The sequence below is a fragment of the Capra hircus genome, chromosome 7 (assembly GCF_001704415.2).
Source record: "Capra hircus breed San Clemente chromosome 7, ASM170441v1, whole genome shotgun sequence".
NCBI lineage: Eukaryota > Metazoa > Chordata > Mammalia > Artiodactyla > Bovidae > Capra > Capra hircus.
The window spans coordinates 105,620,602-105,691,498 of NC_030814.1; the positions used below are offsets into that span (position 1 = coordinate 105,620,602).

Below are 70,897 nucleotides of genomic sequence, written 5' to 3' on the forward strand. Positions count from 1 at the left end.
CATATACACCCAGGAGAACACACCCCCCCAGGAGAACACACCCACTCACATATACACCCAGGAGAACACACGCCCCCAGGAGAACACACCCACTCACATATACACCCAGGAGAACACACGCCCCCAGGAGAACACACCCACTCACGTATACACCCAGGACAACACACGCCCCCAGGAGAACACACCCACTCACGTATACACCCAGGACAACACACGCCCCCCTCCAGGAGAACACACACACTCACATATACACCCAGGAGAACACACGCCCCCAGGAGAACACACCCACTCACATATACACCCAGGAGAACACACGCCCCCCTCCAGGAGAACACACCCACTCACATATACACCCAGGAGAACACACTCCCCCCTCCAGGAGAACACACACACTCACATATACACCCAGGAGAACACACGCCCCCCTCCAGGAGAACACACACACTCACATATACACCCAGGAGAACACACTCCCCCCTCCAGGAGAACACACCCACTCACATATACACCCAGGAGCATACACTCCCCCCTCCAGGAGAACACACACACTCACATATACACCCAGGAGAATACACTCCCCCCTCCAGGAGAACACACACACTCACATATACACCCAGGAGAATACACTCCCCCCTCCAGGAGAACACACACACTCACATATACACCCAGGAGAATACACTCCCCCCTCCAGGAGAACACACACACTCACATATACACCCAGGAGAATACACTCCCCCCTCCAGGAGAACACACACACTCACATATACACCCAGGAGAATACACTCCCCCCTCTAGGAGAACACACACACTCACATATACACCCAGGAGAATGCACACCAGCACCCACGTGCGTACATGGCTGCCAAGCGCAGCATGGGCGTTCCCTCAGTTTCTGGCCTGGAGCTGGTGGAGTCTGTCACCAGCTGAGCCCCCCTCCCTGCTCCTGAACTCAGGGAAGCTTTATTAGAGACAAGGTGGAGGCAGCCGGCAGATGGACCCCAGACTGGCCCAAGGACCTCAAGTGTCAGTTCCAAGACTCAGGGGCAGCCGCCAGGTCAGAGCATGCATGAGAGGTGCAGATGGCCCTGCGTGTGCTCACAGTGGGCCCAGGGGCCTGATTTACAACAGGGCTCCTGCACACGTGTCAAAGTCACCATGTTAAGCACCAGCATAAAAGTAATATATAGGTTACCGCAACGTTTTTATGACCTTTCCCGGCCCTGCGCTGGAATGCTGGGATCCAGCAGGTGAAATAACACACATGTCAGCGGCTATGCTGTGCTGAGTGCACGGGGAGTCTGGGCAGCCAGGATGCTGAGCCGTCCCGGGGAGGCAGAACCAGCGTGGTGTAAGGTTGAACTCCAGAGAATCTGCAGCTTGGACCAGGGTGGTGCCAGGGTATGCTGCAGGTGGGGCTGCCCTGTGGGCGGGCAGCAGAGGAAGGCTCTGTGAGAACCAGAGGAGGCCGAACCAATGCATGCAGCCTTGTCACAGGGAGACAGGGCCCTTGAACTCATGACCACCGCTGGCTGCAGCAGGGAGACAGGGTAACATGGGTGCTGGGGAAGCTGCAGACATCCTCCCCATGGCATCCCCCTGGGACAGCTCCCTTGTCTGTGAGGAAGGAAGCTGCAGAGTTTGTGCACAAAGCCCTGTGAAACACCTGGTCCTGCACAAATCTCACAGCATCATCTGTCTTGGCACGCAGGCCAGCCAGGTCCTGGAGTCAACAGGGATTGCCCTTTCCCTCTAGGGCTGGGAGAGTATGAAGACCCAAACCACCAGTTCACAGGGCAGCCACCCCCTGTGCCCACAGCACGTGCTCCTGAGTCCACTCACCCACATGCACGCTGTGCCTCTCCAGGCCGGGCACCCCCCTCTGAAGCCTTCCTGAACAGGCCCCATGTGTACCAGGCTCCAGCTTCTAGAGCCTCAAGCACAGTCTGGTCAGTTTCAGCCGGTTGTCCTGAGTTCCCAATAGCCAGCAGAACCTGAATTTGGGGTGCTACCCACACTGGGGTCTCATATACTTTGAGGGTCCCAACAGGGTTAGGGAGTTGGCCTGAATCACACAGGCCAGGCTGGCAGGAGAATGTGGCCATCAGGGGCAGGTGGGACTCAAGAGGCTGCCCCCTAGAGCCCCAGGCCTCCCCACTGGGGCTGACTGTAGATGGGCAGAGTCCAGGCTCAGGCCCCGAGCTGAGAAGGCCCTAGCTTGGTGTGGCCCTGGGGCTTAGAGGCTAATAGAGTCCTCCATGAGATGTCCCTGACACAAGTCCAGTCCCTGGGGCCGTGGCAGCCTGCTGTCTTCCAACCCTGGTGTCCTCCAACTTTGCCTGTTAGGGCCTCAGGGTGGGGGACCCTCTCTGAGTGTGAGGCATCATCAAGGAGGCTGGGGTGGGAGGTGGGGTCAGCCTGCACCAGGCCACTTTGGACTTTGGGCAGGGGTGCTCTGTGAGGTTCCCGAGCACCCCAGGGCTCAGGAGGCCATGAGCGGGGGAGTCTGTGAGCAGGCAGCTATAATCCAGAAGCCTGCACACCAGGGCAGGAAAAAGTGCTATGGGAGGGCATTGGAGGGAGTCCAGAGAAACATACATGGCCCTGCAGGAGGCAGTCAATGCCACCCCCTGGGAGGGCCCTTCACTTTGGCAACTTGGGCTGCTGTGGGCCCCACAGATGCTCACCAGCCCTTCACACGTGCCAGACCTGTTGGGGTGCCAGGATGGCAGAGGTGACAAAGCCAACTGGAACTTCAGCCAAGGCAGGGTGGGCCTGGGCTAGGCGGAGAGTCAGAGAGCAGACCCAGGGTGGAATTTTCATAGGACATCTAACAACTGCCAAGAAGAAAAAACCAGGACTTCAAAGAAGGTACTGGGACAGGACCCTCCAAGGACAAGAAAACAGAACTGCCTGCAAGGTCCCTGCTACAGAATGGGGCAGAGAAGACAAACACGGGGTGCACAAAGGCCACAGAAGCTGGCAGGGCTCACCCTGGGGGCGGGGTCTCTACTGCCAGGGCAGCTGCAGGCAGCAGGCTTTTGTGGTGTGGACACTAAGAGGCCGGTGCAGTGCGCCTTTGTACATCCGGGGCCCACTGAGTTTTCCACAATGCCACCTTGATATTTTAAGCTCTGCATACTGTACTGGGCCCTTGCACTTCCCTGCCAGGAAATGGGGGCTCTCCTGTGACAGTGAGGACTGTGTGAGTGCTGTCAGACATGGAAGGGCATTCAGGGTGACCTCCAAGGAGGGGACGCAGCCTTCGCCTCGAATCTGTGCTCTCTCACCCTCCCTTTGCCGGGACCCCACCCCACCCCGCCATGCTGTGAGGAAGCTCAGGAGTGGTTGCACCCCACAGGGTCCAGTCCCTGTGGCCGCATGGTGCAGGGATTAGCTGTCCACCAGTTCCAGCCCAGTTGAGAACCCAGAGCAGGACAAGCGCTGCTGCTGGGAACAGCTGCATCTCCGGGGTGGGGGTCACACAGCCCCCGTCCTGAACCAGATGGCCGACAACAGGTGCTGGCTCTGAGAAGACTGTGGGCACCACTTAGAGAGCTGGCCTGGACCCGAGCGTGCAGGCCACAGGGCAAGGACTGGGAGGGAAACGCTGTGGTTCTGGATCACACCCAGCCAAAACGGAGATTGGGAGGGGATTCTGGGAATTCACGGGGGGAGGGAGTGCAACTGAAATCAGGGGAGCAAGGAGGCAGAGGGCGCCCCAGGACCCTTGCGTGGCTTTTCCAGGCACTCCAGGTTCTCCACGGGAGCTGTGCAGGGCTTGCCTGTTTTTCTGCTTTTCTGAAGTCCACAAGAGCTTGCATCACATTTATGAATGGGAAAAAAAAATTTTTTTTAACCTCTAAATGACTCCCTGCCCTCAGGATAAGGCCAGACTCTGAGTCTGGCTTCCAGAGTACTGTGTCTGCTGCTGCTCCAGGCTTCCTCCCCGTCCTTACTCAGGTCTTCTCCCTCCTCCCCAAGGCCTCCCCACACTGGCCTTCAGGCAGTGCCCCCGCCCAGGCTCACAGAGAGGGAGAAGGGTGGCTTAGGGCCCTCACAGTGGCCTAGGGAGGGAAGAGGCTTACCCCAGAAGAGGTGAGGCTCACACATCAGGCGTACAGCCAGCATCCTGGTGCAAAGGTGAGACAGATACACCACTCAAGGCCACATCTCAGAGTCCCAGGGCAAGTCTATGGAGCCAGGACCCACAGCCAGGGCCGGGGATGCTCTCAATGACTAGCTCAACAAGCTACACCAAGGCTCTGGAAAGGGCAGTGGGGCCAAGGGCCATCAGAAGTCTCAGGGCTATGTCTCATTAAAAAAAATGAAATACCATCATTTGCAGCAACATGGATAAACCTAGAGATTGTCATACTGAGTGAAATAAGTCAGAGAGAAGGAGAAAGGTCCTATGACATCCCTTCTATGTGGAATCTGAAAAGAAATGATACAAATGAGCTTACTTACAAAACAGAAAGAGACTCACAGACTTAAGAGAATGAACTTATGGTTGCCAGGGAAAACTCTAGGGGAAGAGATAACTCCCTCCTTTAGTTAGGGAGTTTGGGACGGACATATTTAAAGCGGGTGACCGTCAAGTGGTTAGCCCAGAAAGCTGGGAGAAGGGAGGAAGCCTTGCTTCCAGATAAGCCTCCCTGAGCACATGCAGGTTCAGTGTGAGAGCCTGAGCAGAGGCGACCTTGGCCAGAGCAAGCACTGCAGCCTCAGCCACAGAAAGCCCCAGGAGGAGCAGGAGCTGCCGCAGGCAGGTGAGCCCTGAGGAAGGTGTGTAAAGAGCCTGTGGGGAGTAACACGGGGGCAGCGGGGTTTGAGCCTTGAGTACTCCAGCCTGCCACTTAGGGCTTTCCAAGGGTCCCTCCCCCTGGCAATGCTAACCTCTGCAAACCCAGAGGGCACCGAGCCGGCCCAGCCAGCACCTCCTCCTGCAGGAACTTCCCTGACCACTTCCTCCTTGGAGCAGCCCCCCAGAGGTGGGGAGAGACCACTGGGGGTGCAGGAAGAGTCCACAGTATTGAGTCCTAGGGGCAGGGGGAGGCCAGTCTAGGAACTAGACCATGTTGAGGCATGTAGGGGGTCCCCAAATGCCCACCCTTCCAGACCCAGTCCAGGGGTCCTCTAGCATGGGGATTGCAGTGCTGGTCCCTGCCCCCGGCCTCTCTGCCCACCCATCCCCAGTTCTCAAACATTCACAATCTGGAAACAGCAAGACAAAACACAGAAACAGAGCGAAGGAAACCACTTATCCCCTGGATCATCTTGGACATGTTTCTCTTGGACATTGAAAAAATAAACCTATGCGTTGGAAACATGGCTTGAAGAGTGGCAGTTTTCTCTGGTGAAGGTTGGGAGGGGTGGCTGCAGCCTGCAGGCTCAGAACAGAACATGAATCGGACAGCCTGGCAGCACAGACGTGGCCTGCACCCGGGGCACATCCAGGGTGCACGGTGCCCATGGTCCATTCAGGACACATCGCACCCACGTGCCATCTGCTCCCGTGGGTCGTAGAGCCTGCAGCTGCATGCACTCCTGTGGGGCCCTTCTCTCTGCTAGTCGGGAAGGGAGCACACTCTCACGCTCATGACGTGTGGGCACACGGAGGTCTGAATGCACAGGCACGCCCGTTCAGGAGCCTATGCCAGCCACCAGTGACATGGGGGCCCCTGGGAGCCTAGAGGGCAGGAGAACCTTGGGGACCCAAGGAAGGAAGAGGCCTGATGGGAGGAGGAGGAGGAGATACAGGGGCAGGGCCCCTGGCCAGGCTTCTCATGAATTATGTGCCCACTCACCCTGGAGCCCACATGGCCCAGAGGCCCAGAGTCCAGTGGGTGACCAGTGTTCAGACGTTCACACCTCTCCTCCCCCTGTGGTACTGTGCAACCACGAGGGGCACATTCCGTTTGGATGGACCACCACACAGGGACACAGGCAGTTCCCTGGACCTGCCTCCCCTCTCCCGAATCCAGGTGGACCTGGTCATCCGCACTGAGACCACTCTCAGTTCCAAGGGCAGCAGACCAGGACCCTAAGCACCCCAGGCAGGGCCTGACGCTCACCCCCATAGCCCCCTGGATTCCTGGATCTCAACTAACTCCAATCTCAGCTTCCTTTCCCAGGAGGAACTCCACGGGCAGTGACAGGCATGTGGAGCCTGTAAGGAGAACAAGTCCGGGACTCCAAGCCTCTGTTTCCTCCAAGTCTCAGCTGTCGAATGAGGCTAGCCTGGAGGGCAAAGTCCATCTGGGTCCCCAAGGCTTCATTTCATGTGTTCTATGCAAGGGCTAGATCTAACAGGCAGGATTCTTCTCATCGAGTGCCTCTGGGCTGGCCCCCCAGTCCTCACTGGGAGACTCACTGGGCAAAGGAAATCGGTGTCTGGTGTCTAGTTGCCCCTCTAAGCCAAGTACCCCAAGAGCAGTGTCTGAGCTGCCAGCCAGCACAAAGGAGAGGACAAAGTACGTTTGTCTGTGGGCTAAGGGGAGAGGAAGGGCATGGGAGGGTTCTGTGGAGCCTTAGCCTTCTCCCTCCCCTCTCCAAGCCTCAGTTTCCCTACCTGGGTGTCCTGACATCCATCAGCTCAGTCATTCATTCATTCACTAAATGGTTCATTTACTCTGTCCCTGCCAAGCCCCTGGGGCACACCAGCAGGAAGCAGAGGGGGCAGACCAGGATGGAACATCATCTGGGGGCCTAGACGCTCATCTAGGGGTGAGAGTCTGTCCTCCCTCCAGAGAGTATAGTCAGGGAAGGAAGCCAGGCCAAAGGTGTTTGAGATGGGCATTGCAGTGAAAATAGGAGTTCACAAAGCTGGAAGGATCCTCTGGGTAGTGGGGGGCTTGAAGGAGGGTGGTTCTTCGAGGTCGGGGGCCTTAGTCTGAACCTGGGAGAAATGAACAGGGCAGAATGAGGGTCAGAAGGGTCCGGGCAGCTTCTGAGGGTGGTAGGAAGGGTAGAGCCTATAAGACTCCATTAGCAATAATCCCTCCCCCTTCTCCAGAGCCGTGGCCCCTGGCCCACCCACCCACACCTCCCACACGTGCAGGCCTCACCAAAGCCCGTGGAGGACACAAAGACACCACCCAGTGTCTTGGCTCTGCCCCACGCAGCCTGTCCCAAGGGCTCCCACCTCATCACCCTTTCAAGAGGAAGAGGTCTTCTGCTCAGGGACAGGTCTGGGACCACTGGAGTCCAGATGGCCTCCAGTCCTTCTTGGCCTTTGGGGCAGCTGCAGGGATCCCAGTTGTCCATAGAGCCCCTTACTGCGCTCGAGGAGGCCAAGTAGAGTCCTGAGTCCCTCCTGCAGGGCCTGTTCCCTGGAGCCTCTCTCACTCTGAAAGTGTCAATGTCTCCACCCAGGAAATATGCCCCAGGTGGCACTAGTGGTATAGAACCCACCTGCCAATGCAGGAGACATGAGAGGCATGGGTCGGGAGATCCCTGGGAAGGGCATGGAAACCCGCTCCAGTGTTCTTGCCTGGAGAACCTCATGGACAGAGGAGCCTGGCAGGCTACAAAGTCCATAGGGTCACAGAGTTGGGCATGACCAAGGAATGCACCCAGGAAATGGGCAAATGAAGGCCACCACACAGGACTCCGGCAAGGGCCACCCAAGGCACTAGGTGTGATATCCCTGCCCCTCCATGTCCACCCTCTGTCCAGGGGCCCAAGCCCTCCTAGGAGAGTGGATGCACAAGTGGGGGCCCTAAACTGCCCAAAGTTAAGAGGAAGCAGAGCCGGCCCTGAGCTCACACTCCTTTTTTATTTATTCCCTTTGAAGACATTTTACTACTCAGAACACCTCCAACTTTCAAGTATTAATGAACTACATTTTTTTTTCTTTAAAAACATTGAAATTTGATTCTTAAAATCTCCGTTGCATGGGCCAAGAAGGAGGCAGAAAGTCCTGATTCACAGAGGTAGGCCATCCCCCATGGAAAACCAATAGAGCACCCCTCCTCTGCCGGCTAGGAATGACGTAGAAGACAGACACAGAACTCTCTGCCACCCCACCCTGGGCCTGTGTCGAAAGGCAGATTCTGACTGCCAGGTGCGGGGGCGCTGAGAGCCTGGTGAGGCCAGTGCGCAGCCCACACTCTGAACAGCAGGGGCCGCAGCAACGCGCACCCAGTCTTGCTAGAGGGGCCAGAGGCGGCTAAGCCAGGCCAGGCAAGGCCCAGGCAGGTGCAGTGGCTGAGCCCTCCCCTTGTGGTCCAGAGACGGCTGCTGCACGCTGAGTCTCATGTCTCTATCCCAGGTCAGAAGAAGGGAATGCAGACAAGGGACAGAATGGGCCACAGAGAGAGCCTTTCTTCTCCCATAGAAGTTTCACCCAGGCAAGGGGACAGGCCTCCTCCCAGCCTCTGCCTTCATCTCTGGCCACAGGGACTCCACCAGGAGCCTCAACCCAAGGTAGGATGGCTGGGGCGCCGCCACTCCTCACTGAGGCCCAGGGCAGGCAGGCCAGGGCTCAGACTGGCACTGGGGTTCGGGAAAATGTCCCTGAGAAGATGACACTTGACAGAAGGATCCCAGGGGTGCTGAGGGAGAATCAAACCAGGCCCCGTCTAGGCCCTGAGGTACCTGTTGAGTTCCAAGTGGCTGGAACCAGGACCTCGGAGGAGCGAGGGAAGCAAGCCGGGGTCTGACCATGCAGGGCCAACGCCAGTGCAGACGCCCTTCTGCAGGCTCAGAGGCCCAAGGCTGGAGCAGGCGAGCTGCTGGGGCTGCTGCAAGGGTCAGGGCAGTAGATGCCCACAGAGCCCTCAGCCCAGTGTGCAAGGGAGAGACGGGCACAGTGCAGGACCTGTGGTTTACAGGGGAGCCCTGGCCACATATCCCCTCCACAGGTTTCCCCAGCCAGGCCTGGAGGTCAGAGATGATGCACGGCCCCATGCTGCCCCTCAGGCTCGTTGAGTGCTGGGGGTGAGGGCCTGCCAGCCACTGACAGATTCCAAACCATCTGCCATGTGGTGGGAAACATTTTACTTCCTGAGCTAAGGAGTGAGGGGCTGAGAGCAAGGAGAGGAAGTGGGGGCCCTTGAGTGGGGACACACAGATGACTGGGGTGTGGGCTCAGCCTAGGACTCTGTGTCCAGCTGACCCTACCCAGAGATCCCTGCAAGGTCCCCCACTGTGGGGAGCTCCCTACCTCCCAGAGCAGCCCACAGTTCTGGGGGGACCGTCTCCCACTTCGGTTCTGCCAGGACTAGACCCACATTGTGAGCCTCAGGTGGAAATCACGTCCTTTCTGCAGGCTGAGTGACCCCCAGCCCGGCTGTTCCCACAGGCTCAATGTCAGCCTCATAGCAATCTAGACAATGAACAAATGATTGGATGAATAAATGAATGGGTGGACAAATGAATGAGTGGATGGATGGATCCACGGATGGATGGACACATGGAAAAATGAGTGGATGATGGATGGATGGATGGGTGACTGGATGGATGAAGGAAGGAAAGAAACATCTGTTCCTTAGCAAATACTTCCTGGCACAAGGAGTCAGGGTGGCTGACAGGTGGGAGCCAGTAGAAAGCCCAGCTTCCTGCCTGAGGAGCAGCCCAGTACATGTCCTGAAGGAGATCCAAGACTCCATCTGCAGGCCAGCCCACCCTCCTGCCAGCCCTGGGCACGCATGCCTGCCCATGGGTCTCCTTCCTCACCTGTTAACCCTGAAGTGGGGCGGCAGGAGGTAGCAGAGCCGACCATCAAAACCCCTGGGATTTCATGCGTCATAAACCTCCTGGTGCCTTAGTTTCCCCACCTGTAAAGTGGGTCCAAGTAATTGTCCTCCACTAGGGTTGCCTAAAGGGGATGGTAGATACACACACAGTCATGTGGCCATACATAGAATCATGAAGCTATACACAAAGCTACAAAGCCACGCATGGAACCACAAGCCACGTGCAGAAACCTCACACGGCGCCAGGAGTCTGTGGATAAAACCACAACACTGCACATGGCCACACCTGTGGTCAGTCACAAGCAGCTTGCGCAAACACTACACACTCACATACGCACACATCAGGGAACTCAGGGTTTCTTCTGCAGCCCCCAGGGCAGGGACTCAACAGGCCCCAGAGGGAGTGCTCCGGCCTCCCGTGCTGTCCTCGAATCTAGCCCGACCCAGCCCGTTCCCTCTGTCCCACCTTTTTAGGGTCCACCCCTCTGTGAGGCAGTTCAGTTCTCTGTGATCCCTCCTCCAGGAAGCACTCTCTGATGGCTCAAGAGAAAATGAGATCTGGGCCCCCCGATGTAGATGGTGGCAGTAAGTGGTAAGGGGACTGGGGCAGTGAACACGGCCCTCTGAGCTTGCTTGTCCTGGGTGCACACCGGGCTGTGAAAACACTCACCTAAGTTCCCTGCCACCTACAGCTCATGGCTCTGCCCCAGATGTGCAGAACTGCCTGGTGCCCCAGGGGCCGGGACGCTGGACCAGGCAGCATGTGGCCACTTGCTCTCTGCAGCAAACCAAGAGCTCAGACTTCATGGCCTGCTCCCCTAGAATCTGGAGATTTGAGGTCCCCTCAAAGGGCCCTCCGCAACTTCTGGGCCCACATCCTGGGAGACAGGGCATGCCGAGATCTTAGCCTCTCCCAGGACCCCTCCCACCTCTAGTACTCTCTGCCAGGAGCATTATAGAAGGCCACCAGGCTAAGGTGGATACCGAGTGAGCAGAGGCCCAGCTTGTCTGGGGAACCTATCATCCGGGGAGGGAGAGCCCTGAGGTGACAGCAGAGATACTGAGGCTGCCACATTGTGGAGAAAGGAAGAGGTGGGCCTCATGAAAACATTAGGAGCAAGACCCTTCTGGACTTCGCTGGTGGATACGAATCTGCCTGCCAAGGCAGGAGACACAGGTTCAATCCCGGGTTCAGGAGGGTCCCACCTGCCGTGGAATGGCCAAGCCCGTGCACCGCAGCTACTGAAGTCCATGCAGCCAGCGTCCACGCTCAGCAGCAGGAGAAGCCCACCCACCCCACTAGATAGGAAGCCTGCTCTCTGCAGCTAGAGAGACCACATGCAGCCACGAAGACCCAACGAAACCGAAAAAGATCCTTCCAGCACGAAGCTCAGGGCCAGCATCGAGCGCCAGCCTGCCCGGAGACAGACACCTGTGACGGAAGCCAGGGTCTACAGTCGGCCCGAACCCACTGACCACATCCTGGGGCCCACAGCAAGCCAGACCTGGGAGCTGAGCAGACGATAGGTGGGCTGTCAGAAGGACTAGTGGGTGGTGAAGGCTTAGTTTCTGTATGGCCAAGTGGAGATGAGTAAGGTGGGTGGGGACGGGCAGGGGGTGAGAGACAAGTGAGTGGGGTGGAGTGTGAGGTGAAATGGCTGGGGGTGGGAGCTGGGTAGGGAGTGCAAGTAGGGATGGGGAGGGACGGTGCGCTAGGAAATGCACAGATATGGACTACTGGAGGTCCCCACTCTCTGGGAAACCAGAGCATCAGAGCCTCCACGGGGGGCTGGTGGGCCTGGGCGCAGAGGCCCATTCTTGTCTTCCCCAAGGGACACGACGTGCTTGCCATGTCCCACTTTGTTTGCCTCCAGTTCCCCCATGAGCATCTGACTCACAGTGTAGTGCTCCTGCACACGGACATGCACACACACTGTCGTGTGCACGAGGCTCCTGTAGCATGCACACACGCTCACACACACATGCACCCAGTCCGTCTCAGCTCAGCACACTGCTCCCAGGCCCAGCCTCTTCGCCTCCCACCCCTGCTGCTTGCCTTGGACCACCCTTCACCCACCAAGCAAACTCTACGAGCATCTATTATGCTCACTTCTGTGCGAGTCCTCACATCACTGACTCTACTAGAGAGGGGCTGGGGGAGGAGGGAGGGAGACACAGACACCCACAGGGGTTGGGCCCGGGCAGGAGAAGCTGCGGGTCTTCAGCTCCCACATGCTGCGTGAACATCTGGGTCCCAGGCCAATAAACACCCTCACCTGAGCTGCTGATGCAGGGAGGTAGGTTGGGGAATATGAGGACCCAGGCCTGGGTGGGAGGCCAGAGCACAGAGCCCCAGGTTTCCCAGACACCCCTCTACACACAGAAGCTCCCACTAGGCCCATGAGTGATGGACAGACCCTCACCCAACTCAACTCTCTCCAACCCACCTGCCAGCATCATGATGAGGACCAGACCTTTGCCACCACCCTGCCACCTCGGCTTCTCCTGGTTATGCTTCCTGGGTCAGCAACACCTGACACGTTGCTTGCTTGCTTGCTGTGACTGTCTGACTCTGTCTGTCTGTCTCTTCCTCTCTCTCTGCTGAGGGACTATGGGGAGGGGTGCAGTGTGGGGGCTAGCAGATCCCGCATGATGCTCCATTCTTGTTGCAAACGTCCCCGCATGCAAGGTCCAAACCCCAGGCATTTAGTCTAGGGGGAGGACACTGTCTGCTCCCCAGCAAGCCCTGGATGTGAGAGACCCGAATCCCACCCTGAGCAGGAGGGGCTGTAATCCGCCCACAGCTGTGGAGAGGGGAGCCCCTCTGGGTTCCATGCCACCAGAGAGCACGAACCTATAGCCGTGTCCATGGAGCACACCTAGGCCGCCACACATCCCTGTGTCCAAGTGCACACGAGGCGGCCAGCCTTCTCCCTTCCTGACCTATTCCTTGAATTACTTATTCCTTTGCTCCTGAGTCCCAGTCACTGTCTAGAGCTTTCTCCCCCGAGATTGGTTGGCACCCATGACTGGGTCTGGCATGAGGATAGCTGTCTGTTCTTGTCTCCTCTGAGCTGCCTGCCGACGATCACCGTGGTCTTTGTCCAGTGGCACGCAGATCGTGGCCTTAGGCCTCAGTTTTCACATCTACAGAATGCAGCTTTGAAAAGGCCAGTCAGCAGCCAGGCAGTAAGAAATGTGTGCCCTGCAGGGTGTGGCCAAGATGGGGGTGCCCTCAGGCCCCGGGCCCCTCTTGACCCCTCCCGCGCACCACAGCCTTGTCACTCGCATCCCCAGTCTTCCCACTGCATCAGCTCTTCACCAGCTGACTCTGGGCATTAGGTCGGCGGTTCACTCATTCATCCTCGTGCAGTTATGGAGCGCCAACAACATACGGGTCCCTACTTCCGGGTTCATAGTATCCTAGAAAAGAACCAAGTTACGCAGGCGTCTGACTGGGCACAGGGCGGGCAGCTGGGCCCCGTCACCCTGGTGAGCAGGCCTGCAGGCTATGGGAGAAGGTCTGGGGCCCAGCCTCCAAGTTCCTCTCTGTCCTGACACACTCAGTGCAGCCTGCCTCTCTGTTTCCTTCTCCAGGGTCTGCCTCTGGCACTCCAGGTGCACCAAGGCCTCCCTTGCTGGACCCCACTCAGGGTGGGTCTGGCCCAATCCCGGCCCCTCTCAGCCCGCCTGGCCAGCTCCGCTCCCCCCGGCTAGAGAAGCACTTGACCCTGCCAGAATCCAGCAGCATGCAGTATTTACATGAATATTCCCCCACCCCTGGAACTGGAGCGCAGAACAGCAGGCAGGCAATCTGTGGGGCTGTTCAACCCCCGACCCACCCACTCTGAGCTCCAGACAGCCAGCCCAAACCTCTGTCCCTATCTGAAGCTGCTTCTCAGGCTGCAAATGGGGCCAACAGGCTTCACCCCGTGCACAAGCCCAATCAAGAGGCCCTGCTTCTGATGGGCGGAATGCCGGGGTTTCTGTTGTCCCACTACCGTTCTCTTTTAAGGTCAACTCACCCCGATCCCAGAAAGTCCCCTTCTCCCTGTGGGCTTGAAGAATGGGCCCATCCCACTAAGAAGAGAAACATTCTTGCCCGGGGAGGCACCTTGGCCTGAGGCAGGCAGTCAAGAAGAGCCTGGAGGAGGTAGCAGCTGCCTTCAGTCTTGTGTGATGAGAGGCTGAGGGAGGTCCAGGCAGAATTCAGAGGCCTTAAAAGGGAGCGGGCCACAGGAAAGGAGGGGACACTGGCCGCTAGGACTGCAGTATCAGGGCAAGCCTCAGGCTCCAGCTGGGTGTGGCCCTGGGCTGGCCCACAAGGGAAGTGCCAGCCTCTTGCTTTCTGCACCTGGGGCCTGGAGGAGAAGACGTGGTGGGGAGAGATGGAGGGAACTTGGCTTCCCTGGTGGTTCAGTGGTAAAGAATCCGCCTGTCAATGCAGGAGACACGAGTTCAATCCCTGATCCAGGAAGATCCCATGGAGAAGGAAATGACAACCCACTCCAGTATTCTTGCCATGGACAGAGGAACCTGGTGGGCTAGAGTCCATGGGGTCTCAAAGAGTCGGACCCGACTTAGCGACCGAATGACCCCAGCAACCACCTCACAGCTGCAGACGACCAGGGAGGTGAGGCGTGGAAGGGGTTGTCCGGAAGAGAAGCCCAGTGTGGGCTGAAGATGAGGGCACCCTGCTGCCTCCGGGCCCAGCTGACTAACCCCTCTCTCCAGCATCCGCAAGGAAAGGAAGAAGAGAGTCATGGTGGGAGGAACTCCCTGTCCTGTGGTTGCTTCCCTCTGCTGACATTTCCCAACCATCAGCCAGACCAGGATCCCCCTTGGCTCTCAGAGCTTGTTTCCCATCAGTTCCAAGTTGGTTCCTCTTCTCCCGGCCACGACATTTGCTGTGGATGCTAGAGGGGTCAGCTCTGAGTGCTCTTTGCTGACACCATTCACCCAGAGTTCAAGGACATGAGGGCCTGTCTGGGCCTGGGGCTCAAATGCTGAGGCATCCCTGGTCTTAAGCCTGGGAGGGCTGCAGTCCTCTGGGCCTGAGTTTCTCCCCTATGCAAGATTTGGAAGGACCCTCTGGCAGGTCCCAAAGCCAGATAGGTAGACAGGGCTCTGTTTGTCCTGGAACCATCAGAACTGCTTCAAGACAAGAGTCTTGGGCCAACACAGAAGAGAGCCCATTATTACAGCCACTGCAGGGGGCAAGAGTCCCCCCAGGGCTCTCAGAGACCAGGGCAGCTATGATCCCTGGATGGAGATATGGTGGGAGAAAGAGCACAGGGGGGCAGGGGGGCTCAGGTGGCCTCAAGTGCTCACTGCCCGATACTCTCAGGGCGCAGAGGCCCCCAGCAGGAGGGTCCCCCCTGGGCCATACCCAGAACTCCTTGCTGCAGCTAGGGCCAAGACAGGAATGCCATCTCAGGAGTGTGTGAGCCCCCAGAAGGGGCTGGGGCTGCCCTAAGTGAGCAAGAAAAGCCTCTCGACAGCTACAGCTGTACCAGGCTGAGGGGCTAGGAGACTCAAGGCATTGTGGAGTGTCCACCAACACCACCCACCCTTCACCTCTCCAAGACTGCTGGGGTCCCAGATACCACCTGGGAGAGCTGCAAATTCAGGAAAAGCTAGCCTCAAAGAATATAGCACCTGAGGATGGGGATGTGCGGGATGGAGCTCTGCCTTCGGGACTGATTTAGGGGACACAGCCCTGCCCTGGGTCTGGGGACACACCCTCCCTGCATTGGAATCGGCCTGTGGCCCGGGCAATGATCCTAACGGCAGACTGGTCCAGAGAGCCAGCTGAGCCAGAAGCCAAGCCCTTTCCTGGCCATGACCTGGGTGGCTCCCAGCCTCAGGGCCCAGGGAGGGGCTGGATTCAGCCAGTGCACTGTGGGCTGGTCTGCAGGCCCTGCATTCCCAGCACGCACTGGAGCATGTCCCCGCTGCCGTCCAAGCCTCAGCTACTCCAGAACTTCCCGCAGAAGGCTAGGACCCACCCTCCCCACGCTCTGGGCCCCAGAGTCTCCAAGGCTGGGCCCTCGCCTGAGCTGCTGCTCTGGAGGGCCCTGCCACCTGGGCCATAGCACAGAGCGGGGAGGAACTGTGGGGCGCTGTAGGGGACAGTCCCTGCCAGCAACCCCCGTACACATACACAGAGACCCAGCCTGGAGAGGCGTGTCACTGCCAGCAGAGGCGGTGCCAGGACTCCCCCATCTGTGTGACAGGGCAGGCCAGGCTTCTTGGGGGCTCCCAAAAGGTGCCCCCAAAAGTGTCCCTCCTGGCACACTCCCAGCCACCTTCAGCTCTCCCTTCAGGTGCATGCAGAGGGTGGGGGGCTGGGGGACCCTCACAGCTGCCTCCTGAAAGGAGAACCAGCTTCCATGGGGCCTGCCTGGCCTCTGAGTTTACTCTCTTCGGGGTTTGAGCTTGCGTGCTCCACCGCTGGTACGACTCTATCAGCCCCTCTCAGCAGTCTCAGGGGAACAGAGGCAAGGCCCCAGCTCCCTCCCAGCCCTGAGGGGATACAGGAATCAGCCCAGCCTCAGCCACTGAGACATTCCCCAGCATGACAAATCACAGACTTTTCAGAAGTCAGACCCAGGCCGCAGAAGGAGAGCACACGGGCCTAGGTGCCCGGTAATAAAGCCTTTACAGCCTCCGTGTCATCCTCAGTCACGTGTTCATCCGGTGAGACCATGGTAGGCTATTTGGCGTGAAAATCGCCCTTCCCCTTAGGGCCACAGAAATGTCACTGGCTGTGGCCACCACCACTGTCCCTGCTGGCCAGAGCAGGGGCTTATCCATTCCCCTCATTTGCTGTGTGAACTTTGGGGAGCATAAGAGACGCAAGAGATGTGGGTTCAGTCCCTGGGTCGGGGAGATCCCCTGGAGGAGGGCATGGCAACCCTTTCCAATATTCTTGCCTGGAGAATCCCCATGGACAGAGGAGCCTGGCAGGCTACAGTCAGTGGGGTCGCAAAGAGCCGGACACGACTGAGCGACTTAGCACACACACACACATCTGCTCGCACCCCAGGAGCAAGCTCTGAAACACACACGGGGCAGGAAGCAGCACCAGGATTGCGGATATGATGGTAAATCACAGCCACAAAGAAAAACTGGTCCAGGTGATACTCAAGGTCACACCCCTCCAGGACCAGCGCCCTTCCCTGGGCAAGGACTCTTCAGAGGCTTTGTGGGTTGAGGGCCCGGGCTCTGAGGTGGCAAGGCTGGGTCTTCATTGCTCTCCCACGCTGGTCCACACCATCCAGCCCCTGGGTAACCCTGAGTGTATGGCCCACAGGAGGGCGGCTACCCAACTCCACGTATCAGAAGCTTCCAGGCCCAAACCCTGGTGCTCTGCTAAGAAACAGCAGCCCTAGACCCACATGCCGTGTCCCTCTCAGCCCCACGGCCCTGTGTCCCTGTGTCTTGGGTCCCTCTGAGCAGTTGCCACTCACTCACACTCACATGTGCACAGTCGCACACACTCTTACACACACTCACACGCATTCACAAGTTCACGCAGCGGGCCCTCTTCACCTCCCCTCCTCTTCAGCTTCCCTCCCTACTCCCCACTGCCCTCCCCACAGCTGAGTCTATGAGAGTGGCTTCTCTCCTGCAGGATCAGCTGCTCTCTCTTGCGTTCTTCTTCCTTCTCATCCAGAACGCGGTGCGGTCGTGGGGCACTCTCACCCTGTGCTCTTGTCTCGAGGCTGCTGTTGCGCAGAGCGTGCCCCGCACGTGGTCCTGGATATGGTGTCCTGTACCCACTTGTGTATGGCAGTTCGGATCTTGCTCTACACCTGACCTTTTCCTCCAGTCTAGGCTACTGGGCTCCATGGGGCGGGCTCCCTGAGGACCTGCTTGGCAGAGTGCAGACCAGAGAGGCAACAGCACCATTCACTCTCTGCCCCCGCAACTCCCCACTCACCTGAGTTGCGACCAGCACTCGGGTGTGAGTCCTTCCCTACGGTGAGCAGTGCTGGGGAGCTCACTCTGCCGGGCCCTCCGAACATCTCCACACCTCGCACTGCAAGCCTGTTTCCCACTGGGTGGTGTGTTCCTCAGGCACTGGCCGGGGCTCCTCTGTGGGCAGAAGCTGGAGACGTCTTTTCCCGTTCCTCTCTTCCCAGTGGCCAGCAGAAGCCCTTCTCCGAATGCAATCAGCCGTCTGTTTTCTTCCTTACGGTCTGTGCTCCTGTGGCGTGTCCATGAAGCTCTCACACACACATTTTCCTCCTTTAAGCTGAGAGCTGCGGTTCTAACGTCTGCATCCTTAATGTCAGCATCTGCGCATACCAGGCGCTCGACAGGCATTTGTGCAGTGAGTGCGTGAGTGAGTGAAGATTCTTTAGAGGAAAGTCTTCTGGACTCCATGACCCTCTTCCCTCTGTCTCTTCCCAGCCTGGCTCCATGAGGGGACTGCATTCCTGCCCCGCTGGCCCTCAGCCTTTCCCAGGAAGCCCTCTGTGGCCTGGCCACTTCCCTGCTGGGGCCACATCCCCCAACTGCCCTTCCTTTCGTCTCTTGTCAGATCGGTGAGATTGTCCACACCTCCTTCACTTTCACCGTGTCTTTTTAAAGAGACAAGCTTGGTTAAAGCAATGGATCTTCTTTAAACAAGCAAAACTAAAGTGAGCTGTGAAAGAAAACCATGGCCCCAGACTCCTTCATTCATAAGTAAGCCTTGTTAACAGGAAATAGATTTCCAGGCATCACACATGGTCCAGGTATCAACACAGAGGCAGAGCAATCTATAGTCTACTTGAATTAATAGTGTTAACTGTGAAAATTATTTTCCGTGTAAATGAAGAAAAGAGGAAGAAAGAAAAAGGAGGGAGAGGGTAGGAGGAGGGAGAGAGGAGGAAGGGGGAGCCAAGTGAGGCTGCTGCTGAGTCGCTTCAGTCATGTCCGGCTCTGTGCGACCCCATAGACGGCAGCCCACCAGGCTCCCCCGCCCCTGGGCTTCTCCAGGCAAGAACACTGCAGTGGGTTGCCATTTCCTTCTCCAGTGCATGAAAGTGAAAAGTGAAAGTGAAGTCGCTCAGTTGTGTCCGACTCTTGGCAACCCGATGGACTGCAGCCCACCAGGCTCCTCCGTCCATGGGATTTTCCAGGCAAGAGTACTGGAGTGGGGTGCCATTGCTTTCTCCGAAAGTGAGGCAATGAGATGCAAAGATTTACTTGCTGAACTTGGGATAAAAGTCTCTTCAACACCTGGGATACGTGCATGTTTCCAAATAATCCCTCTAGGATTAAGAGAGAGAGTATGCGAAATGAGGGCACTGGGCTGGTTTCTGTTTCGCCAGCTCTGGTATCTGAGCAGGGTCTGTCCCTGCACCTGGCCCACTCCTTGTGTGCCTGCCATCGTCTCCTGACTCTGCCCGCCTGACCCACTCCACGCATACCCACCATCATCTCTGCCAGCCTGGCCCACTCCTCGCGCGCCCGCCATCGTCTCCTGACTCTGCCCGCCTGACCCACTCCACGCATACCCACCATCATCTCTGCCAGCCTGGCCCACTCCTTGTGCGCCCGCCATCGTCTCCTGACTCTGCCGGCCTGGCCCACTCCTCGCGTGCCCGCCATCGTCTCCTGACTCCGCCCGCCTGGCCCACTCCTCGCGTGCCTGCCATCGTCTCCTGACTCTGCCGGCCTGGCCCACTCCTCGCGTGCCTGCCATCGTCTCCTGACTCCGCCCGCCTGGCCCACTCCTCGCGTGCCCGCCATCGTCTCCTGACTCTGCCGGCCTGGCCCACTCCTCGCGTGCCTGCCATCGTCTCCTGACTCTGCCCGCCTGGCCCACTCCACGCGTGCCCACCATCGTCTCCTGACTGCCAGCTTTCTACAGTTTGCCGCACCTCCTTGTTTACATTTCAATGGGCTCAAAACTCGCACCTTCCCCTCAACCCATGCTTCTGGCCGAAAATCCCCCCACTCTAAGCTCTGTGCTTGGTTGCCTTTCCAGTGTGTGTGTTCCGTTGCCAGTCGTGTCCAGCTCTTCGTGACCCCCAGGGAACGTAGCTCACCAGGCTCCTCTGTCCATGGGACAAGAATACTGGAGGGCATTGTCATTTCCTCCACCAGGGGATCTTCCCGACCCAGGGATCGAGCCTGCATCTCCTGTGTCTCCTGCAATGCAGGCAGGTTCTTTACTGCTAAGCCACCAGGGAAGCTGTTGTTCCAGTGCCTGGACCTAACCACAAGGAGTGGACCTGTTTTGTATCGTTTCTCATGAGGACCCACACATCCTGAATTTCATCAGTCCTGGGACACCTGCCATCTTCTTTGCACCCCACCCTGCTCACGCCTCTTGGGTCCCCGCCCCAGCCCCAGCCATCCCGAGGTTTCCTCCCCCTCTTTGGGTGGAGCCTTGTTCTCTCCATCCGTTTAGTTGCTCTGCGCGGCACATCAAATAGCTTACTAGAAAGGGTGTGTAACAGAAGTGAACTTCCTAAGAACCGGCCTGCCCAAGATGCCTCTGGTCTGCTTTTTATACAAGCTTGGGACTTCTAGGTTGGAGATGACTGTCCCTCAGAGCTTGGAAGCCACGGCTCCATTTTAACCTAGCACCCTCCATTGCTGCTGACATCCAGGATCTGTTTAATCCTCGGGGCTTTATGCGAGCATGAGTTGGGAATGACCTGGGTAGCAGATAGGAAAACCGAATCGGCTTTTATTTTATTTTACTTATTTATCTGTTTATTTTTACTCACTTTCTCTTTCGGCTGCACCGCATGGCCTGTAGAAGCTCAGTTCCCTGACCAGGGATTGGACCCATGCCCGCTACAGTAAACACACAGGGTCCAACCCTCCCAAGTTCATTTGTTTTAAATCCTGTACGTGCAACAGAAGTAGGAGAGGCAGAGCAGGTTTAGAGTGAGATTTGCAGGGTCGCCGGGGCCCTAAGCCTTTTCTATTTTTGTCCCATCACCTGTATGTCTTTCCATCCTTTTCCTTGCTCAAACACAGGCTGTGATGGCAGACTTGCAGCGGTCACACTGGGATCATGAATGAAAAGATCATGCGAGGCTTTTTCATTCATGATCCCAGTGTGACCGCTGCAAGTCTGCCATCACAGCCTGTGTTTGAGCAAGGAAAAGGATGGAAAGACATACAGGTGATGAGAAAAATGGGCATTCTCTTAAGCAAGCTTTTCCCTTTTTTTAGAGAAAGAACCCTCTCCACAGGAACTCGTCACCACATCTCCTTGGCCAAAACAGCTGGCCTCCCTGGCTGAAAGATAGTCAACAAGAAGCTGACCTGCCCTCGCTAGATTGCTTGAGCTTTATCTTTCATTTTTTATTTTAAAAGATTTTTTACTCCACTAACCCTGTTTCCATTTCCAGTAGTTCGGTGTCATTTTCAGTGTTCCGTTTCCGATAGATTCTGTTCTTGTTTTATGTAATTCCTTCACAAGTCTTTCTAATGCTACTGATGAGTTAATTTAAAACTCCTTTCCGTGCCCAATTCTTTCTGTTTTTTCGGATGACATTTTTTTAGGACTATGTCTCTAGAGTCCCCAAAGTGACTCTCTGAACACTTTCACTTCTGGTTAAAAGTTCTGGAGTCCAGAAAGCAAGGAAGTCTGCAGAGATGGATAGGACAGAAGACAGTGTGATGAGGGGGAGGGGGGCGGGAGGCCAAATCTGGAAAAGTGTGAATACTAGAAGAGGAGCAATGTCACTGCACTGTGATGTTTGGGGTTAAAAAAAAAAAAAAATCTGTATGTTCTTGACAATGGGAAGGCAAACAAAAGTTGGGGAGAGAAATTTTCTTCACAGAACAGTGACATGTAATAAATGTAGCAGGAGTAATAGAATTTGTAAATTGCCTTTGCACAGGCACTAGAACAATCACTACCCAGAGCAGAGTACCCACGCGTCCCAGGACCACTGATGGACTGGATCGCTTACCAGTCACAGGGAGACCGCATGCCTACACAGGCGGAGAAAGAGCAGTTACTGCTTCATGCAGGGACACCCTCAGTGTCCCCATAGGGGCGAACAGCTACATCCTTGACTGGCCCTGGCTTCCCCGGTGACTCAAAGGATCTGCCTGCTAGTGCGGGAGACGGGTTCAATCCCTGATCCGAGAGGATCCCACATGCCTCGGAGCAACTCAGCTCATGTGCCACAACTGTTGGGCCTGTGCTCCAGAGTCCAGAGACAGAACTACTGAGCCCACATGCCTGGAGCCCTTGCCCCACAACAAGAGAAGCCCCTGCAATGAGAAGCCGGCACGCTGCAAAGAGAGAGTAGCCCGTGCTCGATGCAACTGGAAAAACGCCCGAGCAGCAGCCAGGACCCAGCACCGCCCAAATAAACAAACCAAACACAGCCACGCAACGATGTTGTCCCACTGATGTTGAACGGTCAGTGTGAAGACAGGAGGGAGACACACGGGTAAGTGTCCGTGTTGCAGGTAGATACACCGGAGAATTACAGGGGACAACTGTCGGGATGTCACCAACATATTCTCAAAAGGTAAAAACAGATGCGCCATGTTTCTCGAGAGTATGCAAAGAAAAACGTGACTGAATTAACAGTTGCTGAACCAGTGCAGGACACGTGGGAGTATGGCTGCAGGCACACGCCCAGACATTCCCGTGACCCCTGGCCCTGGCTTTAAACCGCAGCTCCTGATGACTTACTCTGTAACGGTAGATGACGGCTGCACTTTGTAGGAGGGTCGCAAATTCTCTCTCCAAGCTGGGGAGAATCCACGCTGAGACCTTGCCGGTTGGCCCCAGCCCGCCCTGCCCTCAGGCCCTGGGCGCACTCCAGGCCTTGGCCCCAGGCAGGCTGTGAGGCTGCCCCACCTGCCCCGTGTGCCGCTCCTGTTCTCACCCCCCACGGCAGCAGGGCCTGCTGCTGCCCACTCCAGAATCATCAACCCCAGCTGCCCTCGTGTTCTCCCTCCTCTGCCCCCGACCCTCTCCTCCCCTCCTCTGCCCCCCACCCTCTCCTCCCCTACCCTTTCCCCAACCCCCTCCTCCTCTGCCTTCTTCCCTCTCCTCCCTCCCCCTGCTTCCCACCCATCTCCTCTCCCTTCTCCCCTCCCCTCCCTCCCCCTCTGTCCCCTCCCCTTCTCTCCCTGCTCTGGGAGGTGGGCCTCTGGCTGCCCAGCTAATAACCACAGCAGGAGCCTCCCGGCTCTGCTCCCCAGCTCCAGCCGTTTCCATGGACGAGGGCCCACACAAACACAGGATACTGCAGCTCCCCCACTGCCAGCCCAGGACCCCCCACAGCACAGGGTTGGTGGCAGATGAGGTCATTGCCACAGGGGCCCTGCAGGCTTGTTGGGGGGACTATTTGTTTGGCCTTGTTTCTGTGGCAACCTGCTAGACCTCCTTCGCTCCATCCACCGAGGTGTTTGCTGGTGTAAGGGATGAAGCCGCCCCTGAGCCCCCAGCTCCACCTCCAAGGGAAACAGGCTCAAGAACCAGGCAGAGGCAAGACCACGCAGCATCAGGACACTTGTCCCCAGACCGAGGTCCCCCTTTGCCTGGGAACTCAGGTGAACACAGGCCAAATGGGCCCCAGGCGTGCAGCCCACTGCCCAGAGCAGGGGCTCTGGCTCTGTCCAGCATCTGTCCTGCCTGGGGATCAGGCCCCTGACCTCAGTGCTGACAGGGGGCTGAGAGGGTCCTGTCCCAAAAGAAGAGGCCTTGGGCAGTGATCAAGGAGGGGCTCAGAGGGCAAGGTTGCTTCTAGAAAAGACACAGTGGCCTGGCACTGGGGAGGAAACCACGGGGAGCCCAGGTGGGGAGGGAGGAGGCGAGGAGGCCAGTCACCGGTTAAGGTGGCTCTAAGAGGAGGGGCGTGGAGACAGGAGGTGGGGGAGGCGCTGAGAAGCAGGAGTCAAAGCCAGGCCGTGTGTCCAGGGCACCAGCGCCCTGATCCCCCATCCATCCGTCCAGTGGTCTCTGCAGCAGCCACAAGCCTCCACAGCTGGGGGCAGGCCCAGGAGGGGCAGGGTAGGCTCAGGCCAGGCAGGAAGGGGGACTACGTGATTACTGGGCTGGGGTCCAGCCCCACCCACCCTCACCCACCCACAGGCTCCCACCCTGCAGTACCTCAGTGCTCTGGGCCTTCAGCCCTCCTGGGGGCCTCCTTCTCACTGCTCGCTGAGCACCTGCTCTGTGTGGCCCAGCCCGACCCTGACAGGCCAGTGAGCATGATTTCCTGCAGTCCCTGTGGTCCTGGGGCCTCCAGGGTCTCACAGCAACATGGAACAGGGCCCCACCATTGCCTGTCTGGGCTCTCTGGCCACGGTAAACTGGCCTCACTTTCTCCACCCTTTCCCTCCCACTCTTCTTCCTCTCCCTCCTCCCCTTTCTTCCTCCCCCTTCCTCCTCCTTTCTCCCCTCCTCCCCCTGCCCCTTCCAGCTCCTTCCTCCTCCCCTCCCCCTTCATCTGCCTCTCCCCCTCAAGCTGTCTCTGAAGTCATCCTGGAAGGCAGGTGGGACCCAGCTGAATACCTTCCCAATGTGCAGGCCCGTCTGAGACGTTACCTAACCGCACCTTCTTACCTAATCCCCCAGCCATCTCCTGCCTCCTGCACTTGCCCCAAACCCAGCAGGCCAACCTGGGCTCGAGCCCAGACTTGCCTCTGGCCACCTGTGGTCCTGGGCTGCCTCCCCAGGATGTGGTCTGACAGGACAGGCCTTCCCCTGCCTCCGCTGAAAGAGGCCAGAGACGGGGCGGGAGAGACTGCGGTCACCAGGCAGAGCAGGTGGCAGGAGAGGAGGGATAACTCTGTCCTCACAGTGTGCCCAGGCATGCATGTGCGTGCAGCAGCATGCACACTTTCGCATGGGCACGCACACACGTGCAGGCACGTGTACAGACCCGTGGACCCAGCGCCCCCACGTGCCACGTTTGCATACATGCACACACACACACATGCAAGATTAGCCACAGAGCTTATCCACAGCACATGGAACCTAGGATTGAGGGGAGACCTGGGTGTCCAGACAAGGACGCTCTGCAGGGACCTGTGTGAGGCAGGAGGAGACTGCTGCGGCAGGAGGCTGTGCGTAGGGACAGCCTATCCTACCCTGACTGGCCCTTCTCCCCTCTGGAGCCCTTCCTCGCTTGCAGCCCGCAGTATGTACCTGGGTTGGTTTCGGCTACAGTTTCAGCCACCCTTCACCATGGAAGAATGGCCCCATTCAGGCTGCCTGCTCTCTAACCCAGGCAGCTTGCACCCCTCTCCCACCCAGGGCACAGGGGCCTGAGTCCCTGGCCTGCCACTTCATTGCAGTGCCAGGGGAGGAGGTCTCAGTTTTCACCATGTGCAAAGAGGACATGGGCCCCATGTCCCATGGGCCCCCTGCCCCCGTGGGTCCCACACATGGCGAGGTGTCCTTGAGCCCCCCTCTGCCCTGCTGCCACCCACTCCCGTCTCTCACCTGTGGATCCCGGTGCCTGGCCGGGGGGCCTCTTGGAGCTGCCAGGTCACCTGCAGCCTGGCACAGGGTTTGGCACCAGGAGGAACCATTCAGTCTCTAGGGCCGTGCTCAGGAGGCCAGAGAGTGGGTGCTGTAGCCCTGCTTCCTGAGCACGGTGTTAGGCGGAAGATTCCACATTCCTCAGGTGGCAGCTCCTCTCCTGGGTGTCCAGACAGACTTGGACAAGACCCAGGATGGCAGGAAGGTGACCTCCCAGGAGAGGGGCCACCAGGGGCCCGGCAGGCACATCTCAGGGCTGGGAAGACAGAGGCCAGGGGGAGGGTAGAAGGGCTAGGGGCTGGAGACAAACGCAGTGGGCGGGGGTTGTGTTGGACCCAGCGGACCCCAGACTCAGAGCAGGTGGACAGACAGATGGACAGATTATTTCAGTGCCGTTACTCAGTGCTCGGCTGAAGCACAAGGAAACTGCTTCTGGAAGAGGTTGCAGGCTTCGGCGGTGGGGGCGGAGGGAAACCTGGGTGTTCAGCAGGTTCCCTGAGAGGAAGCAGAGGCGCCTTCCAGCTGGCCAAGGGCCCCACACATTGGAGGGGGTCACACCTGGGGTAGAGAGACGGCAGCCAAGGCGGGAGCCGAATGCAGGCACGGCAAGATGCGCCGCCGGCAGCCTCGGGGCCTTGGCTCACTGCCCCCTGGAGGGCACAAGCCTTGAGGTGATGAGGGAAGAACTACCCAAGAAAGAGAACGCCTTTCCTAACGAGGCAAGAGGAGGAGGTGTGCTCTGCCCTGCCTGCCACAGCGCCTGGCCCCACCCTTGCTCCATTCCAACACCCTCCTTTCCCTCCTAGGAAATTCAGGATATGGTTTTGTTTGGGAAAGGGTCTTTGCAGATATACTTAGTTACCCATGTGTGTGTGTGCTAAGTTGCTTCAGTCATAACCAACTCTTTGCAATCCCATGGATTGTAGCCCACCAGGCCCCTCTGTCCATGGGGATTCTCCAGGCAAGAATACTGGAGTGGGCTGCCATGCCCTCCTCCAGGGCATCTTCCAGACCCAGGGATCAAACCTGCGTCTCCCTCCTGCACTGGCAGGCAAGTTCCTCCCCATGAGCACCAGCTGGGAAGCCCCTTTGATTTCAAGATCAGAGCATCCTGGACTGCCTAGACATGCCCTATGTCCCATGACAGGTGTCCTCATATGAGACAAAGACATGAAGATGGCCACAGGAAGATGGAAGCAGACAGGAACGATGTAGCCACAAGTCCAGGAATGCCGGGAGCATCAGCAGCTGGAAGAGGCAGGAAGGATCACACATCTCGATCTCAGACTTCTGGCCTCCAGAGCTGGGAGAGAACAGATCCCTACTGCTGTAAGCCCTCACCTTGCCTGTGGCCATTTGTCATGACGGCCCCTTGACTAATACAGGGAGCAAAGCACCCCAGCTGTCCCCACACTCCTTCTCCAGGGCAAAGAGTGGGAGAGCCCCTCTCTGTGTGGCACTTTGTTAGTGAGAGCGCTGTTTGCGGGAGTGCAGGGACAGAGGCTGAGCCAGACGGGGCTGGGCACCCGGTCCTCCAGGACCAGCCTAGGAGGGGATCCATGGGGCTGCTCAGTGACCAGGGACCTGGGATACGCTCTCTGCACATGAGGGCGCCTGCCTTTCTGGATGCGAACCGGGAGCTGCCACCCCCTCCCACCTTTGGGCAGGGCTGGGCTGGACTTGGTCTGTGAGAGACCCCTCTACTCCATAAACCCTCTCACCGCCCTGGGCCCTGCTCCTCCTCCAGGCCCGCCTCCCCAGAACCCCTGCAACCCCTCTGAGGGCAGCCACGGAGATGAGGTTATAATTTAAAAATACATTTATTTAGTGTTTCCATTTGTTTCTGTTCTGTTACACAAGGCCATTAAATAAATACATTCTCCAAGTCACTCGAGTACACACCTACTCACTATACAGATGAGGTAGAGAAATCGATAGGCCCACACAAGACTTCTCTCGTGTGTGAATGCCCCTCTCCTCCCGCCCGCCTCCACCTGGCCTGGTCAAGCTCAGAGCTGCGTCTGTGCACGCTGAGCAGAGAGCAGGTGGCCGGGACCTGCCTGGCCCCTCAGCATGGCTCTGCCCCTGCGGCCCTGGGGCTGGGGGGTCTGGACCCCGCCACAGACATGTTTTCTTTGAGAGATTCTCTGCTGTACAGACAAAAAGCATGTTAATAAGAGGCTCCATCTGCAGGAGTGCTTCCTCGCTTAGCAAGACATTCTGATATATATTTATGTATAAACAAACCAGCCAGCAGACGTTTTCAATCTGCTTTGTTTAAAAAAATACTTTTCTTAATATTTATGACATAGAGCTAAATGTGGTATTTGACTTAAAAAAAAAATCCTTCCTCTGACTTGCTGCCCTTCCAACCCAGTAGTGACCGAGCTACAGTCTTGTCATAGAAACATGGCCAGCTCTGCCTGCTCCAGGCCCCAGCAGGTGGGGATGCTTGGGGACAACCGGGGCACGCCCCCGCCTCTCCCCGCCCTCCAGCCAAGTGTGGAGGAGACCAAGCGGCAGCCCCACGCCACCCACTGCCACAGAGCCCACCCTGGCTCCCTCCCAGGGAGCATGCCTTGGCTGGGCCACTCTGAGCGTGCAGTTCTTCACGGGGGTGTCCTCTGAACCACAGGAGAATAAACTCTACTATTTACACTATGGAACAGGGACAAAGAGACCCACATCCGCATAAATAGGTTTTCTTTTACAAACACAGTCTCCAGGGTTCCTGAAGCCCCCTGGACTCCGAGGAATCCCTTCACTCAGTAGTTCCCGCGTCCACACTGCCCGCCCCAGCTCTGCACCTGCCCAAACCCCAGTGCACACCCTCCGAGCACAGTCACAGAGCTGAGCAGGACGGGCCCAGGGCTGGAGGCCCTACCACCACGGGCAGGAGAGCTCCACACCTAGGGAACGGCACCCGAGCCAACCACTGACCACACCAACAGTGTGCACACGTACGCACACCACCACACACATGCACACACAAGCACATATACCACACGTGCACAGATATATGCACATGGTTACACACACACGTGCACCCATGTACGTACATGCACACCCGTGCAGATATGTGCTCATTCTCATGCATGGATACACACTTGGAAATGTGTGTGTGTGCACATACAAGCATGCATCTGCACTTAAACCACATACTCACAGGTGGACACTCATGCATTCACACAGCATGCCCATGTACACACACCACATGCTCACGCATGCATGCACACGCGTGTGCACACACCCTCAACCAAATCAGGGCAGTGACGGCCATACTTTTCCCTTCTCTGCCAAATCGACAGCACGACCAAGGAGAACACTTCCCACTTGCCAAGTCCTATCTTCAAACCCTCTCCACCCGCGTCTGCCCCCACCCTGCCTCCCCTACAGTGACAGAGAACAAGCTGCGCCTTCCTCATGAAATGAGCCTCTATGAGGCTGGCCCTGCCCCTCTGCCCAGGCCCAACTCTGGGGGAGAACAGGCTGCCCTCTGCCACCCCCAGCCCCAGAATCTGCATTGAGCCGCCAGTGTGGATCCATGTGCCCTCGGGGTGCAGAGGAGGGCCCGTCCACCTCCCTGGTCAGCCTCGCTGTGGGTAGCCAACCTGGACCATGAGACCTGGCTTCAGAAACCCTGAGGGTGGTGGCCAGACACAGCTTGCTTTACTTCTTTAAAAACAACAACAGCAATGTCTCTCTTGATTTAGTGGTTTCAAACGACAAAGCAGATCAGGCAAGCAGGTCAGGAGGGGGTTCAGAAGGGAGGGAGGAAGGGGCTCCTCCAGACCAGGCTCTATTGAGACAGGGAAGAGCCACAGCCTGCGAGGCTGCAGGGATGGAGAAAATAATATTATATATTAGTTAAATAAAAATAACTTAAAAGTCACTGATACTACTCCAAAGAGAAGTACTCGATGTCAGAGGGGCCAGCAGTCTACCCCCACAAGCGGGCGGCCAGGCATCTGCTCTCGCTCCTAGTGGTTTGACTCTAAGCCAGTGCTGGTGCAGGTCAGCCCACACAGAGCCCGTGTGGTCACGAAGGTGTGCCCACTGCTCCCCAGAGGGCACCCAGCGCACGACAGGCGGCTGGTGACTTGGGGGGACGGAACTTGGAAAGCATCCGTGCAAAGCTCTCAGGTCACGGGGAGGGACAGGCAGGGAGGACGCAGAGGTCAGACTGGGCCTCTGAAAGGAGGAGACAAAGGGCTGGGGACGGCCAGCTCAGCCCGCCCCAGGCCTCTGCCCCCGCCTTGTCGCCAAGCGTGCTGGGGGCGCCCAGGCCAGGGACCCAGCCCCTGCAGCGCTGCAGCCCTCACGCGGCACGCTGCCTGCGCCCCCGCGGCAGCCCGGCCAGGCGCGGGGGCTCAGCCCTTGCAGGTGTAGACCTCCTCCCGCTGGGTGCACTGCCTGCACTCCACGTAGCAGCACCAGCGCACCTGGCACTGGCAGGGCCGGGTCACCACCCGACTCTGCGTGTTGTGGCCGCGCCCGCAGCAGATGCTCTCGCAGTTTTTCTCGCGGTGGCACCTGCGGCCGGCAGTGCCCGGGGAGAAGCGGCCAGCCACACAGAAGCTGGGGGAGTCGTCCAGGTGCACCAGCTCCGGCGTGCGGGGCAGGGGATCGCCGCCACCCGCCCCAGCGGCCCGGCCCCGCGGGGGCGAGATGGCGCCGGCCTCGCCGGTGGCCTCGTTGGTGGTGCTGCCCACCTTGAGGGCTGTCTCGTATTTGTGCTTCAGGCGCTTGCCCACCTCGTGGAAAGGCGCCAGCTGCCGCCAGCACGTCCGCACGGTGCAGGAGCCGGACACGCCGTGGCACTTACACGTGGTCTCCACCCCGGCCTTGATCACCTGGCGAGAGAGAGGGCAGTGGGCACGAGGGCCACCCTGAGCAGACTGGAGGCCAGCCCCCAAGACAACTCTCAGAGGGGCTGGCACTGCCAGGCCTCATGGCCAAATGGCTCCCCACTGTTTATCACCCAGCCCTCCTGGCTCCCACACACAGCCCTTCCTCTCCAAGCCATGGATCACCCAGGACAGAAATCCCACAGCCAGCATCACCACTTCAGAGAGGCCACCACAGCACCCTGAATCTGCCTCCTGCAGCACCGGGGTGCCCCCTTCCCATCTCCATATCCTAGGATGTCCCCTGCCAGGGCAGGGCACACTTCCCCACGAGCCCTACTGTCAGTGGCCCCCAGGACCACATAGTCTGTTCTCAGCAGTCTGTACCTCGAAGATTTAAGGACAAGCAAGTCAGCGTGCCTAGTGGACAGAACTGGTCACCAGAGTGTACGTTCTGAGTTGACCGTGTCTCTGCCTGGGCATAGGGACCAGATGCTACTGCACGTGCAGGCACCAGCTGCCACCCTGCCAAGGGCGACTTGGAAAGAGGGAGAAGGCCTCCAGCGAGGAGCAGGCAGGAGAGGGCTGCGCCCACCCCCACACACAGGCAGGGACGGGCATGGCCTAGCACCAAGCTTCTGCTCTGCATCTGGGAGGCTGCTGAAGGCTCAGGCTGGCCCTTCCCCTCGCAGGACTTGGGTCCCACGTGCAAAGCCATGGCATCAGGCCAGCTGTCCCACAGGGCCTCCTGCCTGACTTCCCACACTGGGGTCCCAGGAGGGACGTGGGGAAGAGGAATGGCAAGGAAAGGGGAGATTCCTCTCCCAGAGGGCCCCAAGCCAGGCCCAAGCTCCCACACAGCCCCCAGGGAGAGCCAACTCAAGGGGGATTAAGAAACATAGCTGCCCTCCAGCCAGGCAACAGAAGAGTCACATTTAATGATACTTTGCTGAGAAACCCGGACAAATTTAATTAAAATGTGGCTTACCCAGGACCAGTGGAGCTAATGGAGCACTTTCATATTCTGACTTTTCATTAATAGCTTACAAAAGGGCGAGTGCAGAGAAAAAGAAAGGGCCTCCCCTGGGGGATTTAATCAGCCTGCACCCCTCCCCGGAGGGTGGAAGGACAGGCAGAGCTCCTGTGGCAAAGGGGGAAATTGATTCTTTAATAAGCCCATACCTCAGAACCCTGGCTTCTCAATAAAGAGGGGCTCAGAATGGGGCTGGTATTAATTACCTCATCACCCCCTCCAGCCCCCCAGGCTGGGACTCCAAATCCCAAGGGCTGCCCCACAAGCACGCAGATCCCACTCCTGCCCCTGACGGCCCCACAGCTCAGGCCGAGCCGTGGGAGGCATTCGATTGTCCAGGCTGTGCAGGGGCTAAGAGGGTGGGGTGCTCTGTGCACAGTGGAGGTGGTGGGGCTCGATGCTTCCTCCAGGGTGTGGAGCTGAGGGGCTGCCAGGGGGCGGGTTGGGGTAGAGAGGGGCTGCCTGCAGCAAGAGAGCTGCAGCAGTCCTTTCCAGCTCGAGTCTTCTGTCTCAAGCTTCCTCAGAACAGAGTCCTGGCTACAGACAGGGGCCCTGAGGCAGAAGCAGCACCCCCAGCTTGGGCCATCCACACCCCGAGCATTCCCCCAGAGCCCCTGAACCACACGCTGACCCACTTGCCATTCACCTATGTCCTGGTGACAGGACCACCCACCCCTCAGCCCCAACAGGTAGGGTCTAGTCCATTCTCCACCTGGCTAGATGGTGCCCAGGAGACGAGACCCTCCTTGCAGCCTTGACCACCCAGGACACCCCTCCCTGCTCCCCAGCCAGCAGCAAGTAGGACTTCTGGCTCTACTCAACCATGCAAGACCATGGGGCACCCCTCCACAGAGCTCCCCATGACATCTAGTACCCTGCCCACTGGGTAAGTCATGAGCCTGATAAACAGAAGAGCTGGGGGCTGGCAGCCACCTTCCCCTCCTCTCGGACCCCCAGCCCTCTCCCGGACCGGTGCCCCTCCCCTCAGCCCCTGCCCCCGCCCCTTAAACACACATGCACCCTGCCCACCCCCTGCACTTCCCCACTCTGTGCCCCAGCCCATGCTAACTGCACCCACACCATCCGATGCCCTGTCCCGTGCCCCCCGACTCTGCACCCTTTCCCGCCCCCGGGCCCCGCCCGGCTTGCCTTCACACCCACGAGGTTGTTGTGGAAGTCCACGCGGGCTCGCAGATCCTTGCTAGACCGCCGGCCCAGGAACTCCTTGACGAACTTGCTGCTGTACTTGAGGTTGTCTCCGCAGCCGCCCCACTGCCAGGCCTCCCGGTTCTCCAAGTCAGGTGCCTCATCGCAAGTGCAGCGTTCCATGCGGCCTGCACTGCAAGCCTTGGCCAGCGCATGCGTCAGGCCAGCGGAGGAGATGGCGTAAAGGAAGGCTGTCTCCTTGAAGCCTGGGGGTGAGGGCAGGGGTGGGTCAGTGGGCCAGAGGGGCCCCCATCTCACTCGGGTGCAGCCAAACCACGGTCTCCCAACACACACATTCCACATAGAGCAGGGTCTATGGGAAGGATCCTCCACGGCGTGGTCCACAGGGAACCTGGGCAGACGTGCTCCTGGGGTTAGGAGGTGCCCTCTCATGCCCCAGACACAGGACTGCTCAGGGGTAGAGAACCCAGAGTGAAGTGCAGCCACAGCAGTGCCCAGCACTCAGAGACCCCATCCCGCTGGGTCTCGAACCTACTAGACTGGCCAGGGGCCTCGATAAGCCTTGCCCTGCCCTGCGCCTCAGGTCCCTGGTTTTTAAACAAAGCTGTTGAGAGATTCAGATGAGAGTTCCCCCTTGGCACCCTCATCTGGAAGGAGACACGAAAGAGGAACTCCATGCTAAGAACTCCATGCTAAGAACAGACCCCAGGCACCCACATGGCTGCTGACCCCTCCCCAGCAACTCTTGTCAGAAAGTAACACCCCAGCTGGCACCAGTCTCCCGCCCAGGTCTGATGGCAGGGGAAGGGACAGAGGGCTAGAAATTCACACCTGGGAGGGCTGCCCAGCACGGGGCATTGGCCAGAGGCACAGACACCCAAGGCAGGGAGGGGCCACGGAAGTCACAGGCCATGTGAGACGGACATCTACTAGGGCACCAGCTAGACCCCTGCCCTGCGTGCAGGCACTGGGCCTCAGTCCCTGCCATGTGGCAAGAGCCGTCAGAGCTGCCCTGGGCCCTGTCACACCTGTCCAGACGTACCTTGTGCCACCAGCAACTGTTCCACGCAGGTGTGAGGGGGACCAGGCATGGGGGAGAGGGCAGGAGGAGGGTGGGGGAGCTGCGGGTTCAAGTCCCACCCACCGCCCAGCCACCTGGAACTCCGCTGATGTGGGCTGGAGGTCCCGCCTCCTGGCTCCCACCCAGGGTCCCGGCACACTCACCTCGCTTGAGGAGGCTGGCCCGGTAGCGGCCCTCCAGGGTGCAGTTCCAGCGCTCAAAGCGGAACTGGTACTGGCACTCGAGGGCACTCATGCTGACCGCCTCCACCAGCGTCTCGGCCACACCGGGGTCCCGGCGGCACATGCGCCGCTGCTTGCGCTCCAGCTTCAGCCGGTCACAGGCCTTGTAGTGGGCCTGGGCAACCGCTTCCGGCTCCAGCGTCAGCGGGAGGATGGTCAGGGGCTCACTGCCCGTCAGCCTGGGCACACAGAGGCCAAAATGAGCCCTGCTCCAGAGGTGGGAAGTCGGCACTGGGCGAGCTGCTGCAGACGCTGGGGCAGCAGCAGAACGTGGCGGCTGGGCAGCGCGGTGGGAGCAGGACAGGAGCCCCGGTGGGCCCCCCTGGAGGGCAAGAAGGGCAGCGAGCCCGGGGACAGGCAGTCCACAGAGAACCAGCAGGGCAGGGGCGCGAGCCGGGGGGACCCCAGCCCACCAGGCAGCGTCTCTGCATCCGCTTGCCCCTGTATCTCTCACGCCCGGCCCTGCCGATGGCTTAGGGACCCCTGCCTAGCCACCTGTGTGCGCTGGTTCTCTCAGGCTGCCCTGGGAGCAGACCCCAGGCACCCACGTGGCTGCTGACCCCTCCCCAGCAACTCTTGTTGCTGGCACCAGCCTCTCGCCCAGGTCTGATGGCAGGGGAAGGGACAGAGGGCTAGAAACACACACACACCTGGGAGGGCTGCCCAGCACGGGGCACTGGTCAGAGGCACAGACAGCCAAGGCAGGGAGGGGCCACGGAAGTCATAGGCCACGTGAGACGGACATCTACCACAGCCTTCGTCACCCACTCCCATGTCCGCTTCGCAGCTTGCTCCAGGCCTCCAGCCTCCGCCACCTCCAGTTAGAGGTGCCTCACCGGCCCTGCAGACCCTTGGGGAGGCCCTGCTCCCTCTCTGTCCCTCTGCAGGCTGTGCAGGTGGCCCCCATGGTTTCAGCCGGGTCTCCTGGAATACGTGCACCAGAAGGGGCTCCCAGCCCAGGACCCAAGTGGCGCTCAGGAGACCCCCAAGCCTAGGACTCTAGTAGCACTCAGGAGGCCCCCAGCCCACGACCCGAGCAGCGCTTGGGAGGTCCCCAGCCCAGGACCCTAGCAGCGCTCAGGAGGTAGCTGCTGGTTTGGGACACCTCCATCCCCCTTCCTGGCTGAGCCAAGGCTGGAGCCAGTCTCTGCTGTCTGACCTTCCTGCCCTAACTCCTTACCACCAGCTCTATCCAGGGACTGACTGGCCCTGGCCTTCTGCCTGCTCTGTGCACAGAAGCACAGGCCTCAGTGTCCCCAGACAGACAACTGTACATCTGAGATCCAGATATGTCCAAGCCAGCCCCACCCAGACCTTCAGCCCTTGGGAGGGAAAAGTGCCCACCTGGATGGGGATGGGGCTCAGCGCCCCCTACTAGGGCATCATAGAAACAAGTCCATCCCCCATCTCTCACGCCAGCCAAACCCAGGAAACGGCTGGCAGTAGTCCACAGATACTGGAGCCCCACACCTTGCCCCATCCCCACTGCTGCTGTCCTTCCAAAACTCCTCGGGGAAACACTGGCCCTGGGTGGACAAAGAGAGCTGCAGCTTTCTGCAGGGGCCAGGGTGTGGGCGGGGTCTCCAGCTGCAGGGGCAGGGTGGTGGGCGGGGCCTCTAAGACCCCACCCTCGAGCAGACACCAGCACTCAGGCTGCAGGCTGAGGCTCCTCTGGGGACAGCACGGGGTAGTTGCACACACACCTCAGCAGGCCCTGCCCTGTCTCATGGAGAGGGGCATCGCTGCATGTACCCTTAGGGTAAGGGTGGGGTCTGTGCAAAGCAGAACTGGCCCTGCTCAGAGACCCCTGGACCCCAGGCCCTGAAGGAGTCGCCCATCTCACCTCGCTCATCAGCTCCCTGAGAACAGGAAAGTAGGGTGCTGAGGCCCAGGCAGCAGCTGGGCAAGGAAGCCAGCAGAGGGCCAGAGCAGACGCGTCAGGTCGAGGGGTGCGCGGCAGGAAGGACTGCTACCCCCACCTCTGCACACGTAGGGGCCACATGAGCGAGGCCGCTGTGGGCACATTGAGAAGACCCGCCCCAGGCCTTGGCACTGCTCCCCACAGGGCTGAGAACTGCTGCACCAGTGAGCAGAGGTGGCACCTGCTCCCAACCCTGCGACTCAGGGGGTGGGTGAGCAGCAGCCCTGCCAGCTCGAGTCTGTGCTGAAGAGCCTGTTCCCCTCTCTGTAAGCAACACTTGGAATCAGGAGGCTCCTGGGTATGTGGTGGGAGGCCCGCGTGGGTGCTGGCTAGGAGAGAAGCTCCAAAGGCCCCTGCGATGCGGACAGATCCTCTGCGGGCCACTCAGCAGCAGTGGGAAGCAGAAGCGGGAAGCAGAAGCAGTGAGGCCGTCAGGGAGAAGACACACGAGCCTGGAGCTGGGATAGCTCCGCATCGGAGGGATAGCGGCACATGCCACGCCCTGGTCACCTGCACCCCTCACCGAGTGTTAGGACATCGTGCCTAAAAAGACGGGGGTGGGGCAGAAGCTGACATCAGGGGACGGCTTTATGGACTCCCAGGCCCCTGCCTGAGGACAGCTGCCACGCCAGGGCAGGGAGCAGGCAGGGGCCGGAGGACCCGGGGCTGGAAGCCGGGAAAGCCCCACTCCTCACACAAAGACAGCTCACACGGTGGAGACTTGTCCCCAGACAGGAATGCTAACAGCTGTGCCCAGAACTGCGTGCCACACAGCTAAAGCCCTGTAGCCTCCCACCAGCACATCCCCCAGGCTGGATTCTCCCAGATTAACCGAGCTCCCACCACTGCCAAAACATTCGGCATCCAAGAGGACCCCTACTGCCAAAGCCAACCTGGGAGAACCTAGGGCAGAGTTGGGAAGGGTAGCTGTGGGTGTGGACGAGGAGAGGGAGACCCTCTCCAGTTCTCCAGGAGGCAGTGGGAGCACCTGTGTCCAAATTCTGCACATGGGGACGGAACTCAGGGCCTCCCACCCATTCGGTGTTAGCCTGGGTTCACACTGCCCATGGGGAGCTGACTCACCAGCCTGCATAGCTACAGGCAGCTCCACTCCCATCTAACCTCAGCATGCCCATCAGGGGATCAGAGGCAGCTCCGTAAACACAGCCGCAGGCAAGCTGACCCTTTCCTGAGGCCAGGTGGTGTCTACATCTGTTCGGGGCAGAAGGATGTCCAAGTCCAGGAATGTCCATCTGACAGTGATGCAGCCACATGGCTGAGGCCAGAGGCCCAAGGGCCACCACCCAGTTCCCATGGTAGGCATGAGGCTAGAACCCAAGGGGGCAACACTGCTTCATCCCCGGCCCCCCTCATCCCAAGGCGGCCTGTCCCCACCTCCTCGATGAGGGCTCCAGGGCCCCTAACACTCAGGGTGGACATGGTGTGGCCAGCCTGTGAGCTTACAGCCTGGAGCACAGCAACAGAGGACAAGCCCTCACGCAGGTGCCGGACGAGGGGTGCGGGGACAATGCGTGAGGTACAGGGAACAGGGCGGCCATCAGGGGAGCTGGGCTCAGCGGAGAAGGCACCAGGGACAAGCAACAGGCCGAGCAGGACAGAAACCCCACCACAAAGAGGACCCCACAGAAGTGCTGCAGGAAAAATGAGAGGCTCATAAAACATTCTTAGAATCAGGAAGGCCTTTATCAGAGTGACTCAGAATCCAAAATGCCTTGAAAATTTAATACATTTGACGAAATATACAAGAATCTCTGCACAGAAAAAAGCAGCATCGAGTCCAAAGACCAACAGACAGAGGTCAGGGGAAATGCTGCATTCAGATCCCAGGCCAAGGGCCAAATGTCTTTGCTTGTACGTGGGTATGTGCATGTGTGCGTGTACATATGTGGACATGGCTGTATCTTTCCCTCTAGATCAATAACTAAGGAATTAACTGTTAATACAGGATATGAACATACAGTTCAAGGGAAGGAAATACAGTTAGCTACTAAAAACATTTGCACTTCACTCAAAAAAACACAAAATAAAACTATATTTTAGTTTTAGGGCAAGAAACTACCTATAGTCTCACCAGCCCCCAGCTCTCTGATGTGTCAGTGAGTTAATCAGAGGAAGACTATGCTGACAGCTACCTTGATATATAAGATGATTTTTAACATAATGGGCTAATTGGAGACTTCTTAGTTTTCACAATGTTAGTGGTCACAAAACTCATTGGTGTAAGATGTATTATTCATTAAAACTGCCCCAAAAGTAATTTTAAATGACCCACAGGTGCTCAGTTGCTCCGTCATGTCTGACTCTGCGACCCTATGGACTGTAGCGCTCCAGGCTCCTCTTTCCATGGGATTCTCTAGGCAAGGACACGGGAGTGCATTGCCATTTCCTCCTCCAGGGGATCATCCCAACTCAGGGACAGAACCCATGTCTCTTACGACTCCTGACCCACATCCAAGGTAAGAGAAACCCAAGGAAGACGGTAGGTATTGCAAGAGGGCATCAGAGGACAGACACACTGAAACCATAATCACAGAAAACTAGTTAATCTAATCACATGGACCACAGCCTTGTCTAACTCAATGAAACTAAGCCATGCCGTGTGGGGACACCCAAGATGGGTGGGTCATGGTGGAGAGGTCTGACAGAATGTGGGCCACTGGAGAAGGGAATGGCAAACCACTTCAGTGTTCTTGCCTTGAGAACCCCATGAACAGTAGGAAAAGGCAAAAGGATAGGATAGTGAAAGAGGAACTCCCCAGGTCGGTGAGTGCCCAATATGCTACTGGAGATCAGTGGAGAAATAACTCCAGAAAGAATGAAGGGATGGAGCCAAAGCAAAAACAATACCCAGTTGTGGATGTGACTCGTGATAGAAGCAAGGCCTGATGCTGTAAACAGCAATATTGCATAGGAACCTGGAATGTTACATCCATGAATCAAGGCAAATTGGAAGTGGTCAAACAGGAGATGCCAAGAGTGAACGTCGACATTCTAGGAATCAGCGAACTAAAATGGACTGGCTGCTGCTGCTGCTGCTGCTGCTTCAGTTGTGTCCAACTCTGTGCGACCCCAGAGACGGCAGCCCACCAGGCTCCCCCGTCCCTGGGATTCTCCAGGCAAGAACACTGGAGTGGGTTGCCATTTCCTTCCCCAATGCATGAAAGTGAAAAGTGAAAGTGAAGTCGCTCAGTCGTGTCCAACTCAGCGACCCCACAGATTGCAGCCTACCAGGCTCCTCCGTCCATGGGATTTTCCAAGCAAGAGTACTGGAGTGGGGTGCCGTTGCCTTCTCCAAAATGGACTGGAATGGGTGAATTTAACTCAGATGACCATTATATCTACTACTGTGGGCAGAAATCCCTTAGAAGAAATGGAGTAGCCATCATGGTCAACAAAAGAGTCCAAAATGCAGTATTTGGATGCAATCTCAAAAATGACAGAATGATCTCTGTTTGTTTCCAAGGCAAACCATTCAATATCACAGTAATCCAGCCTATGCCCCAACCAGTAATGCTGAAGAAGCTGAAGTTGAACAGTTCTATGAAGACAACCAAGACCTTTTAGAACTAACACCCAAAAAAGATGTCCTTTTCATTATAGGGGACTGGAATGCAAAAGTAGGAAGTCAAGATACACCTGGAGTAACAGGCAAATTTGGCCTTGGAATGCGGAATGAAGCAGGGCAAAGACTAATAGAGTTTTGCCAAGAGAAAGCATTGGTCATAGCAAACATCCTCTTCCAACAACACAAGAGAAGACTCTACACATGGACATCACCAGATGGTCAACACCAAAATCAGATTGATTATATTCTTTGCAGCCAAAAATGGAGAAGCTCTATACAGTTAGCAAAAACAAGACCGGGAGCTGACTGTGGCTCAGATCATGAACTCCTTATTGTCAAATTCAGACTTAAATTGAAGAAAGTAGGGAAATCCGCTAGACCATTCAGGTATGACCTAAATCAAATCCATTATGATTATACAGTACTACTGAGAAATAGATTTAAGGGCTAGATCTGATAGACAGAGTGCCTGATGAACTATGGATGGAGCTTCATGACATTGTACAGCAGACAGGGATTAAGACCACCCCCAAGAAAAAGAGATGCAGAAAAGCAAAGTGGCTGTCTGGGGAGGCCTTGGAAATAGCTGTGAAAAGAAGAGGAGCAAACAGCAAAGGAGAAAACGAAAGATATAAGCATCTGAATGCAGAGTTCCAAAGAACAGCAAAGAGAGAAGAGAAAGCCTTCCTCAATGATCAATGCAAAGAAATAGAGGAAAACAACAGAATGGGAAAAACTAGAGATCTCTTCAAGAAAATTAGAGATACCAAGGGAAGATTTCATGCAAAGATGGGCTCAGAAATGGTATGAACCTAACAGAAGCAGAAGGTATTAAGAAGAGGTGGCAAGAATACACAGAAGAACTGTACACAAAAGATCTTCATGACCCAGATAATCACGATGGTGTGATCACTCACCTAGAGCCAGACGTCCTGGAATGTGAAGTCAAGTGGGCCTTAGGAAGCATCACTACGAACGAAGCTAGTGGAGGTGATGGAATTCCAGTTGAGCTATTTCAAATCCTGAAAGATGATGCTATGAAAGTGCTGCACCCAATATGCCAGCAAATTTGGAAAAGTCAGCAGTGGCCACAGGACTGGAAAAGGTCAGTTTTCATTCCAGTCCCAAAGAAAGGCAATGCCAAAGAATGCTCAAACTACCACACAATTGCAGTCATCTCACACGCTAGTAAAGTAATGCTCAAAATTCTCCAAGCCAGGCTTCAGCAATACGTGAACTCTGAACTTCCAGATGTTCAAGCTGGCTTTAGAAAAGGCAGAGGAACCAGGGGTCAAATTGCCAACATCTGCTGGATCATGGAAAAAGCAAGAGAGTTCCAGAAAAACATCTATTTCTTCTTTATTGACTATGTCAAAGCCTTTGACTGTGTGGATCACAATAAACTGTGGAAACTTCTGAGAGAGATGGGAATACCAGACCACCTGACCTGCCTCTTGAGAAATCTGTATGTAGGTCAGGAAGCAACAGTTAGAACTGGACATGGAACAACAGACTGGTTCCAAATAGGAAAAGGAGTACGTCAAGGCTGTATATTGTCACCCTGCTTATTTAACTTATATGCAGAGTACATCATGAGAAATGCTGGGCTGGAAGAAGCACAAGCTGGAATCAAGATTGGCGGGAGAAATATCAATAACCTCAGATATGCAGATGACACCACCCTTATGGCAGAAAGTGAAGAGGAACTAGAAAGCCTCTTGATGAAAGTGAAAGAGGAGAGTGAAAAAGTTGGCTTAAAGCTCAACATTCAGAAAACGAAGATCATGGCATCTGGTCCCATGACTTCATGGGAAATAGATGGGGAAACAGTGGAAACAGTGGCAGACTTCATTTTGGGGGGCTCCAAAATCACTGCAGATGGTGATTGCAGCCATGAAATTAAAAGACACTTACTCCTTGGAAAGAAAGTTATGACCAACCTAGACAGCATATTAAAAAGCAGAGATATTACTTTGCCAATGAAAGTCCATCTAGTCAAGGCTATGGTTTTTCCAGTGGTCATGTATGGATGTGAGAGTTGGACTGTGAAGAAAGCTGAGCGCCAAAGAATTGATGCTTTTGAACTGTGGTGTTGGAGAAGACTCTTGAGAGTCCCTTGGACTGCAAGGAGATCCAACCAGTCCATTCTAAAGGAGATCAGTCCTGGGTGTTCTTTGGAAGGAATGATGCTAAAGCTGAAACTCCAGTACTTTGGCCACCTCATACGAAGAGTTGACTCATTGGAAAAGACTCTGATGCTGGGAGGGATCGGGGGCAGAAGGAGAAGGGGTCGACAGAGGATGAGATGGCTGGATGGCATCACCGACTCGATGGACGTGAGTCTGAGTGAACTCCAAGGGTTGGTGATGGACAGGGAGGCAGGCTGCGATTCATGGGGTCACAGAGAGTCAGACATGACTGAGCAACTGAACTGAACTGAAAACTATATTGATCAGTTATTTTTCATTCATCAGATAAGTACAAATCCGTATCTGATAAGATAATGTCAAGGACACAGGGAAAGAAGTGTTCCTTCTTGGCTGGAATTCTGGACTGACACACCTACAAAAATTTACCACCAATCTCCTTCTAGAAATACAGCCACTGTATATTAATATGTTATCTTAAAATGCACAAGCAGGGACTTCCTTGGTAGCCCAGTGGTTAAGAGACCACCTTCCAATGCAGGGGGTTGTGGGTTCAATCCTTGATCAGGGAGCGAAGACTCCGTATACCTTGTCGCCAAAAAACCAGAAGCAATATTGCAACAAATTCAATAAGGGACTTTAAAAATGGTCCACAGTCTTTAAAAGTACAAGTCTAAAAAAAATTAACATCAGCAAGAAGAAAGAAACGTACAAGCATCTGTCACTCACGTGTTACCCAATGCAATGCTGCTCAGTCACTCAGTCGTGTCCGGCTCTGTGACCCCCATGGACTGTAGCCCGCCAGGCTCCTCTGTCCATGGAATTCTCCAAGCAAGAATACTGGAGTGGGTTGCCATGCCCTCCTCCAGCGGATCTTCCCAACCCAGGGATCGAACCCAGGTCTCCCGCATTATAGGCAGATTCTTTGCTGTCTAAGCCATCTGGGAAGCCCAAGGATACTGGAGTGGGTAGCCTATCCCTTCTCCAGGGGGTCTTCCCGACCCAGGAATCGAACCAGCGTCTCCTGCATGGCAACGGGATCCTTTACCTGCTGGGCTACCAGGGAAGCCCATGCTGTCGTGCAGAAACACTGAAAGCGCTGATCGTTATTCACAAAGACGGGAGACAGGCTGAATAAATGGGACCCATCCACCCCAGGGTTCAGCAGCCTTCAGAGGAGCTACAGCCCACCTGCTGTGCACACCCAGCGCACAGTACAGGCCTCAATCTGCAGAGGACCTGTGTGCACACGTCTGGGTGCCTGGGGCAACCCAAGACAAAGACGGCGCGGGGCAGAGGAGACTCATCCTTCTCCCCATGGCCTGTGAGCCACTCGCATGCTATCCCACGCACAGTGGCCTATTCAAAATGACAAAGTCCAAACCAGTGGCCGGGAGAAGCCCCCACCCCCCACAGGCTCTCAGCCCTGCAGCCCAGCCTGGAGCAGCAAGCCTCTGCCCACACAGCCTATCTCCAGCCCAGAAAGCGCCCAGGCCGCTCGGCACAGCACAGCTCCTCCCAACACCCAGCTGTTCGTACCAGTACACCTGCCACTGTGCTCGACCTAGCTGCCCCTCCCACCCCGTGGAGGTCTGGCTGAGACAGGTGAGTGGATGGGCACAGAAGCCTGCCCGGGCGGCCCATGGAGGACTTGCGCCAAGGCTGGCTGTCCTTGCTCCATCCAACTGGCCTCTTCCAACGCTGGACCTACTTCCCAGGAAGAAACAACGAGACGCAAACGTTGGTCTGGCACTTCACAGCACTCGAGTATTTTCAAGAGATACAGTAAACACGTGGAAGGGAGTAGCGCAGCTGTGGAAAACAGCTCTCAGGCAGCTCAGACAATAGCCCTGTGCACGGGCACTCCCAGCTCCTATCACCAGTATCATGAACAATCTCCCAAACATCCCCCAAGAGCTCCCCAACTTGCTGCACACATCCAGCTCTCTGTCCAGCTGATGCCAACATCTGCCCAAAACAACTTGTTGGGGCCAGTGTCCCTTCCTCAGGGTCCTAAAGGTCCTGTCCCCGCACTGCTCTGCGACGTCACGGCAGCCTCACGTGTGGTCATTCCCAGGCTCCCCCCTGCTGGGCTAGTTGTCCACAGACTGACGTTTTACTGGTATTCCTTCAGGAGCACCTTCCAATAGACTCCAAGGTCACGTGTTGCCTCTGTATTTGCACACACGTGACAGGGTTTGCCGGGACGGTTGTGACTGCTGTGTGTGCAATTCTGAAACTCTCCACTGGTGAGAACAGTCTCTCTCCATTTACTCAGAATTCCTTCCCGACTCTCTCCGAAGTCTTCCAGTTTCCCCGACTGACATCTGAAGACTCACAGCCCCCCACAGGATGACCCTGTATTAGGCTCAGTCTGTTTTCCAGAGTGTGCGTGTGCGTAGTTGCTTCAATCATGTCCAACTCTTTGCGACCCTATGAACTACAGCCCGTCAGGCTCCCCTCTCCATGGGATTCTCCAGGCAAGAATACGGGAGTGGGCTGCCATGCCCTCCTCCAGGGATCTTCCCAACCCAGGGATCTTCCCAACCCAGGGATCGAACCCATGTCTCTTGCATTGGCAGGCGGGTTCTTCACCACCAGTACCATTTGCGTAAAAATAAAATATCTTTATAAAAGTCGGTCTTCTCTGTTGCTGACCTAAAAAATCCAATTGACCCTATGCTGATTTAGTATTTGGTGACCCTGCTACGTGCTGTAATTCACTTCTGATGATTTTCAGATGCTCTGTGTACAATCATGCCGTCTGCAGAGACTTTTATTATGTTTTCTTACTGTGTGATTCTTCCTGCCTTCCTACGTGGGCTAAGGCCGGCAGCACAACTGTGCAGAATCTGCCAGCTCCTCTCTGGGGCCCAGCTTCCTGACCCCCAGCTCCAGAGCCCCCAGCCAGCACAGGCTATCCAGTGCCCTTGCCAGCATGTGTGGCCATGACGTGAAGGAGAGAATCCTGGGCAGCACCACCAAAAGTGGGGACCCCCATCCTTGCTCATCTCCCCTCCACAAGCTCAAACTCACGTTCCTTCCACCCAGACCGCCACTCTGGACAAAAGAGCACCCTAACAGCTGGTACTATGAGGCCAGAGGCCAGGAATCAGCACCCTCACAGAGCCAGAACATGATTGCTACCCGAGAGAAACAACTCCCACCACACTTCAGGGTCTGTTAAGACAGTTGGCACCATTCAGATTCAGACAATGCTGATGACAGGCATCCTTGTCTGACTTTTCATCATAAAAGGGAAGGTTCTGACATTTCACCACTAAGCGTGAGGTCAGCTGTTTTTCTGGACACTCTGTAGCAAGTTAAAGAAGTTCCCTTCTGCTTTTACTTTACTATGAGTGTTTTTAAAAATCACAAATGGATGTTGAACGTTATTAAATGTCATCTCTGCATCTTTTGATGTGTGATTTTTCTCCTTTAATCTGTTAAACTGAGGAATTTCACTAATTGCTATCTCTAATGTCAGACATTAAGCATTCTTGGAATAAACCCAGTTGGCCATGATGGGTTTTATCCTTTCTCTGTATTGCTATGTAACTTAATCATGTTTTGTCTAGGATATTTGCATCCATGCTTGTAATTTTCTTCTTCCATGCTCTTCCTGCTGAGTTTTGGTGCCTTAGCAAGAGTTGTCCTTTTTTTAATTTCCTAGAAGAGTTCTGTTCGATTAGAATCACGCCCTTTTGACTGGTTGGTGAAACTTCCCATGAAGCCATCCAGGTTGATGTTTTCTTGGTGGAAAGATTTTCTTTCTGATCCAATTTCTTTTTTCCCCCCTTTTTAAAAATAGCTTTATTGAGATATAATTCACCTACCATAAAACTTGCCCATTTAAAGTACACAATTCAACATTTGTAGTACATTTGCAGATATGTGCAAACACCAACAATGTCAATTTTAGGGCATTTTCATTGTTTTAAAAAGAAACTCTACAGGATTTTCCTGGTGGTCTAGTGGCCTGGAATCCTCCTACAATGTGGAGGACACAGGTTCAATCCCAGGTCCAGGAAGATTCCACAGGCCATAGAGCACCTCAGCTGATGCTCCCCGAATACTGAAGCTCGAGTGCCCTAGAGCCTGTTCTCTGCAACAGGAGAGGCTGCGGCAATGAGACCTGCGTGCACGGCAATGAGATCCGCGTGCGAGAGAAGCCCCTGCTGACCACAACCACAGAAAACCCATGCAAAGCAAGGAAGACGCAGTTCAGCCGGAAATAACAAACGCATAATAAAAGTATTTTTTAAAAGAAGAAACTGCGTAACGTACTCTTCAGCTATCAACTCCCTCTCCCGGCTCCCAACTCCTGGCAACCACCAATCTACCTTCTTGTCTCTCTGGTCTGCCTGATCTGGACGTTTCCTGAAAACGCAATCAACAATGTGTGGCCTTTGGTGACTGGCTTCTCTCACTTATCACAATGTTTTCCAGGCCCATCCATGCTGTCGCACATTAACAGTCTCCCATTGCGTGGATATACGACATTCTATTTTCCTGCTCCTCAAATGATGGACTTGTGAGTTGTTCGCTCTTAGCTATTGCTCATAATGCCATTAGGACCAGCCAAGCACACGTCTTCTCAAGAATACGTGTCTTCATTTCTCAGGGGTATGTACCCAGGAGTGGAACTGCAGGGTCATAGAGCAATTCCAGGTTTAATCGTTTGAGGAACAGTCAGGTGGTTCTCCAATCCCAATGACCCAATTTTTTTTTGCTTACTATAACATTAGTCAATATTTTAAAATCTTGACTCTGTTTCTCTTTCTCTTTTTGTTTTCTCCATTTCCTCTGCATTTGCGTATTTACCAGCATGGAACTGCTCATTACATTCCCTTGTTTTTGCTTGCAGAATCCATGATAATGTTCCTGTCGCCAGACCCGAGCACTCTGAGCTTCTGCTTCACTGGGTTAGTCTCCTCAGATGCTTCTGAGACCTTCATCCTAAAAAGGGGTCTGTTCATCTGTAGTGCACACTTGTTTGTCAATTTCTGCACTACTTTAATTTTCTCTCAATTCACCTTTTTTTCCCTCACTTTGGTGATGGGCACTTGCTGAGTCAAGTGTCTTTCCACTTCTAAAATATGCATTTAAGTTACCACTATGGTAGTTTCAGGTCACCAGACTAGCCTGATGCTGCCCTTCCAGTGACCAAGCTGAGATCACTGTGCTGAGCCTGAGTCACAGTGCATTCTTCTCGCTCTCATTTCCCTCTTTCCCTTACGGCCCATTAAGCTGGTGCGTTCTCCCCCATCCTCTTATGTTCCCTACCCTGACATCATGTATCTCTTATCCAGATCCCACAGCACCAGTCACCTCAGCCTTATGCCTGAAGCATTTCACCCACTGGGGTCCTGGGATCTGTTTATCCTTTCTGCGGGCCATGCCTCTTCCATTCCTTTTTACCTCCTCTCTCGCCTTCTTTTGGGTTATTTTTATTACCCTGCTTTTCCTTCTGTTAACCTGAAGTCATATTTCCATTATTTTCATGGTTACCCTCAAAATTACAACTTGAGTCTGTAAGTTACCCATGTTCCATGTTGGTCAGGACTGTCCCCTTCTCAGTAACATGAGCCCTGAGTCAGTCTTGTTGACTCCCTGGAATTATATGCTGTTGGGTATGTTGGTTCCACATGCAGGACCCAACAGGAAGCTGTTCAATGCTCCCTTATCCCTTCCCTCTTTTTGACTTTCTCTTTGCTCTGCATTCCTTTCTGTGTCTGGAACATGCAGGGTCATTTCCTATGCCCAAACTGCACCGTCAATGTTTCCTTCAGAGCAGCTCTCAATTTGCCTGAAAATGTCTCTATTTCACCGTCACTTTACAGTAATCTTCACCGAGCGTGGAGTTCTTGGCTGGCAGTCATTTTCTTCTCACACACCGAGTGGACGGTCCCACCGTCTTCTGGTTTTGCTCTCAGTTCTGAAGTCAGCTGTCAGCCTGATAATCCTTGGGAGGTGATCTATATTTTGTTTTTGGAGACTGCTTTCGTGGTTTGCAGTTGCAATCTGTTATGTTATGGCATGATTTTTTTTTTTTTTTTCTGCTTAGAAAGACACTGGGCCTCTTGAATCTTCTTAATTGTTCTGATCAGTTTTAGGAAATTTTCAGCCATTCTCTCCAGACCTCACCCTGTCAATTTCCCCTTCTCCTCTACCTCTGGGCCTCTGCTGGAGCGAGCAGGACCTCCTCACCGCGTCCCTAGGTTTCTCATCCTCTGTTGCCACATACCTGCCTTCCCATGCCACTCTGTGTAATTCCTCTTGACCTATCTTACAATTTTCTAATTCTCTTCAACTGTTCCTAACCTGCTTTCAAATCAGTCTATTACTTAAAATTTCCCCCAGTTCTCTTTGGTTTTCCCAAACTTGCTGGGTCAGTTTTTGTGGCTTCTCATCCCTTACAGGTTCCCTAGCTTATCTTGCTCCTGAAAGCACAGTGAGAATTGTTTTATTCAGTGTGGGGCGCTCTGTCTACTGGTCTGCTGCCATCAATTCCGCATGGCCCTGGCTGCACTTCCTCGCACACCAAGTTACCTCTGTCCATATGCTGGTCACCATATTTGGGAACTGTCTGTAGGAATAACCTGAAGCAGAGGATAAAGGTGCCCAAAATTCACACCCACCTGAAACTTCAGAATGTGCCTTATTTGGAATAAGGGTCTTTGTGGAAGTAATCAAGGTAAGGATCTTGAGACCAGATCATTCTGGACTAGGTCCCACATTGCTGAGGGCCCACCCTCCAATCCCAGCCAGCTCTGCAGAGACCCCCACTCCAGCCCTGGGGGAGCAGGAAAGAATCCAGAACAGACAGAGCCAAGCTGGGGATGCCCAACGCCCTCTGGACCAGGCCTGAGGCTGTCATGCCAGACTATGCCCTGGGGACTACCAGGCCAGCCCCTCTGAGCACCCCACCAGTCACACATCCTCACATCTGCCCTCCAGGGCAGCCAGGTGGCAGGATGGGCACCGATGGAAGAGGGGGTGTGCAGGTTCGGCCCATGCAGGCACTGGGGCCACCCTGGTCCTACACCACTCACCCCCTAGAACACCTCACTCCTGCCCACTCATGGCTGGGTGGGGGGGGGCACAGATTTTGATTGCCTTTCCTCCTGCCAACAGGCCCAGCCATCCCAAGGGCCACCCTGCCCGCAAACCTAGCTCCTGGGGCATGGGGGAGCTTAGACCCTGGGCTGGGCGGACGGAAGGAGAGCAGGCCAGAGTTCCAGAAGCCACAGCGCCCTGCCAAGGAAACCTCAGCCCCACCAGACAGCGTTTAATTTCTGTGTGAATCAAATTCAAAACAAATTCCAGTGCTGAGAACCGGTTCTGAGATTAACCCTCCATCTACCCGTGGCCTGCCGCCTCCCACCCAAGCACGTGGGGGTGAACACAGACCCCACCAGAGCCCGGGGTCCCCAAGAGCGCCACCCTCACCTGATGCCCTGCTAAGGGACGAGGGTGAGCAGCGCAGGAGGGAAGCCTCCTGTGTACAGGCCACACTGTGACCCGGACTTCGTGTCCAGGATGGCTGTCACCTCTGTCAGGCTCTGATCTCCCCATCGCAGGGGGCCCTAGCATTCCAGGGCACAAAGAGTTCTTGGTCAGTCCCCAGCGCCATCCCCGACCGGCTACTCCAGGGAACTGCCTGGCCCCGCTGGGAGTCGGCTGGCAGACCCAGGGCTCGGCACACTCAGCTACCTGGGACCCGGAGCACCGCCCACCAGCCTCACAGAAATGCCCCCACTCACACTTGGCTCCTGAAGTGAGCAGAACTCGTGGGACGCCCCCCGCCAAGACTCTAAGGGTCACCAGATACCTGTGCCCTTTCCAGACTAGGATGATGGAGCCCACAATGGAGAGCGGCCCCCAGCAGAGCGACCACGGCTGCCTGCAATCCCCCGGACTCACTGCCTGCCACAAGGAGAAGACGGGCTACAGTGGCTTCACGCAGGGACTCGAGGGGCCAGCCCACCTCCGTGTCCTGCTCACCACGTCCCCAGGCCTCAGAGACGGCTGTGGCCTCACGCTGGGGTTGCCACAAAGCACAGGGGAGACTCGAGGCAGGTGCTTGGAGAATCACAGGGCGCCCCCACCCCGCCATTCCCAGCATCGACGTGATGACCGGGTTCCTTCCCGGAGCTGGCCTCCCGGGGGCCCAGCACCACGCCAGACACAAAGGAAGGACGCTGGGACAGCCGTCATCAACACCCCGCCCTGGGGGGGCCTGGGGCAGCCGCCGCTGCTTGCTCTGTCCCAGCGGAAGCCAGGCTGCTGTGCTCTGGTCTGGGAGCCCCTGGCGGCCTCTGCTCCCGGGCCAGACCACTTCCCTGGCCACGTCTACCTCAGGTATCGCTAAGAAAAACAAACACAGCTTGAGGCTTGCCTTTTTCCATTCCCTCGTCCGGCTGCTGGTCTCGAGGTACAGGGCCTGCCAGCTGGGCGGCCGGGTTTCCTCCTGTGGCTAGGGGCGCCAGGCCAGCCAGGAACCTCACTGGGAGGAGCAGGGGAGCATGGCGGACTGTGCCTGCAGGTCACGGAGCCAGATGGCCAGCAAACCACCCAGGTCGACACTGTCCAGAGTGGGGCTGTCCTCCTCTGGAGACCCTGGCCCAGCCCACGAATGTCCCTTAATCATTAGCCCCGGCAGGAAAACAGGCTGGTCATCACCCAGACCGTGCTACCAAGCCCCACTCCACATACCTGCTCAGACCTGCTATGCAACCTGGGCAACCACATGCCCCCACCTCCCCAACCCTGGAAGCTGCAACAGAGCCCTCTGCCCTCAGCAGAGCACCCACAGCAACATGGCCCACAAAGCCTCTGTCCAACATTCAGGACCCAGTGCCTCAAGTCTGCGACACCCAGCCCACCACCGTGTACTGGAAGGTGTAGTGGTCCAGCCAGAAAGGATGGGTACGGCATGGGGGAGGTCGGGTGAGCAGACAGCCAGGCCACCTGGTGGACGAGCACCTCAGACCCCACCCCAGACTCCTGGGTGCAGAGACAGGAAGCGGAAGAGACACAGGCTCCCCCACAGGACTTAGAAGAGCCAGCCCAGTGAAGTTTGGAGAAGACACCACAAGGGACCTACACCACAGGTAGAGGGTGATACTGCTGGGCTGTCCTGTGGCTTCCTGAGAGAGGCAACAGCTGAGGCAACCCTGGAGGATGGGCAGGCCTGGGAGGACAGTCCTGCTCCCCACCCAGGAGGCAGGGACCCGGCTGCACTCACTTCCCCGACAACTGCGCCTCCTCTGAAACCTCCTGCAGCCTGCTCTGCCAGGGTGGGCACGGCAGGGGCACCCCTACCACTGAGACAATCCACAATGGGAGCCTGGTGCCCCCCAGGCTGGGATTAAGGGGACTGTGTGCCGCCCTGCTGACAGGTGCCACATTTCTGCAGCCAGGAAAGCCAAGCCAGGCCCCTTATCAGCTCATCGCTCCAACCCAAATTCAGGGCCCACGGCCCCCCAGGAGGAATCGTGTGCACGCATGCTTTTCCAGGAGAAAAAATACCCACACGTTTCTATTGTCCTTGACACCACAAGGCCCCTGGGGTGGGCGGTGGGCACCAGCCTCAGTCTGGGGCCACCCTGGGAGCTGGGCAGGATCATGCTAGTGCCGTGGCCCAGGACTCAGGTCCTGGACCACAGCAGCAAGGACGGGGTGAGATTAGGCCAGCTGTCCTCCCGTCCAGACGGCCGCCGGCTGTGGTGGGACACCTGCTCACACAGCTGAGGGGAGCCAGATGGCGGCGGCTTCCTCCTCACCTCAGGCCCCACCGGGAGGCTTCGGACCCCTCCGCCAGTGCACATGGGCTCCCAGCCCCGAGGCCCAGGCCTGCCCTGATGCTCCCACCTGCCTCTGTGTTAGGGGGCCAGGGTGGAGCCCCAACGAGCCTACAGAAGGGGACAGTGAGGGAGGCAGGGGCCAATGGTTTGGGAGTCCACAGACCCCCCCAGAGCAGACTGGACAGGAGAAGGAGGTCTCTGGAGACGAGAGAGGCAACAGGCAGTCAGCCCACCAAGAGACCCCTCAGCCGCCCCCACCTGCTCTTCCCACCTGCCTCCTCATGTCCGCCCTGCACCCGGAGGCTGGGGAACTGGAACGCCTTGGTCCCTCTGCTGGCCACAGAGGTCCGAGACCACAAGTCCAGAAAGAATCTCCCTTCCTCTGCAGGCAGGAAGCCCGGCCCGTCCACCACATCCCCGTCTGCTCCTGTCCCTGGAAGCCCTCCCCACATCGCCAGGCCCTTCCAGCAGCCTGCTGCCTCCACCCCCAGCCCTCATCACCCACTGTCCTGGCTATTTGTAATGCCTTCTTTGGGGGAAATGTCTATTCTGTTTCTTTGCCTAACTTTTGGCTCAGTTGTTTGTTTACCTGTTGAGTTGTAAGAGCTCCTTTATGAAAGGATGAGAGACAGCATGCTGCCTCACAGGCCAAGAAAACAGGTTCCCCTCAGTCCCAGAACAGATCTGGAATGCTTAAAGTAACCCGCAGCGCAACTCCACGGGCCACAGGCAATCTCTCTGCCGGCCCCTCAGCCACCCTGGGCCCCGTGGACAGAGCCCCCTCGCCTGAGCCTCAGCTCACAGTGGAGCCAACTCTCTCCTGACCCTCTGAAGCACACTGCTCCCCGTGGTCTCTCCCCCAGAGGCCATCTGCCTGGCAGCCTTCTTTGGGCATGTCTGTCCTGAGGGGGGTCTCTTGTGGGTAGCACCGGCCCTGCCACCCAAGCCCCCGTGACTCCCCGAATTCCTACTTACCTTACAGCACCACCACTCCTGGCCAAGGAATCACCTGGGACACCTCTCACTCTGCCAGCCCCTCCATAACCCCCGTGGACTCTGGGTCTCCCGAGCCCCCCACACAGACGCCCCCCCCAGCCCCCGCGAGGGCTGTTTCATGATCCCAGCAGGTCTGTCTTACCCGCTGCCCACTCACTGGTTCACCATACAGCCTCGTCATTCTACCGTCAGGCCGGCTCCTCCTGCCCTGGAAACCTTCTCTCCTTTCTACTCCAGGGACCAGCTAGAAGCCTCTCCTCGAAGCAGCCAGCAGGCATGCGGCCACACAGGACCCCAAGTTGAACCCAACGCTCAGTATTCAGAGAAGCAGAGGAGGTTGACCCTCCCTGACCCACACTGAGAGACCACCCCCCCCATGACAGCAGCCCCTAAGCACAGTGCCAGGGCCCCCAGCTAGCCCCAATCTGCAGCAAAGCCCTAATCCCAGACCAGACCCCAGCAAGTGAACCTTTACCCCAGCCCACACAGTCCACCAGGGCCAAGCAGGGACGGCCCATGGATGCAAACCCTTTATAAGGTGAGAGGCAGCATGCTGGTTCACAGGTCAAGAAAACAGGCTCTCCTCAATCCAAGAAGAGATCTAGAACATTTAAAGAGCTCTTACGTCTCGACAGAAAGACAAACAACTGTGCTAAAAATTAGGCAAAGAAACTGAATAGACATTTCCCCAAAGTAGACACTGCAAATAGCCGCTATGCATATGAAAAGATGCTCAATATCACAAGCTATCAGGACTGTGTTAGTCACTCAGTCATGTCTGACTCTTTGCAACCCCATGGACTATAGCCCACCAGGCTCCTCTGTCCATGGAATTCTCCAGGCAAGAATACTGGAGTAAGTAGCCATTCCCTTACTCCAGGGGATCTTCCCAACCCAGGAATTGAACTTGGGTCTCCGGCATTGCAGGCAGATTCTTTACCTTCTGAAACACTGTGGAAGCCAGTCATCAGGAAAACGTGAATGAAAACTACAATGAGATACTACCTCAAGTCTATCAGGATGGCCAGAATTTAAAAAAAAAAAAAAATTTTTTTTTAAATCAGAGAAGCATTGGCGAGGATATGGAGAAATTGGAACCCTCCCTCTTACTGGTGGGAATGCAAAATAATGCTATCGAAAAAAGAGTTTGGTGGGTCCTCAAAAAGTTAAACACAGCATTACTATATGATCCAACAATTCTACTTTTAGGTATATACCCAGGAAAACTGAAAACATACGTCCACAAAACAAACAAACAAACAAAAACACTGTAAACCGATTTTCAAGGAAGCATTATCCACAACACCCAAAAAGTTGAAACTACCCAAGTACCTATCAACAGATGAATAGATGGAAGAGAGCAGTCACATGCCCACCCAGTCGAATATTATTTAGTCACAAAAAGGAACGATACACTGAATCATCCTACAAATGTGAATAAACCTCGGAAACAGTATGCTCAGTGAAAAAAGCCAGATGCGAAAAGCCACATACGGTATGATTCCGTTTATATGAAATGTCCAGAACAGGCAAATCCACAGAAACAGAAAGTGGATTAGCGGTTGCCAGGGGCTGGGGGAGGGGGAGGGGGATATAAAGTTTCTGGGGTGATGAAAATGTTCTGGAATTAGAGAGCAGTGCTGGTTGCACAGCCTTGTGGATGTATTAAAAACCACTGAACTGTATGCATCAACTAATAGAGAGGATGTGAGTTACATCTCAATAACAAAAAGCACTCGCCCCCCATTCGCAACAGTCCAGAGCACCTCAGCTGCCAATTACATTGACTGCCAGCACCTCTCATAGACTAGGGAAGCCCTCAACGACATGCCTGCGCTGCCTCACGCATGCAGGCCTCCAGGCTGCCTGGAGCAGAAAGTTGGGACAAACCCACAGACCTCACAGCAGTGCCCTGCTCCCCCTCGGTAACCTGCAAATGCTTCCAGCGTAATGCGGAGTGCTGAGGCCAACACCTGGAAGAACCTCAGTGCTCACTGTGCCCCTTCTTGCTTCCTCTGAAGATTAATCACCTTGGAAGCCTCAGGCCTCCACTCGCCTGGGCAGCTCCTGGATGCCTGTCTCGCAGCTTCCCTAGGGGCCTCTGCTGGGGGCTGCCTCAGCACATGGGACCTCTAAGAAGAAGGCAGTAAAGTGCCAGGGAGCCCAGGCAATGCTTTGGCTGGCACAGATCCCCAAATCCCAGCCCCAGTCCCTAACTCCAGGCTCAGAGAAGCACAAGGGTAGCCTGCCCCAGGGTCTGGGGCATCCCTTCCTGAGCAGCTTTCAGCATACATGACCCACCCTTTACCTCCATATTCTCACCTGAGGATAACACCTAGAGAGAAGCTGAGTACCGGAGAGCCCACCCAGATCTATGGAGTGGGACAGGGCGGCAGGGGGAAGGGGGGGAGGTCGTTGGTGGCAAGGAGGGGTGTCCAAGTTTATATCTCAAACTTGCCGCAAGCCCTTGGGACAGCCTCTTCCTGCTTAGAGCCAGGCTCCACTTCCTTCCAAGAGGGCATCAGGCCAAGCTGTCTAGGCCCCCAGAGCACAGACATCTCGGTAGCCCCAGGATAATCAGATGGAAACACCACCTGCTAATCACGCCGAAAAGCAGGGTCAGGCCTGGCAGGAAGAGAGAGGAGCCCCTTTTCCATGGCAGGCAGATGACCTGCGGGGCCCAGCCTGGTGGCCAGAGGCTGAGGAGGACAGCAGAGGCAGGGCGGCTTGGGTTGCAGGCCGAGGGGGGTGGGGGGGCAGGGCAGGGAGGGCTCCCACCGCCCACGTGATCCTCCCCCAGGCCAGCCTCTCCGGGTTTCTGGGCTGTAACTGGAGCTGCCCTGCCTGTGCGCCTCTGTGCCAGGCAGAGCTTTCAGAGTGGGGGAAGGGAGAGGAGGGCTGGATCCCAGCTCCTTCCCCGGTTCCCTCCGTACTCGGGGTGGGGAGGGGAGCCCCAGCACAAGGCACAGGGAGGCCCCCTGGCTCTGGCCCAGCCCTGCCTGGCCCTGCCTGCCTTGGGCCATCTCCTCCTCCCCCTACCCGCTGGCTCCTGTCCCTTTACTAGGCCAGGAGAAAAAGCCCCAGACCCAGGTTCAGCTGCTCACTGCCGGCCGGAGGCTGGGTCTTTATGCCCTGTGCTATCCTGAGTGGACTCCAGCACCAGGTCCCTTCTCTCCTTTGCTTGCTCAGCTGGCACGGAGCCTGCCACCCCTCCAGGACTTTCGTCCACCAAGCTGAGTCTTGTCTCTCTTGCCTGGTGTGGAGGAGACAGAGGGGAAGTGCCCTCCAGCAGAGCAAGCATAGCCTCTTCCTCTGGGGCAGTCTTCCACGGGGCAGGACTTGAGAAGCCCACTTGAGGTGACCTCTGGGATTTAAAAGCAGGGCCAAAAGGGCTAACTGGAGAAGCCGCAGGTGCGCCAAGCCCTCTCAACTTGCCACACAGCCCCTGGGGGTTATTCTCTTCAAGGGAGCCAAGGAGACTTCCCAGGAGGTACAAAGCGCAGAGAAAACAGGGAGAAAGAGAGATGCTGCAGGGGCGGGGGTGAAGGATGGGAGCCAGGACCCTGAAAACCACTCTGTGGATCCGACCTTCCCGGAGAGTAAAAGCGGGCAGCAGGGACTCCGCACAGAGCACAGAGTGGCGCAGACGAGCCCAGGGTGTGTCTGGAGCCTGGTGAGCAGACCCACGGCAGCGCCTGGACAGCGCAAAGGCACAGCTGGCTGACAGGCCATCGTGACTCACCGCGGACCTGCAGCCAGACAGCCAGCCTCTGACCCTCCCTCTGCCCGAGAGGGTGAGGCAAAGGCTGCACAGATGGCATGCAGGGGCGTGCCAGCCTCTGCACAGCCTGAGCCCCAGGCAGGCCGAACTCACAGCCACAGCCCTGGCTTCGGGGTGGGGTCTCCAGGGTGAGAAGACAAGGACCTGACCCTGGGAGACAACCCAGGGGAAGGGAACAGGAGAAGTGGGCGCGGGGAGAAAAACACAAAGGGAAAGTTTCCCATGAAAATATTTTATTTTCTTTGAGAACAGGATACACCTGCAGGGCTTCTCGCCCAGTCTGCCTCTCCCCGCCCTGGCAGTGCCACATTTCTGGACCAACGGGGCCCTCTGCCGGCCAGGCCGCTGCGCGCAGCGCCTGGTCCACGGGAGAGGTAACAGGTGACAACGGGCGCAGGGCGGCAGCCCGGAACGGGCATAAGGCACCCCGGACGGGGTCTGGGCGGGACTCGAGGGTGGCCTCCGCTCCAGGAGTGGCACGGGGGCAGGAGGCGGGGCGGCTGGGGAGGGCCGGAGGGCTGCCTACACGATGCCACACAAACCTCGGGGGCCCATCTGCAGAGTACAGCGAGGGTCCCCAGAGCTCGCCTGGCAGGACATCCCAGATCTGGGAGCGAGGAACCAGGAAGGGCAGGAAAGAACGATGGGGAGAGACGAGCCAAAACCACGAAAACTGCTGCTGCGGAGAAGCGCGCGGGGCAGCGACCCGGGAGGCGGCTGGAGGCAGCATTCACAGCCCGCCCGGGCCCGGCGCACCAGAGAGGTCCCACAGACGCGCTCCCGCGGGTCGCGGCCCGAGCGAACGTCAGAAGCAAAGCGCAAGAAAAATAAAATTCCTCCAGCCTGGAGTTTTTCCCCCTTTGGGGCTCAGTGCAAGGAACATCTGGATTTTGTACGTATTTTTTTGTTGTTGTTAAATTAACTTCTCGGGGAGAGAAAGGAGGGGGAAACTGCAAGGCGGGTGGGTGTGCAGGGGCCAGGGAGGCTCCAGACGTTTGGCTAGAAATCCCAGCCAAAGGCAGCCGATCACCAGAGCTTGGTCCCGCAGCTGCAGGGAGCCTCGCGCACGGCCGCGGGCGCGGCCACAGGGACTACGGCTCCGGGGTCACGAAGGACCGGGGCCTCACGCCAGCCAGCCGGGCACGCCGGCCCCTCTGCGTGAGCCGTGCCACAGGGACACCGACTCCCGAACCCAGCGACGCGGGCGCCGCAAACAAACAGCTCCAGGCAACCCGGCGCCCCTCGCCAGCCCGGGCACCGCGCCCCGCGCACCTGGATCGCCCCCGCCCTCGCGCCCGCGCCGGCCTCGGGCCCGGCCCGCCCGCCCCGCCCGCCGGGCCGCCGAGGCACCTACCCGAAGTAGGCGGCCGAGGGGCGCAGCGCGGCGAGCAGCAGCGTCAGCGCGAAGGCCGCGGCCAGCCAGCGCGCCAGCAGGGGCCCATCCAGCATCTTGCCGCGCCGCGGCGGCTGACCATCGCGCTCCCGGCCCCGCGCTGGGCGCCCCGCGGCCGCCGCCCTCTTATAGCGCCCGGAGCGCCAGGCCGGGGGCGGGGCGCCGGCCAGCTGGCCCGGCCCCGCCCGCGCCCGGGGAGGGGTCACGCCGGCGCCGGGGGCGGGCCGAAACCCGAGCCCGCGCGCAGCCCGGCCCTGCTGCCTCCGGGCCGCTCGGGTCCCAGGGCGCGCCTCGCGCGTGGGAAGCCAGGCACGCGAGGGGCGGGTGGGAACCGGCGCGGCCGGAAGGGGCGGGAGCGCGGCGGGGGCCCGGGGAAGGGAGCGAGCCCGCGAGCGGCTGTGGGCGTGGGTGGAGCCAAGGCGGAGTGTTGGTGGCCTGGGGCAAGACGGCGAGGCTGGCGCTGCGCGGCTCGCCGGGTGCGAGCGGGCGAGTGGGAACGCCGGCGGAATCTGGAAGTGGGCGGTCCGGTGCAGCTGCGGGGGCGGGGTGTGACCTGGGGCGGGGCCGGGGCGGAGCTCTTGGCCAGCACTCGAGCGGGTGGTGCCGCGGGGGACTCGGGTGTCAGCCCGGAGCTGGAGCTAGCTTGTCGGCTCCCAGAGGAGTTTGCGTGAAAGGGGAGACAAGCCAGCAGGTGATGCCCCTGCCTTTGCGAGGCCAGACGGGCGCTGCTCCCTGGGTTGTTGCCTTGGGAATGAGGCGACCTGATCAGGGATGGTGCGGCCAGGTCGATCGACCTTTTGGGACCTTTGTCTCCCTATTCTTAAATCGAAGGAGGAGCTGGCTGAGGTCACTGCCAGCGCTGATCCCCGGGTGACCTCCTTCTCAGAACCTCTGCTGTGAGGACTGGACGTAGGGGGCTTGGCACGGGTAGAGGCAACAGGAGCTGCCAGGGACAGGGAGGAGAGACGATGCAGAGTCACTGCTGAAGTAAGTCAGGGTCCGAGAACCCAAACCCCAGATTAAAACAGATAACACAAATTAACAACAGGATGGGTTCAAGGAGAATCCTTAGAGACCGCTGGGCCAGGGTGTCAACAGCCACAGCGGGGAGAGCTCTGAGGTTCAGGATATGGGAAACGTGTCCCCGAAATGCCAGCCTTCGGGTGACCGTAGAGGCTCCATGGGTCCACTTGGCCAGTACTGTGGGGGCCCTCAAGTCCTGGGCCTGCAGGGGAAAGCACAGTTTTCTAACAGCCATCCGTACTGAGCTGCTGCTTCTGGGCACAGTGACCCAGAGTCTGGGGGTCTGAGCACCTCTAAAGGCTGGGTTAATGGGTTCTGAAGATCTGCTTAGTGACGTCAGTCAGGACAAGGACTGAAAGGCAAAACAGGAGGGCAAAACAGGTAGCCGGAGAGTGGCGCAGGGAGCGCAACACATGCCTGGGCTCCCACCTCTGTTAGAAGGCCACCCACTGAGCATACCCCATCCTCCCTAGGGGCCTCCCAGTGCTGGGCTGGTGAAAAGAGGGCAGAGAGGAGATGGGGCGTGGGCAAATCACTTCCTCTCTGGGCCTCAATTTCCCCATCTGAGAGGCATCCAACTCTAGGGAATCATAATGTCTTTTTCTAAGTTGTAATGTCGCGCTGCAGAAACCTCCACCCATGGTTTTGCTTCTGTGGGTGTGACCAGCCTCACGTCATCCCCCACCCCAGGGACTCCTCATGTAGGAGGGGGCTCTCCAGCACTCTCGTCTGCTCACACCACACTCAGCCACTTCAACAGGGCTGCCACAGCAAAGAGAACACCAAAGCTGCTCCAGCCCACCCAGGCTGGAGGGCTAGGGGACACCCTGTCATGCCGTACTTCCACGTGTCTGAGTTCAACCCCCAAGGCCTCCACCTGAAGTCCTGGCTGCCACACCCCGGAAGCGTGAGGCATGAGCTGAGGGGACGCAGACTGATGACATCTTTAAAGGCACAGAGATTGCGTCCCAAAAAAGTGAAAGGTGAGATTGTAAGCGTGTCTGGAAGGCGCTGCAGGCCTTAATAGAGTCTCTTTCCATGCGGAGTGGAGGGTTCTCCTTTGGCCACCCAGCAAGTCCCAAAGAAAGAGGCGGCCAGCTGAGGCTCCAGCCAGCAACCAGGGGGCGGGGCACAGTGCAACGGGTGCTGGAAAGATGAGTGCCATCTGTGGAAGGGGAATGAGGGTTTTCATCAGGGGCTGCCAGCTCATAGCAGCTTGGGGGCTATTGCAGTGGCCCCAAAGCACCTGTTTTTGAGCGCTAAGCCTCCCCCACGTATCAGCAGGGACACCTTCAGTCCAGGGAATAGGAAGACCAGGCTTTGCTAGGCCGTGCAACATGGGAGAAGGCTGAGGTGGGTGGCAGTGCCTGGTACATAGTAACATTGGGAATACACCTGAGGGTCTAGGTGGGGCCGCCCCTGGAGTGATGGCAGCAGCTGAGGTGGTGCCACCAGCTACCACTGCAGCTGGACCTGGGGGCACTGGCTGCCTCCCCCCGGAGTCTCCCAGACCTTAGACCTCTCCACCAGGTCTGACCACTTTGCCCTGCCCTTGCCTGCATGCATACCTCCGCCATGACCACTGGTGGGCCTTCCTGTACTGCAGACAAAAACCGAGGTGGCCCTACTTACGGACCTCAAGGCACCCGTGCAGTCTAGACCTCTTCAGAGGGGGCCAGGTGCTCCCCACTTCTGTGTCCACGTCTCCTGCCTCCCGGCACATAAGCCCCAACCCATCTTTGCAGATTCTGGTCACCTGCAACACCTCCCCGAGCCATTCCGCGTTGGCCTGGCCTCTCTGCGCCCAGTGTGGAGAAGGAAGGTAAGTTAACGTGGAACAGTCGTCAACAGACAAGCTTATGGTTTGATTGACACTGGATGGTAAACTGAGGCCCAGAGAACCCAGCAATTTAGCCCCAAGGACACAAAGCCACCCGGGGGTGGGAGATGGAACGCCTGACCCCAGTCTTACGCTTTTACCAGCTGAGCCACCTCACAGGTGATCTTGCTGGCCTCAGCACAGCATGAGAAGGCCGTGTCATCCCAGGAGGTCAGAGCTTCTTCTTGCAGCATAGCGTGCTCTGGCCAATGGCAAAGTGGTCCCATATTTCTGTTGGAGAAGCCTGGGCTGGAGGCTTCCTTATTCCCCTGCCACAGCCACCTAGGTCTGCTTGGCATGCTGTCTGGAAAAGGACATCCAGAGTGCCAGGCAGAACAAGCTGTCACTAGTGCAGAGGCTGCAGCCACCCCACGCAGTGTGAGGGAGAGCACAGACTGGTCCAGGCCCCCTGCACAGTCTCCACCCTGTACATGTTCCTAACCAGAGTCATGGTCTCCAAGGGGCAGATGGGCACAGCTCCAAGAGGACCAGATCAGCACCAGGGCGGGCGTGTGCTCTGAAACAAAGCCCACCCCAGGAGGGGAAAAACAAGCTCTGAAGGCTCACCGACACTTTTGCAAACATCCAACTTCACGGAGACCCTAGCCCTGTGAACTGCCAGAATCACCCACAGCAATAGGTCCTGAGCACGCTGACGCCCAGCTGGCAGAGGGGGCTGCCCAGGTCTCAGCACGACAGCAAACTCCTGCAAAACTAGAGTGCTCACCATGACCCCAGCCTGGGCAGCACACCTTCCTAGGCCAGGCCCACCTGACATCTTCAAGGCCGGGTCTGGATGCAGTGGCAAAGCCTCAATTGTCAATTCAGTGACCTCCTCAGCCACCTCCTTCCAGGGCCAGAGCCAGAGAGAAGGGATAGAGGCCAGGTGGAGGCCCACCTTCCCAGCTGATGCCCACCTGCTCCTCAGCCACTGTTCAGGCCTGAGTCGCTGAGCCAGCAGCAAGATGTGAATGAGGTTTGGGGAGGATCTAGAGGGGCCAGGCTGGGGAGGTTTCACTGCCCAGAACCAGGGACAGTTCTCTCAGGTGGTCTGGAAGGAGTGGGTGAACAGCTGCTTATCAGAAAACATTACCTAATTGGGGCCTAACTGGGAAGGTTTATGGGGCCAGGCAGGGGGGCTCCCCGGGGGGGATGGTGAAAGCCGCTCATGAGTCATTTGAAACTGAGCCGGACAAAGAGCTTAAGGAGAAATGATCCCACCCAGTCTGCCAGCCATAGGTAGAATGAGCTCATGGACTCTGGGGCGCACATGAATGCATGTGTGTGTGTGTGAGTGTGTGCGTGCGTGTGTGTGCATGAGAGAGGTGTAGAGAGGGAAGGGAAGAGCGGGGAGGAAAAGAAGAGAAGAGAGAAAAAGCTGGTAGTCACACAGCTGGGACTCAGAAACTGAGCCCAGCTCTCCCCTGGGTGTGGAGCCGCCACTGTGGGCCACATTACTGCATGGGCAGGCTGCCCCCTGCAGGTCGGCGAGGGAAGGGCCCCGTATCTCAGTCAACATCGTGGTTCAGCAATCCAGCCAGCATCCTGGTCTAGCATCCTCGTCCAGCATCCCAGCCAGCTTCCTGGCCAGCATCAGGCCAGCATAAGCATACCTTCTCTGCGGTGCCCAGCACAGGACCTGTTCTGGGATAAATGCCAAATGGGCATGGAGTGTTTTCTTCAGTGGGACACCAGCTGTTCACACCACTTCATCCTCTGTGAGATGTGTGTTGGAGATGGATGCATAATAAACATTTTTAACATGTTTATTCAAATGTTTACAACTTATTTTGAAAGAATGGCAGATCCACATGCACCTGTGAAATAATAAAGAGACTCCTCGTATCCTTCACCTGGTTTCTCCCAATGATAACTTCTTGCAAACTGTAGGACAGTACGACAAGCCAGCAAGCTGGCATTGACAAAATCCATTGACCTTGCTGCCCGCACTCATCTGTGTACATGTGTGTTTGGTTCTCTGTACTTTTATTAAATCTGGAGGTGCACTTGTCTGCCACAGTTGCACCGAACATCTCCATCCCTCATGCCGCACGCCCCCTGGCATCTGCTAATCTGCTCTCCAGCTATCATTTTGTCGGCTCAGGAAAGCTGCATGCATGCAATCTCACAGTATGTTGCCTTTAAGGCTTGGCTTTTGCGCTGAGAATGATTCCCTGGAGATCTGTCCAGGTTGTCGAGTTTATCAATGTGTGTGCGCTCAGTCTCTCAGCTGTGTCCAGCTCTTTGCAGCCCACGGACTATAGCCCACCAGGCTCTTCTCCCCATGGAATTCTCCAGGCAAGGATACTGGAGTGAGGTGCCATTTCCTCCTCCAGGGGATCCTTCTGACCCAGGGATCCAACCTGCTGCTCTCGCCGCTCCTGTACTGGCAGGCAGGTTCCTTACCACTACTGCCACCTAGGAAGGCCAAGTGCATCAACAGTTCTTTCCTTTGGGTTGCGTCCTAAGAGTCTACTGTGTGGATATACCATTCGGTCATTGAAGAACACCTGGGCTGTGTCCAGCTTCTGGTTATTATGAATAAAACTGCTCTTAACATTTGTGTACAGGTTTTATGTGAACATAAGTTTTATACATCTGAGATAAATGCCTAGGGGAACAATGGCTGGGTCATATGGTTGTTACAGGTTTAGTTTTGTAAGAAACTGCCAAACTATTTTCCAGAGTGGCTGCACTGTTTCACATTCCCACCAGCAATGTACAAGAAATCCAGTTTTTCTACATCCTCATCGGTATTTGGGGTTGTCACTGTTTTTCGTTTGTTTGTTTTAGTCATACTTATAAGCATGCAGTGGTATCTCGTTGTGGCTTTAATTTGCATCTCCCTAATGGCTAATAATGTTGAACATTAATGGATTTTATTGCCTCTTTGATAAAATGTCTGTTCGTCTTTTGCCCATTTTCTAACTGAATTTTTTAATGTTGCGATTGGAATGCTCTTTATATGTTATAGGTATGATTCATTTGTCAGATGCTAGTCTGCAAATATTTCCCCCCATCTGTACTTTGTCATTTCATCTTCCTCACTTGGGCTTTTGCAAAGCAAAACTTTTTAGTATTTCCTTTTATTGTCATGCTTTTGGGGGTTATGCCTGAGCTCTTTTCCTAGGCCAAGATTCTGAAGATTTTTTTCTATTTTTTTTAAATAAAAGTTTTATAGTCTTACAGTTTTAAGTTCATGATACATTGTGAGTTAATTTTTATATAAGGTGTAAGGTTTAGGTTGAGGTTCATTTTTCTGTCTATGGATGTCCAATTGCTTTAGCACCATTTGTTATAAAGGCTTTTTCCTCCACTCAACTGCTTTTGTGCCTTATTCATTAGAAATCAGTTGTGTATATTTGAGTGGAGCTATTTCTGGATTCACTGTGGCGTTCTGTTCGTGTATGTTTCTATACCTCTGCCAATACGACACTGTCTGATTTCTGGATCACACTGATTTCTGGAACAATATAGCAAGTCAACATTGCATAGGGTTATTCTTTCACTTTAGTCTTCTTTTTTCAAGATTGTTTTAGCTATTCAAAGGCTTGTAGCTTTCCATAGTTTTAGAATAAGCTTGTCTGTGCCTACCAAAAAAAGAAAAAACTTACTGGGATTATGGTAAGAATTATGCTAAACCTATAGATCAATTTGGAGAGAACTGACATCCTTGCTCGGAGAAGGCAATGGCACCCTGCTCCAGTACTCTTGCCTGGAAAATCCCGTGGATGGAGGAGCCTGATGGGCTGCAGTCCATGGGGTCGCTAAGAGTCGGACACGACTGAGTGACTTCATTTTCACTTTTCACTTTCATGCATTGGAGAAGGAAATGGCAACCCACTCCAGTATTCTTGCCTGGAGAATCCCAGGGACGGGGAAGCCTGGCGGGCTGCCGTCTATGGGGTTGCACAGAGTCGGACACGACTGAAGCGACTCAGCAGCAGCAGCAGACGTCCTTGCTATGTTAGGTTTTCCAATTCATGAACACAAAATGTCTCTATTGATTTAGGTTTTCTTTGACTTTTTAAAATCATTTTGTAATTTCAACATAAAGATTCTGCACATTTTGTCAAGTTCATAACTGAATATTTCATTTTCTTCAGAGTGACTATAAATGTGTATTTTACATTTCCACTTCCACATGTTCACTGTAAGTATATGGAAATGCAATTGATTTTCATGTGTTGATCTCACACACGACCATGCAGAGCTTACTTAGCGCTGGAAGGTTTGGATCCTTTTCTTGTAAAAGGTTCGGTGGGGGACTTCCCTGGTGGCTCAGTGGTAAAGAATCCAGGCGTCAAATCTCAAATGCAGGAGACATGGGTTCGACCCCTGGACCAAGAACACCCCACATGCCTCAGAGTAACTAAGCCCATGCACCTCAAGTATTGCACCCTTGCTCTGGAGCCCAGAAGCCCACAGCTCCTGGGCCCGTGTGCTGCGGCCACTGAAGCCGGAAAACCCAGACCCCATTCTGCGCAACAACAGAAGCTGCCACGGTGAGATGTCCACGCCCTGCAGCTAGAGGGAAGCCTGCGCAGCAACAAAGACCCAGCACAGCCAGAAAATAAACACACAGAATGTTTAAAAAAAGAACGGCAACCAAAAACACTCAAAATAAATAAATAAATAAAAGGTTCCTTGGGATTTCCTACTATGTCATCGGCCAATAGGGATAGTCTTAGTTCTTTCTTTCACATCTGCCTACCTTTCCTTCCTGATCGTATTACACTGACTAGAGCTTCCAATACTATGTTGAAAAACGGTGGTGGGAGCAGATATCATTGTCTTGTTTTCAAACAATAGAGGGAAAACTTTCATCTTTCACCATTACGTGTGATGTTAGGTGTCTTTCTTTTTCAGATGTTATTTATCATTAGGGAAAATTCTCCTCAGTTCCTAGTTTGACAGAGCTTTTTACATGAATGGATGGATTTTTTCAAATGCGTTTTCTGTATTAGTATAAACATATGATTTTTCTTCTTTAGCCAGTTGACGTGATAGATTACGTTGTTGATTTTCAAGGACTGACCATTGACTCTCACTTGGCCATATTATATAATTCCTTCTATATATTTATAAATTCATTTTGCTAACATTTTGCTGAGATTTTTTCCACTGAGTTCATAAGGAATATTTGTCTGTAGTTCTCTCTCTCTTTCTCTTTGGTACTGTCTTTCCTGGGTTTGGGTATCACACAGGGTAATAGTAACTTCCTAACATGAGCTGGGATATATTCCTGTCTCTCCTATTTCCTAGAAAGAAATTGTATAAAATTGATGCTACTTCTTCTGATCATGAGGATTTCTTTGGGGGAAAGGGGCTTTGATTTACACCAATTTTTGAAATAGTTATAGGGCTATTCAGGTAATTTATTTCATCTTGGTTGAGTTTTGGTGGTTTATAGTTTTTGATGAATTTATTCATTTCTCCTACGTTGTTGGATTCATGAATGCCAAGTTGTCCATAGCTTATTATTATAGCTGCCTGATTATCTTTCTGATGTCCCAGGATCTGCAGCAATGTCCCTTGTTTCATCCTGATCTTAATGATTTCTGTCGTCTTTCTTTTTACATTCTTCAGTCTTACTAGAGTTTATAAACATTTTTTAGGACTAGCCTTTAAAACTGATTTCTTGGAGACTTCCGTGGTGGTCTAGTGGTTAAGCATCTGCCTTGCAATTCAAGGGACACGGCTTCCATCCCTGGTCGGGGAACTAATATCCCACAGAGCAACTAAGCCCGCCTGCCACAACCACTAAGCCCGCACACTCTGGAGCCCATGGCCCACACTAGAGCGTCCTGTCTGCACACCGCAAGGAAAGATCCCATGTGCCGCAACTAAGACCAGTCAGATAAATAAATAAATATTTTTAAATGATTTCCTTATTGTTTTCCTGTTTAATTTCATTGACGACTGCTCTTAAGTTACTATTTTTCTCCTGCCTTCTTTGGTTTTATTTTTCCCCTCTTTCTAGTCTCTTGAGACAGGAACGTAGAATATTAACTTGAGTCCTGCCCTCTTTTCTAGTGTGAGCATTCAGCGCTATAAATCTTCCTACTTGCACTGCTTTAGGTGCATCCCACATATTGTGACAGGTCGCACTTTTATTATTTTAATTTCCACATATGTATGCATCAAACAACAGAGTCTCAAAATCCATGAATTGGAAACTGATAGAGCTGAAAGGACATGTAGATAAATTCACAGTTATAGTTGGAGACATCAACACCCCTTACTAGGCAGAAAATCATCAAAGATATTGAAGAACTCAACAACCCATTGACTGAGAAAGTTTGACACCACCTAACATGTATTCTTTCTAAATACCCATGGAACATTTGCTGAGATAGATATCATACCTCATATGCAAAATAAACCCCAACAAATTTAAAAGAATTGAAATAATACAGAGTGTGTTCTCTAACCACAGTGGCATCAAACTAGAAATCAGTACCACAAAAGACGCCTGGAAAGCTTCTAAACACTCTGAAACTAGACAGCACACTTATAAATAATCTACGGGTCACAGAATCTCAAGGAAAATTTTTTAACATGTTTTTCAAATTTTTAGTTTTTAATTAAAGCAGAAGCAATCTATCCCTTATTTGGAGAAAATATTTCACTTCTATAATCTACACCAAACCAGGTTTCTGAATGGTCTCTTTTCCTCCCTTGGTTTATCCACAGCTAACAGGGACAATGTCACTCCAGAGACTCCCCACATCTGTAGGGCCAGCAGAGAAAGTGGGCAGACGCTCAGGCTGAGACACCGTTCCACCTGGACCCACGGACTAGGACTTGGCAGGAGAGGTGCTGTTTGCACTTAGAGGTTATGCAGGAGTATGCTAGGTGCAGGCCGGTGTCCCACTTTCAACGTCCCAACCTCTTAGATGGGACTCCCTTTTGGCAGTAGGGAGCACAAATCCTGTATCCAGACTCTTCCTGGCCCACTGAACCAATGCCTTCCTATCCTCCCAGGGAACAGCCTGGCTCTCCCAACCAGGCCTGGGTGGAGTTCTGACTCCACGACCACCATATTCAGTCAAGATGCCCTGGAAAGGTGTTCCTGTTCCATGGGGCTCACTGGCCTCCCCTAGTGGTCAGCACGTTCCCCAGTGGCTGGCCCCAGAGTTAGGGACTCACCCCAACATTTTCAGGTTCCTTTGAAGCCAGGAGGGACAGCTGTTAGGCTTAGCAACAGGGCTGAGTCTGCCAGCTGCCCTTCCTCTCTGGGAGCCCTGAGTGCCAAATCTCACTGCTGCCGAGTTGGACCCGCATTTCCTAAGGCTTCTTCTTGAAGACTCAGGCAGCCTGGACCCCGCCAGGAACATTTTGTGTGACACTTGGAAAAAGTAAGTGAAAGAGTGTTACGCTTTTTGTGCCCAAGAGGTGGATGCCAGACCTGGGATACCCTCTGTGGTCAGTGAGGCCACCCCGCTCATGCTGGGCCTCCTGGATTGGCCAGGATGTGCCTACCACAGTACACAGGCCCACAGCGCCTCTCCTTAGGACACCTCCATCTGTTCTCATTCCTTCTTACCTGCATGGACTTCCAAATGAACAGCTTCACAGAGAGATGCAAGTGAGCTTGCTCGTTAGGTGGCTGGTGAAGGTGCTATTTCAGTGTCAGTGAAGGGGGCTCTTGGTATCACAGTAGTGCTGCCAGGATGCAACAGCCATCCTTTCGAGCTCAGGCTCAGGAGCTGGTCCCACCCTGTCTGTGTCCCTCCCAAGTACCAGGGCCAGCCCTAAGCCCAGTATGAGGAGGGAAGGAAACATGAATGTCAAGCAGGTTGAAAACTGATTTAACAAGAACTAATGAACTCTCTGAAAAAGAAAGTCACACCCTAGCTTTTCTATAAACGATTTTCAGAGGGAGCAAAGAAACTTTAAAATAATGAAGCCATAGGACAGCTTTCCATTGACGGGCTAGAATGCCTTTTATAAGCATAAAACACTGATAAGATGATGCTCATTTTTAGGCCACCTGGCAATATACCTGCAAAGTTTTAACTCTGTCAAAACTTTGACCCAGTCTCTAGGCTTTTATGCTAGAAAAAGAACAGAGATGAGCAAACAATCTGGGAAAGCCTAGGGATCAAAGCACTATTTTTAATAGTACAAAATTACAAACATGATAAAGGTCCTCCAGAGGAAAGCTTTTATCAAGTAACATTTCCAGGAAAGTTTTAATTGCTAAAAGATACAAAAAAATTTTCTGGTTAAAGATGGACATTTATCCCACATTAATTTCTTCTTCCTCCTAAGACCTCACTAAAATGATAATAAATTAATTAGAAGATATGAGTCCCAAGGGACAAAGTGATCCAGAGAAGCCAATGAGAGACTACAACAAATTCTTAAAGGAAAGAAAACAGATGGTTAAGTCTGGGCGGGGTCCAGGAAACCCCAGATTGAGAAAACAGCTGGAGTCCAAGGACACTTATGAGCTAAACTGTGCCCCCTGTTTAAATGTGGGTGCCCAACCCCCAGGACCTCAGAATTAATATATTTGGAGGCAAGATCTTTAAAGAGGTGATCAAAGTAAAATGAAGCCATCAGAGTGTCCCCAATCCAAGGGGGAAATGGGGGTGAGAGCAGAGCCCACACAGGATGAGAAAGGAGCAGGGGGACAGGGTGGAACGCAGGGTCCTGTCCAGGCCATGCCACTCTGCTCCACCTGTAGGCAAGTCCCAGCCTTTGCCAGGCCTGTTTGTCCACCTGGGAGGTATGAGGGCTAGGTGTTTGAATTGACATTCCGCAATTCTCTGTTATATGGCACTGCCTAGGAGAGTAATACCCAAAGGTGGGAGGTAAGGAATTGGCATCTGTCTTCTAAGGCATGATTTTTTTTTTTTTTTAATCAGAATCAGCAACAGGTGGAGACTGCTGCTGTCTGAGTCAATCCTCTGACCGAACGTGGTCCCTGGGGACGAGGGCCCAGCTGCCCTGCCCCACAAACTTCAGGGTCTTCCTCAACCAGGCCAATATGAAGCCCGTCCCAGATATCCAAGTTCCCCACTGTGGTTTTCCTGTCGGACCACAGCAAGCTGAGTGCGGCTATCAGTGCCTGGAGGTCAGGGAAGCAAATCATGCAGGCTCTCGCACTGAGCAGGTGTTCACACAAGTCTGCAGACCAGGGCAAAGTCCCTCGGGCTTCTGCACCAAGATCAGTCTATGGGGCGAATAATGTATGGATTTGAGAGTCTGGATCATAAAGAAAGCTGAGCACCAAAGAATTGGTGCTTTGGAACTGTGGTTTTGGAGAAGACTCTTGAGAGTCCCTTGGACTGCAAGGAGATCCAACCAGTTCATCCTAAAGGAAATCAGTCCTGAATATTCATCGGAAGGACTGATGAAGAAGCTGAAGCTCCAATACTTTGGCCACCTGATGTGAAGAGCTGACTCACTGGAAAAGACCCCGATGCTGGGAAAGATTGAAGGCAGGAGGAGAAGGGGATGACAGAGGATAAGATGGTTGGATGGCGTCATCGACTTGATAGACATGGGTTTGAGCAGGCTCTGGGAGTTGGTGATGGACAGGGAAGCCTGGCGTGCTGCAGTCCGTGGGGTTGCAAAGAGTCGGACAACACTGAGCGACTGAACTGAACTGAATGGGGCAAACAAGCAGGAACAAGGTGAAGGATTGCACGTGCTTAGAGCAGAGAGCTGGTAGTGGTGGGGCAAGCTCCAGCCACCCCTGCAGGGAGAGCTGACAGGCCTCTCAACACTCCTGTCAGTATAGGAGGACAAGAACAGCCTGAGAGCTCCAAAACTGGGCTGCTGTCAGCTCAGATGGAAGGACTAAGGGGCCAGCAGTTTGAGAACCTGATGTTGACTGTCAACATCAAGGTTGGAATTGAGGAAAGATGACCAACAGGGTGTCCAAGGCATTTGAGAGAACACTTTTGAGATTCCTGCTACACTGGCAAATAAAAAAAGCTGTGTTCACCCTTCTTACAAATTTAACCCTGTATTCCAGGGACCACAGGCAATTGCAACAAAGCACTCAACAGCAAAATGCATAGCAGGCATAGAACCCCTACCAGCATCTTGGATACCTGAAAACAGTTTTGAACTGGCACTTGGGGAAGCAAGTCCAAGGTGAGAGGGAAAGGCCGTTGTGAGCCTGGAGACCCTGCATGTCCATCAGCATAAGGACATGCTTTGAGAAACCTTGTCCCCAAACTCATAGACAATAGGAACTTTGCTATCTGAAACCACACTGTAAGAGTCATACAACTCATTCTTGCCTGAGAGACAGGAGCCTCATGGATCACTCTGACATGGACATATGTTTTTTGCCTTTTCATACAGTTCATGGGGTTCTCAAGGCAAGAATACTGAAGTGGTTTGCCATTCCCTTCTCCAGTATTCAGGTCAAGAAGCAACAGTTAGAACCAGACATGGAACAACAGACTGGTTCCAAATTGGAAAAGGAGTATGTCAAGGCTGTGTATTGTCACCCTGCTTATTTAATTTATATGCAGAGTACATCATGCGAAATACTGCATGAAACACAAGCTGGAATCAAGATTGCAGGGAGAAATATCAATAACCTCAGATACACAGATGACACCACCGTTATGGCAGAAAGTAAAGAGGAACTAAAGGGCCTCTTGATGAAAGTGAAAGAGGAGAGTAAACAAGAATGCTGGCTTAAAACTCAGCATTCAAAAAACTAAGATCATGGCATCTGGTCCCATCACTTCATGGCAAATAGATGGGGAAACAATGGAAACAGTAACAGACTTTAGTTTCTTGGGCTCCAGAATCACTGCAGGTTGTGACTGCAGCCATTAAATTAAAAGACACTTGCTCCTTGGAAGAAAAACTA

General features: G+C 55.3%; 1 protein-coding gene across 1 annotated transcript; it reads right to left on the reverse strand.

Annotated features, from left to right (window-relative positions):
* WNT9A (Wnt family member 9A) lies at nt 26,975-57,287 on the reverse strand. The gene is made up of 4 exons (XM_018051577.1): nt 57,111-57,287; nt 33,439-33,695; nt 32,197-32,459; nt 26,975-30,020 (listed from the first exon to the last, which is right to left on the reverse strand). Exons 1-4 carry the CDS (start codon nt 57,203-57,205, stop codon nt 29,538-29,540), a joined length of 1,098 nt encoding a protein of 365 aa, XP_017907066.1. The 5' UTR covers nt 57,206-57,287; the 3' UTR covers nt 26,975-29,537.

Excerpts from the sequence above, each read along its gene's own strand:
- WNT9A (XM_018051577.1), bottom strand. The coding sequence starts at position 57,205 with ATGCTGGATGGGCCCCTGCTGGCGCGCTGGCTGGCCGCGGCCTTCGCG. Across the intron at positions 32,460-33,438 it reads GGCCAGCCTCCTCAAGCGAG|GCTTCAAGGAGACAGCCTTC; the intron begins GTGAGTGTGCCG and ends CCTCACCCCCAG. Across the intron at positions 30,021-32,196 it reads ACAACCTCGTGGGTGTGAAG|GTGATCAAGGCCGGGGTGGA; the intron begins GCAAGCCGGGCG and ends CTCTCTCGCCAG.